Source organism: Colias philodice, chromosome 15 (genome assembly GCF_061535455.1).
Source record: "Colias philodice isolate Cphi_HAF_F1 chromosome 15, ilColPhil1 Martin Lab GWU primary, whole genome shotgun sequence".
Taxonomy (NCBI): domain Eukaryota; kingdom Metazoa; phylum Arthropoda; class Insecta; order Lepidoptera; family Pieridae; genus Colias; species Colias philodice.
This window is the reverse complement of record NC_143100.1, coordinates 11,307,332-11,376,064: the sequence shown is the minus strand read 5'-3', so window position 1 is coordinate 11,376,064 and position 68,733 is coordinate 11,307,332. Positions and strand designations below refer to the sequence as shown.

The 68,733-nt window shown below is 32.1% G+C and overlaps 2 protein-coding genes across 4 annotated transcripts; one reads left to right on the top strand and one right to left on the bottom strand.

Annotated features, from left to right (window-relative positions):
* The first annotated feature begins 17,638 nt into the window (after positions 1-17,638).
* LOC149482512 (trypsin-2-like) lies at positions 17,639-19,926 on the top strand. The gene is made up of 5 exons (XM_089704377.1): positions 17,639-17,750; positions 17,979-18,180; positions 18,426-18,675; positions 18,955-19,104; positions 19,339-19,926. The coding sequence occupies exons 1-5, from the start codon at positions 17,699-17,701 to the stop codon at positions 19,489-19,491; spliced, it is 807 nt and encodes a 268-aa protein (XP_089560503.1). The 5' UTR covers positions 17,639-17,698; the 3' UTR covers positions 19,492-19,926.
* A 2,555-nt stretch (positions 19,927-22,481) lies between these two features.
* Positions 22,482-65,542, bottom strand: LOC149482511 (proton-coupled amino acid transporter-like protein acs). 3 transcript variants are annotated; one of them, XM_089704340.1, is made up of 10 exons: positions 65,409-65,542; positions 41,082-41,230; positions 30,856-30,939; positions 30,223-30,373; positions 27,823-27,944; positions 27,176-27,260; positions 26,659-26,900; positions 24,717-24,929; positions 24,121-24,290; positions 22,482-22,776 (listed from the first exon to the last, which is right to left on the bottom strand). In XM_089704340.1, the coding sequence occupies exons 2-10, from the start codon at positions 41,153-41,155 to the stop codon at positions 22,538-22,540; spliced, it is 1,380 nt and encodes a 459-aa protein (XP_089560466.1). In that variant the 5' UTR covers positions 41,156-41,230; positions 65,409-65,542; the 3' UTR covers positions 22,482-22,537. The 3 variants fall into 3 exon arrangements, with proteins under 3 accessions (XP_089560466.1, XP_089560467.1, XP_089560468.1); XM_089704341.1 differs by lacking the exon at positions 65,409-65,542 and adding an exon at positions 57,622-57,862; XM_089704342.1 differs by lacking the exon at positions 65,409-65,542 and adding an exon at positions 43,892-43,956.
* Positions 65,543-68,733: the final 3,191 nt, after the last annotated feature.

The window sequence follows — 68,733 nt, the reverse complement described above, 5'->3', positions numbered from 1 at the left end:
TTTATTATTTTTGCAATAGTCTATAAATAGATTTTACCTGTAAAATATGTTTCTCGTTTTATCATGCATCGAAAATATTATATTTTCATAGTCTTAATACTAACTAATTAATCAATTTAAATTCGATAAAAAAAATTTAAACTTGCTAAATATGTAGCTTTTCTTAGCTGTTAGGTAAAATAATAATTTTAATAATCGCCAAAGTCAAATGTCAACATTTAAAAAAATGACTCTATCTCATGCTTTATTTTTCTTGCAATTTTTTTCTTATAAGAAAAACATTACCAATAAAAATAAGTGATTTTGAAATGAAGTAGTGTTCTGAATGATTTTAGGATAAAATATAAAAAGACAAGATATAGAGCATAAAATACGTAAAACCTTGGTTGAAAATCTTAAGGATTTGTAATGCACTTAAATCCAACTGCATTAAATCTTAAGATAACGCCAAGATAATATTTCTAAATCTGGATCAGATTAAGTGTAAGTTAGTGTAATGGTGCTGTTAATTCATTATTGTCTTATTACTATTTACTCTTATTTTTATGCATGCCATAATGCAAAAAATTGTCTGTATTTAACGCTAAACTACAGCATCCATTTGTATAAAATTGATCAAACGTAATTTTTCATAAACTGGGGCAATTTTTTCATAAATAGAACAAGCCTCAGTAAATTTATTGTTTTTTTCGCACTGCAGAGTTTATATGTAGTGGTAAATAAATAAATCACGTTTAACTGTCGGTCTTGATCATTTGTCACGGACTGTGTCGGTTTTCCTTCCCATCGGATCATAAAAGTGATAGAGTGAACTTTTTGGTCATTTCTATATTATCTTTAGCGCAGTTTGTCGCTGTTTTAGTTTGTGAATTATAATCAAAATTATAGAGTCGAAACTTGCATTATAAATATTATTTTATACTTTAACATTTCATTTACAGTTAGGTCGTGGTTAGGTCTGCCTAAATTTGTACCTGAATGACATGATTCTCTAGAAAATCACAAAATGGAGATATTTTTAACAGATCACTACACATTTTAGTGTTAAATTTAAAAACCTTGTGAATTAAATTGGTTTTGAACTTTAATTTTTTGTCATATTTAAGATTACAAAAGATATAAATAGCTATAATTAGTTATGAACCTAGATTTTATGCCGCCTAAGTAGATACTAAGTTGCCTATTGTTAGGCTTTTTATATGCATGAGAACATTGTATTGTCAAAACTGCATATAAATAGCTTTATTATTAAAAAATGACACTAAAACGTAGAACAGAGGAAATATTGACGAGAATCAGGTTTTTCTACAATTAAATTTTCTATTTTGTTGTTAGGATTAATGTTATACAAACAGGTCCCTATAAAATTTTTTTAAGTAGGTATACTTAAACTTTATGTTTGTTTTTTCATTTTAATTTATAGCTGGAAAAAATATTTGATAACAAAAAAATGTGTGCGTGTACTAGTGTACACACGTAAGAAGTGAAACATCTTTATGACCTTACTTTTAAAAAAAAAATTACTATATGCAACTTTACAGAAATACGTCGAATCACGCGTGGTAGGGATAAGAAAAAGATGGCGCGTAACGGAAAAATGTCACGCGTAACGAAAAAATGTTACACTAAATTTTTTTCCAACCCCGATAAAGAAGTTTCACTTCAAAAACGTAAATTTACGAATACCTACTGTTAAAAGGATTTTTTTACATAATTGAAATGATTAATTAACTTCTAATAAATTACGTTTCTAAAAATTATTTAATTTTCGTATCTTAGCATTTTTATAATATCGTAATCACTTCATTAGTATAAACCTGAATATTTAGCAGAACTGCATTATTTTATGATAGTCAGGAATTGAGACATTCCAGTCTAGACGAATAAACTGTTTAACAGTCAATTAATACAGTAATATAGGGATATGTCATATGACAATGCACTTTTGTGGCATAGTAATTTTGCTATTCACGTAGATTTTCAGTAATAATATGTGATGTTACGGTCTGTTGAATAGTACAATAGAGAAGCATTGAACCAAAACAACTGCTATGAAAAAAGGAACCCTAAAATGCCCTAAAATGTTTAGCATATTATTATAAAGTAGTTATTAAATGCAGTTTATAAATATTAAAAAAAAATCGGGATTTGAATCCACATCCTTAGCTTAGACCTCAAGACAATATCGCTACAATATTGTAATCAACGGAATATTTTATCATATAAGTTCAGATGTTGTAACAAACACAGAAGATATTGAATGTTCTTCAAAGCACTTTAGAACATGCATAAAACCGATAGAGTAGAAGGAATTCGATTGCTGAGATGGGATCGTTTACTTTATTCCATGTTACAACGTAGTAACATTGTAATACTGTAACAAAAGAGATTCTAAACGTCTGAATAACAGTATAAACAGAAAGCTCGACTGTGTTTATTGTAGGAAAGATATAAGAGAGAATTTATATGTGTTTATTTTTTCTAGAGAGAATTGCATTCCTTTTCAAGGAAAGTGTTATTGCGTGTTTTGAGAATTCCGTAGAATACAGGAGTTTAAAATTGTGAATTTAATTTGTACGTAATATGTATAAAGTCTTTTATTTAATCATTTTCGTCGTTTTGGTATAAAAAGCACACGCAATCTCTAAAAAAACACACCATTCTTTGCAATTTAGGGTTAGCAGATGTCACAGACCGTCGAACTTTTATTCGGTAGTTAATAGCTGACTTCTCTAATTTATTTTTCTTGAATGTAGATAGGAAATTAATTAAAAGCTATTTAAAAGCTCATAGAAAAATATATAATAGAGATATGTAATTAGTGATCACGTGAAGAAAACTGATGAAGTTCCATCAAACCTTCATTGTATGAAAAATTTCCAATGGTACCAACTTGAAAAAGTCACAAATTTATGTAATGGTCTTATATAGCTTAATGTTCAAATAGTTTCATTAAGACGTTGTTTTTGAACAGTTTCCTAGACTTGAGTATGCACTAACAAGTAATTCAATTAGCGCTTTCAGCAGACACAACATTAAATAATATTTGTATAAAACATTAAAATAAAGTGGATTGTGGTTATCATTTCCAAGACAAAAGTATTTATTTGTTACTAAGGACTTATAATATTATTGAAGGTTATTGGCGCAACATCGTCTGCATAATTGCAAGATAAATCATATTTTATAGTATGTTGTAATTTAATAAATATGGGATAAATTATATCCACAACATTAAATGTGTTTTTAAATAAATAACAAATCTAAGTTAATTTTATTGCCCGAAAGTGTTCAAATACTTATAAAAGAAAGTTCATAAACTCTTACAACAAGTACTTACTATAAAAATATGAAAAGAGCATTCAAAAATGTTGACTTTAAATATTGACTTTTTCAGCAGAGAGAGATTATTAAATAAAGTCTCGATATCTTTAATGTAAAAAAGTTGTATGATCTGATCTGATAAATGACCTAGACCGTAAAAAATTGTATCAATCAGACTCTGACCCAACCCACAAGGGGACTGTGACTCATTCATAAGACTTAAATTTTTATAGGCTAAGAAACGATTCTAAATTAAACTGTTATAACAGAAATAGGTAAAAAGTCCATGTAAATCAACGACGAAACATGTTTGTAATTTGTATGTTTTTGTATTCATGTTTGTAATTTTGTCACATAAAAACTGCTGGACCGATTTCAAAAATTCTTTCACAACCAGTAACAGAAGAGAAAGCTACAGTTTACCTGAGTCACATATATTTTATTTCGTAACTATCCCGGATTTGCCCGGGCGAAGTCGGGGTGACCGGATAGTATAAAATAAATATGAATTATCACTCACCATCAAGAGATTTAAAATGGTTTTAGAGGTCAAAATTATTTAATATCTTCTTATTAAATGGCCAATTGAAGATAAGTTTGGGATAACACTTTGAACCGGTTATGGATGGGTTTTTGGTTTTTGTCTCATGAGGTTTTCTTATTTATAAGTTATTACATTAGTCTGACCTGGGATTTACAAGTATTGTCGGATTAAAATTGATATGCGCATGAAAGACGGGTTTTTTTGTTTAATTTAAAATTGTTTTGTACATTTTGTTACTTATTTATTGAAATTCCGAAATAATCAATAATATCACGACATATTAAGAAATAATAAAGAAATGGATCAAAACTTGAAAAGCGTACACACATGAAAACTATTTCAATTTGTTACATGATAGTTCACTCAAACGTTTGGTAATACCGCGATTAATCTAAGCACTGAATGACAAACATTTTTCCATACTACTTCATTCCCATCACATAATTGTGCTGGTCACGGAAAAATAATTACAATCATTATGGAACAGTATGTGTTACAGATAATTTAGGGAATTGAATATCTAGTAAGAGCGCGTAATGACTGGATGTCATGATACCTATATCAAATGTGTTATGGATCATGGTTATTAGTTAGAAACGTGTTTATTCAAAGTGAATATACGCTACCTTGGCTGTTTTGTCATTGGTGTATTGTATGATGAATGCAAAAGACAATAGATGTTATTGCTAAAAAATTGCACACACACTAAAAATAAGTATTTTTAAAGGTGCTCAATATCTTTTATTTAACATTATAATAATTAACTTCATAATTCAACAGCATATTTTTTAAATGAAGAATCTTATTATATTTGAAAATATAGGTAACCCACATATCTTTGAATATCTTTTAGGGACCTAAATCTTTTAGGTCCACAGTAATAAGAAAAGATTATGACATATTAGCGATTAGAACTCGTCGATTAACCGCTAATACAAATCGAAATTGTTATACAAGTTTATTATAGTTGCATGATAGCTGGCACTAATGTAACCGGACAAATACGTAATGTAAAGTTTTACCCATTACCAGTAACATATCAACGCTAGTCTGATCAGCTCATGTAACTATTATTAAAAATACATATAAAACATTATTCTATGTATAATCGTCAAATGGCCACAGTGCAGGGAAATATTGTAAGGTTATAATATCGTGGCTGGAAGGACACTTTTGTATTAGTTTTTGTATGAATTTTGCGTATAAACACGCAATGTAAGGGCGCTTGTGCACTACAAGGAATTTTACTGTCCGGCATTCCGATTTTTTACGGTCCGGTGTGGCATGAAAAAACCGATGAATTGCTTGTGCACCTGTCCGTCTTTACTCGGATCAGTGCGGTACAGTTCAAGGAAGTATGGCGGTATAATGCTATCATAAATGATTGTTTTCGCATTTTACAAGAAACGAGTAAAAATATAGAAGGTGAAATATTATATTACTTCGTTATAATAAAAAGTAAAGTTCCGTAAGAGATTTAAAATGCGTGTTTCACTTAAATTTATTTTAATCGGTGACGAGGAGCTAAATCTATTCCCACTTGAACTTTAACTTACCAACACTTACTTAGATAATAATTATAGGTCAATGTATATAAAATAACAATACCGACTTCTCAAATCTCATTGCCAGCTAAAAGAAAGTAAAACAAGAGCTTGCTTTCAATTGGCATATGTAATAAAAAGAGTAAAATCCAAGCAAGTGGGCACTCGAAAACAATTATACCTACAGCGACTCGTAAACTCAAAAAACCATCCGGAATAGGGAAAAGTAAAATGTCGGACGGTAAAATTACGTATAGTGCACAAGCTAGTATTTAGATTAATTGCGTGCCATACCGGACCGTAAAAAATCGGAATGCCGGACCGTAAAATTCCTTGTAGTGGACAAACGCCCTAAGTAATTGATAATTCTCATAATATTATGTTATAAGATGTAAGAAATGCTAAGCGTGAGTGAATTGGCATATTTTGCTAATGTTTCTATTAATCGTTGACCGAAAACTGTGATTATAACACATGCATTAAAAAAATCTGGGTCTGCATTAAAAAAAATCTGGGCAACAGTAAAGAAGAGATGGACCAACTTTAACTACCTACGTATGTTTTAAAATATCGAATTCGAATCCAAATATGGTACCTATGTTCTGTATATTCGAAAATTGTCATCATTAAAAAAAAAATTTGGTTGCTCTAGTCTGGTCTACATTTTCATAAGGATTGGATTTTTTTAATATACAACAATAATTCCTTGGGCTTGCTCTTATCAGAATATAGGCTCTGCGACTATTTTATTCATTTCATTTCCTTCGCAAAGTTTCCAAGTTACACAACATTTTATTCATATATAATTTTTAATAACGTATAACACAAAAGCTATAAATAAATATCGTAATCATAGATATGATCACAGCACAATTGGGAGCAATTTATGTCAATTTTGTTATCGTCATTAAAACAATTATTTAGATCGCCTCTGGAGTTAATCATCGGGGTTTAAAAGATTAGATAATAATGATAGGTTATATAAAAAGCTAAATGGAAGGTTAGGTCAGGATATGTATATGTACTAGTTGTGCCCCACGGTTTTATTCGCATTGCTCTGCTCGTGTTGGTCTTAGTGTGATGATATAATATGTCCCTATATTGTATAGTCTATAGCCTTCCTTGATAAATGGGCTGTCTAACACCGAATGAATTTTTAAAATCGGACTAGCAGTACCTGAGATACCGCACACCATGTGCAGTTCGATCCAACTTGAGAGATAGGATAGTTTAAACATGTAGGTACCACGGGCGAAGCCGCGGCGGACCGCTAGTATTAAGTATAGATTTATATATAAGATTGATCACTATTAAAGTTATAAATAGTATTGAAAAAAATATCGATTGCTGTACATAATAGGTCCTAATAAAAACTATTTACTTGATTAAATGAAAGAGCAATTGAAATAAACATACCTTCATAATAAGGAATAGGTTAAAACCTTAAAAATGACAAACATACACAAATCAATACTTTTAAACCTTACACACTGCGGGTTAAGGTTTTAGAATGTCATACAATGTGTGAAATATTTACAAACCAGTAAATAAGGGGCCTTTACACGACTATTGTTATCTATACTTTCATGGACAGTGACTATTGCATAAAATATGTTGTGTATAATAGTCCAATGTCACACATTTCTCGCTATTGGATTATAGAAAAAATTCAATACATTTGTGTGGAAGGTTAAGCTTTATTATGTTGTATAAAACGACATACATGATCCCTTGTATTGCATTGCAAAGAGTTTAGTATGTAGTTCTAAATTTAAAACTTATATAAAAAATGAACTAGTTCAGAGAGCCTATTTCAGTATTAAGGAATATATGGACGATAAAAACCCTAGGAAGGTTGTCGCGTAAAAACCACAGGACAGTTCTTTGGCATATTACCACAGTATTACAATATTATATATTAGTATTATATATGATGTTTCATATGTAATTTGTAAAATTAAATTGTAAAACTGACATGATTAAAAAGAACAACTACGGAATTTCGTGCCTAGACACACGGACGTCCAAGACAGAACTTTTTTAAACTGCTTTTTAACTAGTTTAAATAACAAAAAATGACATCAAAAATATCATGAATGTTAAAAATAGTGTTTTTTTTTAATATGTATGTATGTATTATCTTACAAGTGCAATGTATGATACATAAAGACATTTTAAGTTTGAAAAATCAGATGTTTTGCGCGAAGTGACAGTAGTACCCACCTCAACGCTTCGCTTATGAGGCGTGCAATAGCACATATAAATAATATGTAGTAAATAATAATGTCAAATCTTTTTTATGGTACGGGAGCTATTAAAAAAAGTCATATTAGTATAGTTGGGTTTTTGATATACTGTTTCTCTTGCTATTTCGGTTAGAGTCCGCGCTGTCTGGCTGGCGGTAGTGGTTGCGTTTATTAGTGCGCACAGGAAAATATCCGTAATTATTGTCATTTATTAACGCGTAATTTTTAATCTTTTGCCTTTAGATAGATCCGACAGACATAAATTTGCTATTGCAAGACGTTTTTTTCGTTGTTAAATAGGTGCCATACGCAATTTTTTATTTCAAAATCATTAAAATGTCATCGAAATAAGTGAAATTACATCAATGAAAATTAAGCTCTCCGTGCGATTATAGCTTTTTTGAAAATAAAGCCTCCGTGCGATTAGAGCTTTTTGTGAAAATTAAGCTCTCCATGCGATTAGAGCTTTTTGTGAAAATTAAGCTCTCCGTGCGATTAAAGCTTTTGTAAAAATTAAACTCTCCGTGCGAATAGAGCTTTTTGTGAAAATTAAGCTCTCCGTGCGATTAAGAGCTTTTTTGTGAAAATTTAGCTTTCCGTGCGAATAGAGCTTTTTGTGAAAATTAAGCTCTCCATGCGATTATAGCTTTTTTGAAAATTAAGCCTCCGTGCGATTAGAGCTTTTTGTGAAAATTAAGCTCTCCATGCGATTAGAGCTTTTTGTGAAAATTAAGCTCTCCGTGCGATTAAAGCTTTTGTGAAAATTAAACTCTCCATGCGAATAGAGCTTTTTGTGAAAATTAAGCTCTCCGTGCGACTAAGAGCTTTTTTGTGAAAATTAAGCTTTCCGTGCGAATAGAGCTTTTTGTGAAAATTAAGCTCTCCATGCGATTAGAGCTTTTTGTGAAAATTAAGCTCTCCATGCTATTAGAGCTTTTTGTGAAAATTAAGCTTTCCGTGCGATAAGAGCTTTTTGTGAAAATTAAGCTCTCCATGCGATTAGTTTTTTGTGAAAATTAAGCTCTCCGTGCGATTAGAGCTTTTTTGTGAAAATTAAGCTCTCCGTGCGAATAGAGCTTTTTGTGAAGATTAAGCTCTCCGTGCGATTAGAGCTTTTTGTGAAAATTAAGCTTTCCGTGCGAATAGAGTTTTTTGTGAATATAAAGCTTTCCGTGCGATTAGAGCTTTTTATGAAAATTAAGCTCTCCATGCGATTAGAGCTTTTTTGTGAAAATTAAGCTCTCCGTGCGATTAGAGCTTTTTGTGAAAATTAAGCTTTCCGTGCGATTAGAGCTTTTTGCGAAAATTAAGCTCTCCGTGCGATTAGAGCTTTTTGTGAAAATTAAGCTTTCCGTGCGATTAAAGCTTTTTGTGATAATTAAGCTCTCCGTGCGATGAGAGTTTTTTGTGATAATTAAGCTCTCCGTGCGATTAGAGCCTTTAATGAAAATTATTAAGCTCTCCATGCGATTTTATGCGGTTATCAATTCGGCCGGTATATTTTTTTTTTATGTATGTACACCGATTACTCCGAGGTTTCTGAACCGATTTACGTGATTCTTTTTTTGTTCGATGCGGGATGGTGTCGAATTGGTCCCATAAATTTTTTTTTTCGGATAGGCCCAGTAGTTTTTATTTTATGAGCATTTTTGTCTGTACTCGATGACTAAGTTGATATGTAGCAAGTAACTTTGATTCACTTCCCGGTAACCGATTGAGCTGAAATTTTGAATACGTATGTAAATTTGATAGCGATGAAACATTATCATGACATGAAGCTGATTTGATGATGGAATCGGAAGGTGGCCATAGGAACTCAGACCTCAGTAATATATTGACTCAACTTTATCGAGTTTGGGCTCGTTTGATTCGTGTTGAAAAATACACTAAAAAGTATTAAATAAAAATAACTGCGTTAAAAAGAACCGACTTCAAAAACGGAAAAGTAAGAAATAAAAAAGATTTGATATTATTAACTACTACATAATATTATTGTACATATTTCGCAATAAAAAGTGGCCTATATCCTTTCTCGGGTATCAAAATAATTCTATACCAAATTTCCTGCAAATTGGTTCAGTAGTTAAGGCGTGATTGAGTAACAGACTGACAGACAGAGTTACTTTCGCATTTATAATATTAGTATGGATGTAGACTGCTATATAAAAGGAAAAATATGCGTAAAAATAAACAGGAAACAAGTACCTACGGTATTATTATGTCAGTATATAATTATATTCTAGTATAAATAGTTGAGTTAATATACTAGCTGACCTGTGTCCACGTCACTGTCATACATGATACAATATTGTTAAGTAGTACCTAGGTACATATACAGGGTGTCCCACTATTGGTATACTAAGCGCGAAGGAACTTGTAGTTTTGCATACACTGATCACGTAAAAAATACTTTTAAAAAAAATTACGTCCAAAATTTTTTGCTAAATTTTTTCCTGAAAAACCATGTTTTCTTCTCTAGCTTCGCGCAGCCGGCATATGCCGCTTCTCTAATATGAGCATTTTATCTATGAAAACATAATCTGAATCGAAAGCTCACGTGCTGGTGGCAAAGTTGGGCGGCTCGCTTGTTATGGGTGTACACATAGAGTTTTAAGAATTCATCTATTTGAAAAAAAAATGCGTCTGGAATTTTTTAATTATTTTTTACGTACTCAGCGTATGCAAAACTATAACCTCCTTTGAGCTTAGTATACCAACAGTGGGACACCCTGTATACTAACATTCAAATTATATTATTTCTACAATAAAAAATAGTTTACAATTATTAAAAATTGCACACATAGAAAAAATTCAATTCTACTTATGTCTAAACTTTTTTTTAACAATTGGACGTACCTACTACCCTTTATAATATTAGTGTAGACGCTATTATCTACACTAATATTATAAAGAGGAAAACTTTGTTTGATAGTAATGAATAGGCTCATAAACTACTGGACCGATTTTAAAAATTCTTTCACCATTCGAAAGCTACAGTATCCACGAGTAATATAGGATAGGTTTTATCCCGGAAATTCCACGGGAACGGGAACTATGCGAGTTTTTCTTTGAAACCGCGGGCGGAGCCGCCGGCGGAATGCTAGTTATACATAATATATAGATAAGGTAAATGAAAACCAAAAAAAATATTAGAAAAACATTTTATTAGTTTGTTTAATGCATTGGTGTATTGTACTGCAAAGCTAACTAATTAAAACATTGCTCATGACACTGTTATCTAGATTATACCGTGTTCATAAGCGACAATGTAAACGATAGTGCAAATTATCCTTCACATTAATATGACAAATAATATGCAGGTGAATGCCATGCATTCGTGTTTGACAGTAATATGCAATCAATCAGGCATCAAGCAGGCATCTTTATCAAAATGATTTTTTAATCTTCTATTAAAGTTGACTTAAATAATAAATTAATTAAATAAATTATGAATAAAATTTTTATGTTCAAAAGTTGCTAGATTTTTAAAGGAATAGGTATATTAGTTTTAGTTACGACTAGCTGTGCCCCGCGGTTTTACCCGCATTGATCCGCTCCTATTGTAGTCCGTTTTCTTATGGGAAAAGGTATACATTTTTGAGTAAAGCAATGCCATTTGGTACGAATGTTGTACTCGTCCACCTAAGCCCAAATCGCCTGGTAGCCAGTGTCTACTCCCCGGCAGAAGGGAGGGAGGGGGGGTTATAGAACAGAGCGCCCGGCGCTCGGAAAACAAATTCTGGCGGATTCATTTGGCCCTTTGAGTCGAGTTTGGTGTCGTTATCAGGTAACTAGATGATGCCCGATTCATTCCCCATACCATTTTTTTAGGGTTCCGTAGCAAAATATGTCACAATCTTTAAAATAATAAACTTTTGGCAGTGGCAAAATCCAAACAAACCAGTATATTTTTATATTTTTGTATCAAACTTGGTTTATAAAAAAATACTGTCTGAAAGGCAATTTCATGCAGATTATAAAAACATTAACATGTAACATATATCTTACCATTTTCAATGTGAAATAAATTATAGAAAGTACAGGAACGTTCGTCAGCGCAGCGTAGGGGACAGCTAATAGACCCGAAAAATAAGCAATAACATAAAACGAAAACCAGTCAAGTGCGAGTCTGACTCGCCCATCGAGTGTTTCGTACTTATTTGTCCTATACCATGTTATCTTGTCTGGTAGGACCTGGTTAACTGATACACACACACTTTCGTCTTTATAATATTAGTGTGATTTTTAATCATCTTTAAATTATAAATGAAGTAAGCTCACATTGTTAAAAATAAAGATGTATAATAATAGAACGTTTTTGTATTAATAATAATGACAACCACCTCCACAATTACATAATTCGGTACATTTGAGCTGGCGTATAAAACACTTCAATCTGGAATTGCAAGATTTCACGCACCGACATCTTATCAATTCAAAGCTTCTCTTTTCTTTTTATTTCAGATGGGCAAGGAATATTTTGATTATTTTAGGTCCCTAAATATATACAGCCTGTAAAACTGCCCTTAAGGTGTGTTGTTTAAGGGCAGCTTCTGTGGGAGGCAAATTTTCGATTTGCCTGTTCGTTTTTGTTAAAAATTTGTTTGCGACCCTCATTTACTGTCACAGCGGGGTACAATGTGAAAAACATACATGTACTTATAATAATTATAAAAAAATATAAGTTCTGGATAAGAGTATCCTTAAAATATCGTGACCGTCCTTACCTATCATGCATTGAAATCACAAACTTTTCAATTTCACTGTCTGCATATTTGCCACTGTAAAGTGCTTCAAATCCTCGTGTGATATTCGGATATGCCTTCCATACCTCAAATGCAGGTGTACCTATAGTTCTTTTAGACCTTCTAGCTTGGAATACATGATATTCTGTACTAGCCATATCTGTCGACTGTTCTTAACATTATTTTGGCTACTACTACTATATCGTGTGTTCCAAAGCTAGAAGGTCTAAAATAACTATAGGTACACCTGCATTTGAGGTATGGAAGGCATATCCGAATGTCACACGAGGATTTGAAGCACTTTACAGTGGCAAATATGCAGACAGTGAAATTGAAAAGTTTGTGATTTCAATGCATGATAGGTAAGGACGGTCACGATATTTTAAGGATACTCTTATCCAGAACTTATATTTTTTATAATTATTATAAGTACATGTATGTTTTTCACATTGTACCCCGCTGTGACAGTAAATGAGGATCGCAAACAAATTTTTAACAAAAACGGACAGGCAAATCGAAAATTTGCCTCCCACAGAAGCTGCCCTTAAACAACACACCTTAACCCTTAATTCACTACCTGAGTCCATTGGACTCACATCGAACTTTCAAACTATTATAATTTTTTCCCCTAGTGACTTATTTCCTCCACCGTCTCAGTACCTTCCTACAGTGACGCGGGCACCGAGGTAGCGAGAGGACGTGCGCCTGCGCTGCGTAATTGGTAAGTTATTACGTCGAGTGAGTCCCATGGACTCATACTAGTGAATTAAGTAATATTTTATTTATTTGTTTCGATTCTTAAATGTTGCTTATTTGTCGTATTAATGATATAAAAATATGTATTTTAATTTTTGTTGTTTTTATAGGTTTGTAAAATGTAATTTGATGACACGTCTGCACAGTACACGTTTGCCACGACAACTTCGCTGCTCGATTTCATATATCATGAAAAGAGACATTCTTGAAGATGCGAGCCACTCTGAAACCGAAGACAAGTTATCTAGGACAGAAAGAAAGTATTGTTATCTATGTAATTACAAAAAGAGATCAAAGACTGCATATTTATGCACTAGATGTCTGAAGCCTGTATGTTTGAGTTGCTCAAAAAAGGTATGCCGTCGTTGCCTATAATCGGTGGTAAATACCCCATGCACGTTTTTTTTCTTTGTATAGAAGCGTACATTTTTGTTGTTTATTTTCGGTTTTGTATTCCTTTAGAAGTCTTATAAAATTAAAAAGAGTTATTAGTTAAAAATATTTGCTATTATTGTAGAGCTTTGAAAATAACTCTGTTTTTTAAGACTGTTAGAATAAGTTTTTTTATTTTTAAGAGTATTTCAGAAGTTTAACCAGTTTTGTTATTTTTTTTGTAGTGCCTTAATAAACATTTAAAAATAATAATAAAAAAAATTAATAAAAAAAAGAGTTTTATTTGAAAAAACCACGCCAAGAAAATATATGAGTCCAGTGGACTCATGGAAGCTGTTTATGTTAGCAAATTTCACCTAGTGAATTGAGGGTTAAGGGCAGTTTTACAGGCTGTATAATATATTTAGGGACCTAAAAAAATCAAAATATTCCTTGCCCATCTGAAATAAAAAGAAAAGAGAAGCTTTGAATTGATAAGATGTCGGTGCGTGAAATCTTGCAATTCCAGATTGAAGTGTTTTATACGCCAGCTCAAATGTACCGAATTATGTAATTGTGGAGGTGGTTGTCATTATTATTAATACAAAAACGTTATATTATTATATATCTTTATTTTTAACAATGTTAGCTGACTTCATTTATAATTTAAAGATGATTAAAAATCACACTAATATTATAAAGACGAAAGTGTGTGTGTATCAGTTAACCAGGTCCTACCAGACAAGATAACATGGTATAGGACAAATAAGTACGAAACACTCGATGGGCGAGTCAGACTCGCACTTGACTGGTTTTTGTTTTATGTTATTGCTTATTTTTCGGGTCTATTAGCCGTCCGCTACGCTGCGCTGACGAACGTTCCTGTACTTTCTATAATTTATTTCACATTGAAAATGGTAAGATATATGTTATATGTTAATGTTTTTATAATCTGCATGAAATGGCCTTTCAGACAGTATTTTTTTATAAACCAAGTTTGATACAAAAATATAAAAATATACTGGTTTGTTTGGATTTTGCCACTGCCAAAAGTTTATTATTTTAAAGATTGTGACATATTTTGCTACGGAACCCTAAAAAACTGGTATGGGGAATGAATCGGGCATCATCTAGTTACCTGATAACGACACCAAACTCGACTCAAAGGGCCAAATGAATCCGCCAGAATTTTTTTTCCGAGCGCCGGGCGCTCTGTTCTATAACCCCCCCTCCCTCCCTTCTGCCGGGGAGTAGACACTGGCTACCAGGCGATTTGGGCTTAGGTGGACGAGTACAACATTCGAACCAAATTTCATTGCTTTACTCAAAAATGTATACCTTTCCATACAAGCATGCCCATAAGAAAACGGACTATTGGTCTGAGATGATATATAGCCTAAAGCCTTCCTCGATAACACCGAAAGATTTTTTTAAATCGGACCAGTAGTTCCCGAGATTAGCGCGTTCAAACAAACAATCAAACTCTTCGGCTTTATAATATTAGTATAGATGTATCCTTAAATTTATATACAAAATATGATATTTTCAGTCAGATTTTATTTATTACTTAGTAAGAATTCCCTCTACGTATTACAATGATACAAATATCTGCGTATTCGAATTACAATGCAAATTTATTGAGTGTATATTTTATTGCAATACACGTAGGAAAAGTCGAAACACAGGAGAGAGTCGTTACAATTTTGATATGATTTTGACTAACCCAATATCTTGGTAATAAAACTCGATTCTTTTAATATAAATATAATTATTATTTTTTTTAACAAAAAGACTAAACCGCATCACATGTCCAGAAGTGGACAATTAATTTTACATGATCCAACCGAAAACTTCAAATAAAAATAAATCATTAAATTTGTTCATCCAATCGAAGTAGACGGTATCAAATCCAAAAAAATCGAATTGAGATACTCCTCATTTTTTGAAGATGGTTGAAAAGAACTAAACTATACTGCCACATTCCATCACATAATATGCCATGTTATTATCTATAAGAATAGAATAAAATAACTATTCATCTAGCGAATAAATTATTATTTTGACGAGTTATGACGTTACATAATATATTCCTTGGGGAACATTTCCTGTTTAATTGTACGAATATGGCCACGTATCCGCAAGTTTTTGTCTGCGTATGTTTTGCATGCGTCATACATCAATTTATCTAGTGTCCCATCTATATATTTAAAAACTCTTGAACTGCAACTAATAGGTATATTTTATAACTGCTTATTGAGAATATACCTATAGAAGGAATAAATATTTTGTTAGTTAAATACAGGTAGGATGCAAATAGATGAGTTGAAAACAGGCGCTTTAAATCGACTACTAGATTTATGTCAAGAAATTATGATGCATAATTCTATAGGTCGTTTTATACTCATACCTCGTTTACTACCTTATACGGTATACCTCGTTTTATACTCATCGTAGTAAAATGTCCAAGACCCGCTCTTCACGTGTTTAAAAATTGGGATTTAATTGATAGATTATTTCCCTTGAAACCTTATCCAATAAAAACAGTGTTTGGACATGACAGTAAAGTTTCAGAATAAATTAAAAAAGACAATTGCCATCTATGCAACCAAGGTGTAAGTTTCACGTATGCAGTAGCTCGTTATTCTGATATAGCTGTTGCATCGTTAGATTTGATTGCCTTGAGTTTAACTGAGGCTAACTTTACCAGTTATACAAGACGAAATAGCGTCTTCAGTTACTGTTGTAGAATTCCTAATGAAACACTGGGTAAAATAAGTATGATTACGGATCAGTAAATGAAGCTAAATTTGCTAGGAAATTAATCTTACCGATTATTTACTACCGTTATTCATTTCAATATTTACATTGTTTCGATTTTAACAAACCTGACATAAGAACACATATTGTATCGATCTGACCATTGTCTGTTTCTTTAGGATTTATGTCAGTGGTTTTAATTATAATAGAAAGCCTGGTGCCTTGATTGTGATATGAGACCACTAAGGTAAGGTTTTCTTGGAAGCAATTGTATCGTATTTTTCATTTCATAGTAACAATTCAATAGAGAAGAGTCAACAAGAAAATATCGTATTTTCTCTGGAGCAAAATATATAATTGGCAATGGCTATTAAAGTAGAAGCTGTGATAGAAGACTAATAATTCAGTATTGACAAAAAAGAAAGATAAGCAATTTTGCGGTGTTTAAAATATTTTAGTCACGTAAATTGGCTAAGTGGTAAATGATGTATCACTTAGGAATGAATCGTCTAACTTTCCTTAGAATTACATTGTTTTACAAACTTCTTATCCTTAAGGCTCTAAAGGTTCTTAAGGTACTTGGGCCTTAAGGGTGACTTTTATAACTTGGTCCTTTTGTTGATCAGTTTTTAATATGTTTCACGTTCTAGTAAAGATTATTAGAAATTCTTAGAAAAATTTAAAGAAAAGAAAAGGGCAATGAAGTTTGCATTTTAAAAATAATTTATCCATTTTGAACTTGGAAAGTATCAATTTAGGTAAATTAATAACATGGTTTGAAAAAAAAAAAATTTTTTGTCAAGAAATAAAAAACTTGATAACTTTATTGGATCAACTTTTTAATAATGCAATAATTTTTGAAGTAATTCTAGGAATTGGATTTAATCCAGAAAAAAGATCAGAGCTACCAATAAAATAAATGAAAAATCTTTTTAATGGTTTACAATCAAGCTTAGAGAGAGCACGTTTTATGGTACCGTTTATTACCGCATCTGTAGATAAACGCAATAAACGCAATTGACGCAACTTTTCAGAATGTAGAGAGTAAAAAATTATGAATTTTGCAAAGACAAGCGAAAAAATATAATAACGTAGCTTGTAGTTTTTTTATGATGGTCTAATAAAACCGGATACAAATTTCGAAATTCTCTAAGGAAAAATTAGAAGCTTTCTCAGAAATATTTTTTTCAGGATTAGGATCGAGCATAGCCTTAATAGTGTTAAAAACATTAGAGGAAAAATGACTGTTTTATGGACCCTAACTCATGATAACAATGTAACGTGATACGGGTTATTCAATGCGATATTCAAATGAGCCTATGTAGGAATATAAAAAGGTAATGAGTCCAATTGAAATTCACAGCTCGTGCGTTTAGAGGGATAGTTCACTTTCTTGTTGACTCTGTTACGATGTGGTTTACCGGGTTTGTTTTGTTTGCGACAGCGGTTTGTGTTAGTTCGGGTAAGATCAATTAGTTCAGTTTGTGTTGTAGTGAAATCTTTGGATTGTTTATTGAATTACCGAAATTTGTAGTTCGCTCAGTTCGCCAAAATGTTTTCATTCAGTTTGTTAATAAAAATCACGAAGTGTTAGATATAGATTTATATAGAAATCCTAACGAAGTCAAGGAAGAAGTGATGAAGGAAAAGGATTACAGGAAAGTAGTATAAAATAAAATTTTCGTTTCAGATATAATTCAATCGGAAAGAGTGCCAGTGAATGGTAAAGATTATGAGCCAGGTTTTACAGATGATAGAATAGTGAATGGACAAAATGCTAACATTCAAGACCATCCGTACCAAGTATCGTTTATTGTGAATAATTCATACTTTTGTGGAGGATTTATTGTTAGTGAAAACTATGTAATGACTGCTGCTCATTGCGCTCAAAAGTAAGTGTTTTTCTCCCTTTTTATTTTTGCATTGGTTTCTATTCAAGAATAATACAAAAAATACTAATAAAAAATATCCAATGAATTATTTGCTTTTTAATGTTTTCAACTCACACTTCATAACCATGGTGTTTTAGTGTGAATTTTGTCTTGGAATTTTAAATGAAACGAAAACCAGGCTAAGACAATTTTTATTGTTATGTATATGTCGATATTATTTCTGACTTTGATTTTTTAAATTTTAGTGTGGATCCAAAAACAGTTGTAATGCGAGCCGGTAGCTCCTTCCGCAAAAACGGCACTCTAATAGAAATAGCGGAAGTAAAGGCATTCCCAGACTATGACAATCCACCGTTTGACAAAGACATCGCTTACATGAAGACTGCTAAACCCATAGAGTTCACAGATACGATACAACCTATAGCACTACCTCCAAGGAATAGACCTGTTGTTGCTAATTCAAAGATCGTTGTTAGTGGATGGGGCAGGACAAAGGTTAGTAAGATTCTGGTAAAAGTTATCCCAAAACATTTTCTTGTAAAACTGCCAAAACGCTCTTGGACTCTGAAAATGTTATGAGGGATATGTTGCAACCAATTAGCACAAGAAATTTCATTCAATTTTATCAAACGGTGCCATTTAATAAAGACCCTAGACTGTTAATTAAGCGGCTGATTAAGCTGGCTGTAAAATACACAATATTATAACACAAAAAATATTGACAAGAAATATTGTTTATTCGGACCATAAATTATAACATTGTGTCATTTCCAGCAAGGTGCATCTTCAATCCCAGACAGGCTGATGGAGGTGGAAATGCCTGTAGTGAGCTTCTTGCAATGCTTCCTGTCTTATCCGACAGTGCTTACCCAGAACATGTTCTGTTCTGGAAATTTCTTCTTGGGTGGAAAGAGTACTTGCCAGGTAAGTCAATCTTTCACTTGAGCATTTAATTAGTTAGTTGAAGAGCCTGTTAGAACAATCATATGATATTTAACAATTATTTTACCTATTTTGTCATCTCAGAAAAATACAACATTCATACCTAAACGTAAAGTGTTGTTTATGATGATGATGACTACGATGATGGTTATATTATAGGAAATTGTTTTTTTTTTCCAATATCACTGTATATGTATAATTCATTTGTTCTTTCAGGGTGACTCAGGTGGCGCTGCCATACAGGACGGTATGGCCGTTGGGATAGTCTCTTTTGGTCGCGGGTGTGGACAGGCCCTATCACCTTCTGTTTTTGCCGACATTGCCTCACCACTATTAAGGGACTTCATTACCGAAAACACGGGACTATAAAACTCCTATATGAATACTTAGCAATTGAAGGTGTCATGTTATGTTTAATGCATACTGAGAAATACCTATGCTAATCCAGCCTAATTATGTAAAATTATGATTTAATATGGTGTATAAACCAGGCTTGTTTAAAAGTACCTAATGTAATATTGATACAAAATTGCGTAGTTGCTTATAATTGTCAGAGTTTTTTTTATTTTTAATCGCTGTATGTGTCAGTTTTATAGGGTCAAAGGATAATGAACAAAATCATTTGAATAATATTATGAGATAAACACGAATAAGGCAGGTTTCTAGGAATTGCTATTAAAGTACGATAATAATTTATTATTATTTATAGCACACTAATTAAATGTATTTATTATCCGATTGCATCAGGATGATTGCTTATTTATAAGAAGTTATACAAAATAAAAACGATATGCAAAAAGAAAACGTTTTATTAGTTATTGTTTTAAAATCTACGACATAAACTTAATGTAAATGAATCTGATTATAGATGATAATAATCTAATTAACTCTGTAAATGTTTGTTCAGCATAAACAATTAAAATACCTTCTTACGAGAATAAGCAGAGAGGCGGCGAAAAGATTTGTTATAACTTCAGAAAATCTTTGAAATATCAATTTCTGTAAGCATTTTTTCGGTGCAGTGCTTATTGATCGCAATATTATGGTTGCGATTTCAAATTACACCTGTAGTTTTATGATGTTGTGGCATAGATTACTAAGTACGCAGTTGCTAACTACGTAAGTTGCGGTCTCATTTTTCATGTTCTTTTTTTTAATTTTATCTTTTTTACATATTATGAGATCTATATAAGATATATTTTTTTACATGCATAAGACTTCCCTTTTTCTCTTTTATATTGTGGATTACGGTAAACTATCGTTGGGTAAGGTTTTCTGAATAATAAGATTTTTCACCAGCAACCTCTCCGACTATATCCCAAAATAATTCCTACTTATAATATTGGAAACTTAATTTTAGGGAATTACTTATTCAAGATAGAATCATTATCTTTGTTAAATGTTTGAAAGGTGTGGGTGGCACGTAATTTTCACGATGAGAATGACTTAATAATAATTTTAGTATATTTTCGTTAGGTACTTTAAATTATCTCCAGGCTTAAAAAAAATTCATGTTACTACTTACTATATTTTGGGTATGCAAATATAAAAGTATGTGAATCTCGAAAAATTGCATTGTTTAAACTATTTTTTTTTTATTGACACAGCCTAGTTAATCCTGGCACAGTCATGTTAAACATTTGTTTAATCTTCGTATAAAGTTTACCAGTTTTTTGTTGTATTATACCTAAATTCCTAATTTAATATGAATGGGAAATGTGAATAATACAATACGCTTGAAGATGTTTTTGTTCTTTAAATAATAACCAAAACAAGGGTTTACAGAGGTCATCTTAAGAGATATTAAAGGTAGTATGATGCATTACCTTTTGATTACTTTTGAAGTAAAATTATTAATGAAAATGAAAATTTACTTTTAATGTATTGCTGCTTGCTTTGAAACTCTTAAATTTGGAAATTTGTGATATTATTAACATTGCAAGATTTGTTTGAAATAAATTTAATATTTGTCCCAGTTTCATCTTAAAAAACATTCTTGAAATAATAAAAATAAATTGCGAACATTTTCCTCTAAATCCGTGAAATTATTGAAAAATGTATATTGTAATATATTACCTACTAGTAAATTTTATGATAATCAAGTAGGGATAAGTGAATCATATTACATATCTTTTGTTCGTTACAACAAAATTTGGATGTAGGTATATTATTGTTTTTCAATACTGTTTTCTTTATAACATACCTATTATTTAGGGCAGTTGAATAAAAATAAAAAGTATGTTTGAAAGAAGAATACTATGTTTATATGTACCTAAAATACGTATGTACAAAATTTAATCAATAATTATTTTAGCTAAAATCGTCGACTCTAAGCGTTCAATAATAATTATAGGTAAGTATTCGTAAAGGCCTAAATATAAAAAAATAACCAGAATAAATCTTATTAATTTAACTTAAAAAATAACTGATGTCGAGAATAATTACATATTACCTATGCTTTTTTCTACGGTCATGACCCAAGTTCAAAAATATATGTTTCGGCATGATTTGCACTAAGGAAGGCCATCTGTTTCCGTTGTAAGGCATGTATTATTGTAAATATGCCTTGCAAAATATAGGTATAACTTAATTAATATCTTGGAAACAGATTTCACGGTTATTAGATATCATTTAGATTATTTTTTATCATATGTCACTAGTTGAATAGTTATCTACTCTTTTTTTTAAAGATTGAAGTAGATTCGGCAAACTGTTTTCTCATAAATATGTGTTTTGTTGCTTTCTGTGTCTTTTGAAATAAGTCTCGTCTTTTATTCTTAGCAAGTATTCGAACTCCAGTCCTCTAATAATATGAGTTTTATATTCATTTGAGTACCTATGCTTAGAGCTCTATGTTTGACAGCTATAACAACAGTGTAAAAATGTATATCTAACAGGAAGACCTTTCTCCATGTGAATAACATATTATCAGGAATAATATTAATATTTTTACGATCGTTATTCCCCATTTTCCTATACCCGGAAGCGACAGGAAGCATTCGTATATAATTTTACCAAGAATAAGATTGATTTTACCAAGAATTTTGTTAAGATGTTCTTGTTAATTAGTAATATTAATATTATATGATTTTCCTGATGAGTGAACTCTCGGATTACTTTTTAATACGTATTTACATAAATATAACAGTCACCAATATCATAACTAGTAGCCCATCATCTCAAATACTTTCATAATATGAAAGGTTATATTCGTTTGCGATTAAACATTTTTAAAATATGTCTACTATTAGTAATTATTAATGTAGAAGATATATTCTTTTCTTAGATTCTTATTTTGTAAATGATGTATTTACCACCAACCACTTATAGATCCGAAATATAAAATAAAACAAAATAAAGTCATAATCAATATATTAAAAGTTATTTACATTACAGTCGAACTTATAACTAAATATCACAGGCTGTCTATCATGGATTTGATAGAAAACGCCACGCCAGAGACCATAGCCACTAGCGAAAATAATACTATGATTGCGTTCTTTATTACAATGATGTGGAACGGTCCAGTGGCCTTGCCCCATCGGAAGACTGTTTCTGTGATCGCGGGCAGAGACAGGCCGAGGCAGGAGAGGCAGACTGCCCCCACTAGCTCCATGAAAAGCTCGAGCCGAGGTATCGCACACGCTAGGCCAACTGTAAGAGAAGTTAATTTTTAGTTCAAAAGCATTGTACAGTGAAATTTGTTGATATCTAAATATTTTCATCCGGTATTTTAGGAATCAGAAGCGCTTTTATAAGAAGATTAGTTAAATAATAAATGTTTGTCCATATTAATATTATAAATGCGAAAGTAACTCTGTCTGTCTGTCTGTTACTCAATCACGCCTAAACTACTGAACCAATTTTCATGAAATTTGGTATGGAGATATTTTGATACTCGAGAAAGGACAAAGGCTACTTTTTATCCCGGGAAAGTGACGCAATCTCGGAAATCCCACGGGAACGGGAACTATGCGGGTTTTTCTTTGACTGCGCGGGCGAAGCCGCGGGCGGAAACCTAGTTAAATAAAAAAAGGTTTGAGTTTGAGACCCTCACTAAAACTAAAATCATGATACTAAGTATCTCCATATAGTCAATGATATATTCAAATTATAAGTTGATAACAAGAATGTAAGTCCCTAAGTAAAATTATTTCGTATAATGTTATTAAAATGTTTAAAGTTGTGTTCATATCATCTCACCATTATTATGTCAAGCATCTAACACGATTTGAAAGTTCATGGAGCGTGAAAGAATTTAGTAATTGAATGTGACCTAATTGAACAGAATAGGTATGTCCTAGTGAAGTTTCAAAGACTTTTGTTAAATATTTTCAAGTATTTAATAAAAATTCTTAACTTGTAATATAATATAAGTAATAAAGTTTCTTCTATTTATTCTTTAATAATGACTGGAAATTATCCTACAGAGTCTAATAAGGTCAAATTTAGAATATGTATTTGATAAAAAATAACAAGTACATTTTGTCTAAAACTTTTGTCATAAAACTTTTCCACGATTGCCGCTTATAAATAATAACTAGTATTTCGGTCTCATTAATAATGGTTTAAAAATGCATAATAAATGAAGATATCTGTTCTTGAAAGTAACTTAGGTGAGGTAATCAATTGTGAAGATATATTTTATATAGATGGCGACGAAGTGCACTGGAATTTATTTGAAAAAGCAACACATTTCCTATTCTATCGGGTCTATTGTCGTTACTATAGTCATTTTACTCTTCTTCTCAGTCGATAATCTAAATTAAAAATGAATCTAAATGTAAACTCGAGAACAGCTCGACCAATCTGAATTATTTTTCAACATTTAAGTTAAGGCACAAGGTTAAGAACCTATGGAGAGAAAACACGAAAAAAGGGCATAAGGGCAGAACAACATCTGCCGGGACAGCTACTAGACTGTAATATATACACATATAATATTTTATCTTTTAAATTGAAATAAATTTTAGCCAAGCGATTCAGAACTCTATGTACCTGTCAATAGAGTCCCCGCCAGTCGTAGTCCCGCGAGGCCCCAGCGGTGCCCTCTAGCGGGGATCTTGTCGCTGATCCGACGCCACGCCACGTCGACCGGGACGTAGAAGATCAGCGCGTATGACAGGATCATCACGAGCGCTACTAGGAGCTTGGCTGCTTGTGCTAGACTGCAAATAATTAAATTAATTAATTATTAATATGATCATAGTTAATGTAATAATTAAGTATGTAATTAAAAAATATACGATTGTGAAGTGATTGTGTTATTTATTTATTTATTTACAAAGGATAAGCCAACAATTGTTAACACTAAAGAGTAAAGACATACAACTTAATTGATGAAAGTTTAAAAAATACTTTGTTTAATATAATAATTTTTCTGGGACATTTAAAATTGTGTTAATTAATATTATACCTAAATTTAAGGCATGCTTTCAAATGGTATTAATGTGTACAATCATAGGAAAAATATAATTTAGACACAAGGATTGTTGCCAGATACAATAAATTACAATATTAAACTATACCTTCTACGTTCTAAAATTAACAAATCCAAACTAATAATAACAACTAATCCATCTAAACCAACTTACATTTCATCCTGCGGCAGGTTCAGCGTCAAACTTCCTCTAACCGTCTCTCCAAAGCTCAGATATCCGCAGAAACCAACAAATGCATACAATGCGACAACAGCACTCATCGCAATGTTCAACACGCCTGGACAACCCAGGAACTGCTGGGGCTTCGTCATCTCGTTCTCTATGGGCATCACCACGCCGATACCTTCCATCGCGAAGAGACAGGTGCTGTGGAAAATTGTGTTATTGGTAATTATGTTAATATGATATTAGCGTAGTAAAGAGTTTTAATATCTGTGGCAAACCAGCTGTGCAGAATGATTTCCCTTGCCGACAACTGAGAAATGCGAGTATATAGACAGCTTATGTTAATCTGAGGCTAAAGCTACATCATTGTTAAGTATCGTAAAAGTTCGTTTAGTGGGTTTCGCGTGAGAGAGTAACAAATACATAAATTATATTATAATTTTTCTCGTTTATAATATTAGTAGGAAATTGAATATTGGGACTCGTAAAGTATTTATTGGTTTATACTATTTTAAAAGTGATTGTGAAATGTGATGACAAAATACGTAATATTCTTCTTTTATACTTCTCAGCTATTAATAATATCGGTTTTAATATCGAGGCAAATTTACTTAGCGGGAAAATGTAGCAGTGAGATGATTTCGTTCCTAATAAAATCCGGCCAAGGAAATATTCATATAAATTCCTGAAATATTAAATGGAATCTTTATTCCTTGTTTCTTCAGAATGGTCTTTTAATTTCATTGATGCTTGATCTTATTATTGTAGATCAAAGAAGGACCATATCAAATCGCCACTGTTCAAAATAATTTGAACATTTTTATCTGAAATGTTTTTGAAGTTTAGGCGTGTTCAGTGTAAAATTTCAAGGTCGCGTCATGGTAATACCGTCACGTCATGGAGTAAAGCGACGATTTTGTTATCTTTGAATCTTGCCAAAGAAGTTTCACTTCTAACACGTGTTTAAATGCTATAGAATTTACGAATCTATGGTCATAGCTTAGGGTCATAGTAAAAATGCACATAATTAATCTGGAAAAAACAGTAGCTAAAAAGGCAGAAGAAAAAATCCTTAACAGAAGATCAGTATGAATTCTTGTAGTAACCACACTACACGTGGGTGCTCCTTCCATTTCCAGTGACATTCCTTGGCTTAGCGAGATATCCCAGCTATTTAGTGTTTCCATATTCGTATCCTCATTCCATGGAATTTGCATTGGAATTTTGCCAATTTTAGCAAAAGTTACAGTCTTTACCATAATATTTTTAGCTGAATATTAGATTTATATTTTACTGGTATTCCAACCTTAAGTCCCATCTCTGTCATATTATTTTTTGTAATTTAGTGATAAATGTGAATATTTAATAATAATTACCATATACGAATGTGGTCTAGTTTGTGATCTGGTGTGAATTTTATCCTGAAGGCTGATGTAATAATATTAGATACGAAAAGTTCTGTTTTATTTTGTTTCTGGGCCCTTTAGTTAAATATTGGTTAAAAATCATATTTCATTCCATTGAATATTTCGTCCCATTTTCTTGATTTGAGGTATCAAGTATCTCCATAAGTTGGCAAAATAATGCTTACTTTTCCAACTGATATGCTTTGGCGCAACGCCAGAGCGAAATTTTTAAGTGCCATTATGTGACTGCAGATCGTTATGGATAGTTCAATAAATGTACACATAAATTCAGTGTTAAATACATTTTTTAAGTCAGTGACAGGAGATAAATAAAAATAGATATTGTTTACTTTCTGTGAACTTTTCAATTATTCGAAGTAAAAAATCAATAAAGTTTCTAAGTTTTTAAGAATCGTTTTATGAATGTAGCAGCTAATGTTATGGCGATGAAATTTTTATCTTCTCCTTATAGAAACTGCTGCTGCTGTTAAATCTGAAAGCTAACCAACTCAACTAACATTTACCTTATAAAATTCGGTAATCCAGCTATAGAAGTGGCCATATTTCTGCTCGAAAGTGGAGGCGGATCCCGCAAGCAGTAGTATATTGATATGCAGATGGACGCCAGCCAGACGAAGTTCGCAATCGCTGAGAACGGTACCAGGTATTTTAGCTTGGTTATCTGGTTAAGTGGTACCAGGACTACAAGGCAGAGCGCGCAGTAGACAGACACGGTCCAATCCGGGCCACCGTATTGGTCGGATATCTGGATATGGAATTATTGAGATTATAATATTATAGGTATTATTGATGTGAATAATGTGAAACTAAAATTTGAAACTACTCAAAAATGCATGTTGTATTTGCCTGTAATTGGATCTACATCTTGCTATGCAAAATATATTGTAAATATAAGATGTATATCTGTTGGCAAATCAAATAAAACAAGATGATTATAGGAAGAATAACCAAACCGAACAAGTAATAGAAACACCTACCTATATTCTTGCAAAAAAATATAATTTTAATTTGATTAAATACCTGTTTAAAAGATTCCGATATGACAACAACATACACACAGCAAGCACCCAGATGTGTTACAGCCAGAGCCCAATCTGCCAGCTCTCTGAAAATCAATCATTAACATTGACTTGCGTGTTTATGACGTGTCTATTAATTTCCCTGCTATAAATTAATTAACAGCTATTACTAATGATTATAATAATTCAGCTGAGGTTTTGATGATGCCGCTTTTGTATATTTTTCTCCATTTTGGAACAATTAGCAACGTTTCTTCTTAATTATTATCCTTTTTACGTTTCCCTTTATCTTTATAAAATTTATCTAATTGCTTTTTACAATTTATAATAATTTAAATGAGAGAACATCTAAAGAAAAATCTTTATTTAGGTGACGAATATTTTAAACAAGATTTAAAAAATGTTATATATAGGTATAAATAAATAGTACAAAAAATCAAGTTCGATGTTTATAATCACTTTAAATTAATGGATTGCAGACCTTTTCCAATATAGAGGTCCATTAGGTTAATAGTGTCAATTTTCGATAAAAAAAAATCGAAAACTTAAACGCCTTAAAGTTTATTATCGTTAATTTTGCCTGTCTATCTACATACCTGTCATAAAATTAGTATTTAGTATGTTAATTATAATAATTGAAAATAATACCTGACATGTGGAGCAAATCGTCGCACAGGTTTGGGTCCGTTTTGGAAGACCAGGTCGCAAGTGTCAGCATATCCTAAACATGGTTTCTTTACTTCTACACAAAGTTGTTGTGATGTCTTTACCTGTAATAATAACACGCACATAAAATAATATTATTATATGAAAAACCTTACTTGATTATTATTTTTTTTCGTACGATTTGTAATTGTTTGAGAAATTTCATTATTTGCTTGCTAATATACTACGTAAGAGATTTAAATCGCGTGCCATGAGCCATCGGGTTACTGCTCTAATTTGAATAGGCCTTTAAATTATATTTTTAAAGTGAAACTTTTATTACATCGTCTCAAACTTTTTGGTCTGTGTAGCGCATGTCGCGTGTATCGCGGCTGCCGAGTAGGTATACCTACTCGGCAGCCGACCGACACGCGACATGCGCTACACAAAGCAGTGTTCGGAACCGTTCGAACAGTTTCACTTTTACCGTGGTTTCATAAAACCACACAACATTTTTTTCAATATAAATGTTACTGATAACTTATTCATAAGTTAGTGTAATTAGAATCAATTCATCCGTTTTCTTTATTTATCTGAAGGCCAATACTTTTTGAGAAGTTTTATTATAATTTTGGGACCTAAACCTTCGCACAAATTACCACAAGTACGTATTTGTGCCTAATTGCTACGACTTTAAACAAAGGCATAATATTTTATCGCAATTAGAGAGCATTTAACTCGTGCGTAAAACAGGAAAATCAAATCTCGCTTTTAATTAAAATTTGAAAACTTTGAAATCTACTCTGGTTTATTTAAGTACCTCCTAGATTAATTTTATATTATTGATAATAGAAAAGATAATAAAAAAGATACCATATTACTGTTATAGAAAACTTCGTTAGTCGTTATAAAAAAATTACAGTATAGGAAAACATTTTAGCATAAATCACACGAAAAAAAATTTTGTATTAACTACAGTCTACACTGTAATTTAATTTATCACATGCAAGTTTAACCTAAATTTAATAAAAAATAAGAGAATGAGAATTTTAGGTATTACCAAATAAGATTAAAACTAATTAGGTTATAGTTCATAAAATATCACGACCAGTAAAGTACGTAACACATCATAATAACAGCTGATTATGCAATAGAAATGGTTTGGGCATTGTCGGCTTCAACTAGCGAAAGTGTAATTTAAAAACGTAAGCTTTATCTTCATTAACATCACAATTTGTACCTTATTAGCTTGAGAATAAGGTTGAGTTTTCTGTACCATCAAAAACTGCATTCGGAAGCATATTGTTCATGTTTAGTCACTTTATGGTAAGTGGTTATGGTTCTAAATGTGTTGTAAGATTAGATTCTTATCTCAAGTTTTTATAGAGTGCGGAAATAAATTATTTATATTCAGAGGGAGGGAGGTTAATTCTAAATTAAAATATGCATTAAAATTAACGCTCTAATCATTTAATTAAAATAAATGTACAAAATCATTGTGTGTTGATACTTCAATTGTATCTAGATAATTAATTTGAAACATTTACGAAATTTTAATTTTCGTAGAAAATTTAGGTAAGTACGAAACTTGTAAGAGACAGTTTTTAATAAAAAAATAGAATTTTAAGATTTCTGTGATTATAATTTATAATCAAAGAAATCTTAAAATTCTATTTTTGATATTCGCGAGGCAATATCAGAAGAATAAGATAACTAATTTCAAAAAGTTTCAAACGTTTCCATAGCGACAAATTCCTTATTTACTCGGACCACGCGCTATAAATGCCTGATCTTCCTTTTGTGATCATATCAAGGGTTTAAAGTTTACTAGCTTTCTGCCCGCGGCCTCCCCCGCTTTGTCTAAAACCTCATAAACTAAATACTAACCCTTCCTCTTGAATCTCTATCAATTAAAAAAAAAAACCGCATCAAAATCCGTTGCGTAGTTTTAAAGATTTAAGCATACATAGGTACAGAGAAAGCGAATTTGTTTCGCCCCGGGTCCGCACAAACAAGGATAAAAAATAGAGACAAAAAATTGGTCAAGCTTCTGGTGGTGAAAAATCGGTCCAATACCATTATAGTTTATTTACAAACGAACAAACAAAACAATATTTCCTCCATATTATATTACTTATAAATTATAATATAGCCTTTCGCACTCAAGAATAATATATTGATTTAGACGTCGCGGAAGAATTCCAACCAATACCCGCGGCCCCCGACGGAACACAGTGGGGTTTTAGTCGGTAAGAATCCGACATAACCCACGACTCCTTCCCCGGGGGCCGTGGATATCTCTGGAAGATTTCCCCACTATAAAAAAAAGGTATTGATTTAGACTATTTTTACATTCCAGAGTTCTATTACAAAAATCGTGTACATGTAGACAACAAAACTTACCAATATATGAATAACATGTCCACAAATTAATCCAATGATGATAGTCCCAAAACATCCGACTAATAAGCCGGCGTTTCTGAACGCAAGCGGCATGGCCAGGACACCAGACCCCAATGACGCTTTCAAAAGATGAGCGAGTGCACCGAAACTCCTGTAAAATAATTTAATATTTATATTAAACAAAAGAAACACGAGAAAAAAAGAACAAGATGTGCGTTGAAAAAAAAACAAAGGAAACGCGCGAAAAAAAACAAGATACATATATTAAGTGTTGAAAAAAACAAATAAATGCGCGAAAAAGGTAGTGTCTTGGCGGTTATTTTCAGTGAGAATTTATAAAGTGGTACGTGGACGATTCAAACGCGTTTTATAAAATAAATTGCGTTAAAATAAACATTTTTCTAATACAATTAAATGCATGTTTTTGTAAAAGCATTGAAACAAGGAGATGACGATTATAATAGAATAGAAGATGTCTAGGAATTAACCTAAAACTAGCTTTTACAAATAACAGATAATGCTAAGAATGGTAAATCATATAATATTATTACCTAGCTCTTAAATTTAGATTCTGTAGACTAAAAAGTTATTCGATAGTCGGTGCCTATTTATATGTGAATAAAATAAACTTACGATGTATTTGATTCCAAGGGTCTGTTTTTCGCCGGCTCGTAGGGATCCAAATCTTCTCTCGAGCCATTGCAAGTTAATTGTATTCTGTAATATAATAACATCAATTTAGTTATAAATATGTATATTATAATATATTATATTCTAGCATAATTACACATATCAAATAAAAAATGCAAAAACATAAATGCCATAGGTAGAAATGAAAATGTAAATTCAAATGAACAAAGATTTAACTAAAATATTACTCGTGTCATTATACTTAATTACGATTTGATTTAGTATTACCATTGTCCTATGTGTAATATTGAAATGGAACCTGATAAATATCAATCTTTATAATCATAATGGAAAACGATAAAATATCAACTTCCATTACAATTTATAACGGTACACTAATTCATCGGATCATTTAAATAACAATAAAACATCTAGTAACTATAAAGAAATGTGTAGCTTTTCAATAAAAATCAATTAACATCGACCTGTTGAAAATAATTCTCTTTTTATCGCGAGTTGACATATTCCAACAACGTTCGAGCCTCCAATCACCTCCAATCGCTTGTAAAAAACAAAAGCATCACACAAAACGTGACAATTTATTTCCAATACGATTGTTCAAATGAAATTGATCCCAATTTAACATTTAACGTGACGAAAGATGTGTTTTTTATTGCGTCATCTAAACGTGCATCTTGTGATCATTTTGCGTGTTTGTTTATTAAGAATTACTTAGAATATAATTATTCTAGTGACTTGATTTGCGTAAGATTCGTAGAAGAAAATAGGAGAACTCAAATGTAGGCAACCGATATATTTAGACCTCTTCTTGCATGGCGCAAGAATGCCAAAGAAATAGAGATTAACGTGTCAATTTAAAACAATCAATTTATCCTTTTTGAAAAAATATTATATTACGATTCCTAGGTACGACTGCTCTTTACAATTAGCGAAATGTAGGTGTAGAGAAAACCTTCTAAACGACAATTTTATTTTCATTATCCTTGACTTCTCTCCTATATTTTAAGGATTTATCAGTGACATTTATTTCTAACGTTATTTTTCTTGAAATAGTTTAATTCTGTAGGTCAAGTATAACAGAAGATTATAAAGCCATAACTGTAAAACCTTGGTTATAGATAAGGTAAAAGTGTCTTCGTATTATCTTGCCAATAGAATAAATGTATGTATATATATTTTTTCAGAATTGTGGGAGTGTTATTTAAATCTACATTTAAATATGCAGATCTTTAAAATTTTTACCTGCACGCATTGTGGCACTCATATCTACAATGCAAATTGTCGATCGCAAGTTGTTTCATAGAAATCCATAAATTATATAAAATACTAGCCGTCACGGCAAACGTAGTTTTACTCTTATCACGGCGAAATAGAAATGTTAGTCGATTCTCAGATCTAATGGATCTAGTCAATAACACAGCCAACAGCCAATAGGCAATTTGACATTGACCACGTAAAACGTTCAAACTGTATCAAGGATTAATGACAAAACAATAATTTTTTAGTTTTTTAAAACAACGTTTTTTGAACGACTGTTGAGATATTTGTACTAATCTGAATTTCGGCAGCTTAGTTCCTCATTATTGCAAATATTTTTATTTGCTTTTGATTGTAAAGCAGAATTACACATGACAAGTCTGACTGTAATAACATAAAGTATCATTCCATTCACTTACTCGTTAATAACGACAAGGATTAATGACTTGGAATATAGCCTTAATGAGTTCCGTAAATATTCGTTGGAATACTTATAAGTTTAATTTTAAAGTATCTTATATATATTTCTTTTTATATACATTATACAAACTCATAAAAAATACATATAAAATGGTGCACTTTGCCACCCACGGGTTACTTGGAGATTAAATAACCGAATTTTGCAATTTTGTTTTAAATTAAGTAATATTAAAAGTTAGTTATAAAGTATAGACCGGGGAAATCATATTCGCGAAAAGAGAATTGCTGATCTAATATTATTAATGTAAACTTATCTGGATGTAGTTTGTGCAATAGCCTGAGGTATTTTTGAGCTAAAAGTAGGAGCATTGAAATGGAGAACTGTATAATAGTGTTTTCGCAAGTTACGTCTATACTTAGATTCAATTTAATTGGAGACAAATGTTGCCGTAACTAAAATAAATCAACGTTAAATTTTATTAGCTAAGAAGTGATTGCAAAGACTTCTTCCTACACAGTTTAACTTGAAGAAACAAATCCTACAACGAACGTAGAGTTCAACATCAATGTATTGTACTGTCAGGGTAAATCCCCTTATGATTGTAGTCTCACAATGGTCTAATTGTCTTGTTAATCAAGTTGGCACGCAGAGACAGTCCATCTTAATAATCCGTCATCTTGGATTGTGGTATGTGACAAGAGGACTTCAGAGTTATTGAGTGGCCAACCTAACATTGCTATGTAAATATATGATATTGCATATTATTTTAATAATAATACAGTTGATAAGTGTCTTTTTAATTTTAACATAACAGAATTTTGCATATATGACAGGGTGACCATATTTCTTATCTATAAGTACTAATCTATACTAATATTATAAAGAGGAAAAGTTTGTAAGTATGTATGTATGGTTTTCACGCAAAAACTACTGGACCGATTTCAAAAATTCTTTCACCATTAGAAAGCTGCATCTTTACTGAGCAACATAGGCTATATTGCATTTTCAAAAAAATTAGAGATCCTTACCAAAAATGCAATAGGTAATGTAACCCAAGGTGTAAAAAAATCCTCAATAAAACTTCTGTCATCGCGTGCGCTGCGGAATCTATTGAAGATAGAACAAAAATAATTTGGAAAATCCAAAAGTGCACGCCTCATAATTTTTTTTTAATAAATATTTATTAATTATTATTTTTGTTTATTTAATAACAATAAAACCACATCGAATCAGACCCTGAAAAATGAAAGGGTTCTATTCCTGAGCATACTTAAGCGTAAGAGAAAAAAAAAGACTCGATTAGTAAAGTATTTCGGTCGCTATCGTGTTAACAAGAAAAAGGATCCGCACATACAGACACACGGACGTCCAAGACAGAACTTTTTTAAACTGTTTTTTAACTAGTTTAAATAACAAAAATGACATCAAAAATATCATGAACGTTAAAAATAGTGTTTTTTCTTAATATGTGTGTGTATGTATTATCTTACAAGTGCAATGTATGATACATAAAGACATTTTAAGTTTGAAAAATCAGATGTTTTGCGCGAAGTGACAGTAGTACCCACCTCAACGCTTCGCTTATGAGGCGTGCAAAATATTCTACGGTATTATAGAATGGATCAATATCTACAAGAAAGTCCGCGATACCATATGTCCATCTTCAGTAGTTATGTTACCTACTACAACAACTTTTTTACGTTTTCAAAGTAAATAGAAGTGCCGACAGTAATCAAACCATGTTATCCATACACATATATTAATCCTTATCCCATTAAATGATGTTTTATTATAGACTGTTTCAATACCAGCAAAATACATACTTTTTAAATTTAAAAAATTGGATATTCCATTCAAAAGATATAACGAATTTTTAAAAGTGTCAATGTACAGAAAATTAGTAGGTATACTGTTTAATACAATGAGCAGGCATAGTGCGGGACGGGGTGAAGGTGATTTTCATGTGATTAAAAATTAAACCTATAGTCCGACCTATAGTAGACTTTTCACTGTAACGATATCGCTATCTATGCGGGTGAAACCGCAGGGCATTGCTAGTACACTATAAAATGATTGTCTTGTTAAATAATGTTATAAAGAAAACTAAAGACGAATAAGAGTTGTAAATTGGACTATTGAAACGCAATCTTTCAACTGTTAGTCATTATAGATATTTTAGGCCGTGATAGAAGGAAAAGTAATGGTAGGTTGCAGGACTATAATATTATTGCTTCAATGCTATTTCATGGTAACAGGATAATCTCTGTAGATGTCCTGTGGGGATGAAATAGAAATTCTTATGGCAAGGATTTCACAGTTCATTCTGAAAAACTATAGTGAGAAAATGTTCCCGTATTAATTAGTCGTCTTTAAACCATCCTTTATATATGTTGAAGATGTACAAAATAATAATATTCCGTGCTACTATTCCGTGCTATAACTACGCGACAAGACTGCTTGCTTGTGCTTTTGGTCTGACAGTACGACATTGATAAATCCCGCCTAGATCCGTCAGATTGGCAGGCATTTACTTGTGTTCACTCGAGGCAAATACCTAAATAATACCATTCTATAGTAAGTATATAGTGATACAAATAAACATTTCTTCATTGTATACAGTTTTCTTTTAATTGCATCTGACACTTTTTTCAAAGTAAAGTAGGGTAACGGCACCAGTGGTCAGCCAGGCACCAGTGATCAGCCTATTGCGTTGTTTATTGGCCATAAATATCGCTGTAATCAAAATAACCAAATCACGCGCACCTTAATAGAAGCTCTGTTTCGTTATTGGTTCATGTATCACGCGATAGGAGCAGCAGGGGGTCAGGGGAGAGAAGTAAACACGTTCGTACAGGTGCTGTCCGCCGACAAGAGCAGAAGTGTCATGTTTGCAATATTTTTTGTTTCATGTGGTGCTCTTTTAAAAGGTGAGAAATAACATATTTTAGTATGAAATGTGATTGTGTTTTATAGATAATAACTTTATAGATTACTTACAGCATTTAATTTTGTGAAATTTGATAAAAAATATTGTTTTTTTACTTAAAAATTTGAGGGGCTGACCATTGGATACTGATTTTTTATGAAAGATCCAATGGACAGCCCCTGGGGCTGATTACTGGGATTATTCCTAATTGTTAGAAAACCCAGTGGTCAGCCGCATTTCAAAATATTTTTTTCAAGCGGCTGACCAGTGGGTCTCAATGATCCAGTATTCAGCCACGATGTTATTGAAATAATATTTGAAGTATAAATTCGAATGTTTGTGTTTAAATCTATAAGTAATACTTCATGTTAGTTAAGTTTTACCTGAAATAATTGTATTATGTGTATTCATATCCAAAAGTTATTATTGTTCCCTTTTTTTCTAGCTAAAAATGCCGCCAAGACAACAGTATCCTCCAGAGAAATCCTCCGAAAGAGATCCTCCTGTGGTTGATTATAATTATATATATTGTGGATTATAGATACATCAATAATATTATAAACTAATATCGCTGATTTCTTTAAAAAGAATTATTGCTGTTTTTATGATAAATAATAAGAAGTACCTAGAAAATAAGAAGACACAAAGAGATTGTAATAGTATGTTTAAAATAATATTTGTATTATGTGCGATATATTATATTTTTTTGTGCTAAGTGAATCGTTGATATAAAATGTGATTAATATACTTGATTTTGATATAACATTGTTTATTTTGATCTCATAATTAGTTATACTTACTAAAGGCTGAACACTGGGTTCAACAAGGCTGTTTATTGGTTTTTAGAGGCTGTTCACTGGGACACTGGGCCATTTTTTGTTTAAAATTAATTATATATTTTACTAAGAGAATTATTGGTTTTGATAAACGCTGATTCGAAACTACAATAAACAATAAATCCATACATGTTGTACGTTTTTTTATTCGACGATTGTTGTAGAAATGGCAATTGTCAAAACTTCAAAAAGCTGTTATGAGGCTGACCACTGGTGCCGTTACCCTAGGTATTGGCAAACAAAAGTCCTATACAAGCAAACAAGTGTATTTAATTTGTTATTAGAAAACTCATGAGGATTATCTTGGAGAATAAAATTGCGGCTGTAAATCTATAACAAGACAATTAAGTTTTAATTAAACCAATTATCACACATACAACGATAATAAATGCAAGTTAACTAATACTAGTAGATAATATTGATTCTCCATGATATCACAGACTACTAAATAGTAATTATCTATGTAAATGAAACGTCAAATATAATATACGAAAAAAATACTTTCCTAATCGTATGTAAAATTACTAAACAGAAAGATAAATAAATAAATAGGATATTCGTAATAAACTAAGTTCGAGGTTACACTGAATTAGCGAACACGTGTGTGGCTGAATCAGAAATCATAAGTGTATTAGCTCATTACTTGTATTATGTACCGAATTATGTTAGTAACGTGGGAGTATGTTTTGTAATATGTGATACGTGTATCGAGATGTATTTGAGTTTATTACTTACATCTGTATATTTAGCCCAGTGAAATTAGGTAAAAAAAGGGGTCAACCTCGGAATGAAAGATAATAAGCTGGAAATTGGTAAAAACCTTTGTTTTGTTACCCTAAATATTGTCTCAAAAGTCACAAATGCTATCGTGTCCGCGTCTTAAGATATTGAAGGTCAAAGGTCACAAAAAACGATTTTTCACGAATATCTCGGTTCCTATTGCTTAAATGATATTTTCACCTATTATGAAAGTTGGAGAGTATAAAATTCTCTACAACTTTTGTCTAAACTTTTTTTTTATATGATCAACCGTTTTTGCGGTAGAGCGCGAAGAGTGCGCAGCGTACAGTCATATATGAGCTAATGCAGGGTCAAGCGTGAGTTTGACGACTGACTGACGACATGATTGGTTCGACGGCCAGGGATCCATGTAGCTGGCTGGCTGGCTTGAAGGCCGGCTGGCCGGGCTGGCTGGAACCGGCTGGTCACACCGGCTGCCTCGCTGGCTGGCTAGGGGGCCGGCTGGCAGGCTGGCTGAAACCGGCTGCCCCACCGGTTGGCTGGCTGGCTGCTTTGAGCCGCGGCGGCTGGCTGGCATGCTGTCACCGGCTGGTTGTCCGGCTGGCTGGCTGGCTGGCTGGATGGCTGGCTAGCTGGCTAGGATCCTCCGGGGGGCCAGGATTGGCTCAGGTGCCGTTGTGGTACGGCGAGGTATGGCGGCTAGTGGTCGCGGCCTGGCAATTTGGCTGGGCAAAATGGGGTTGGAAGGTCGATCGGGGCTCGTTTGGGTCTCGTTCCGACCGACTGGCAGGGGGCTGCGCTTTGCGGCGGTGGATGGCGGCCAGAGGCCGCGCGCGTTGTTTTTTGTTGGTAGTCTAACTACCAACAAAACAGGGGGCGGGATCCCGACGCGTCACTTTTGTGACACGCGGTGACTCCTGTAGGTGGGAGTAGGGCGGCGGCTGTCCTGCGACAGCCGTCTGCCAACTCGTAATCCGGTCCGTGGGGCCGGACCGAGGGCCGCCACCTCTGGTGTGAGGTGGGGGCTGCGAGGGAAACCTCTATAAAAGTGCGCCGGAGGGTCCTTCGACGCGTGAATCACGTTTCAGAGGGCCTTTCGGCGCGCGCCCTTCGGCCGGTCGGTGCTAGGGTCGAGGGTTTGGGGAACGCCGATGATGGAACGGGGAACAATCCATCATCGGCGAGCGGGTGGCGTGAGCTCGTGTACAGCTTGCGCCGCCCCGGGGTGGGCATTTGGTGGAGGGCCTGGAAACGGGCAAGTAGCGGAGGGCCTGGAAACGGGCAACTGCTGGGCGGGACATGCGGAAGATTGCGAATGTGTACCCGCATCCCGTCTAAAGCAGCGCGTTGGTACACGGTGGGGTTTTAGTCGGTAGGAATCCGACATAACCCACGGCTCCTTCCCCGGGAGCCGTGGGTATCTTAGGCAAGATTTCCCCACTTGAAAAAAAAAAAAAAAAAAAAAAAGGGTCAAGCGTGAGTTACGGTTATAATTAAAAAAATTATAATTATTAAGCAATGCCCATTATTTCTGTACTTATTCTTAATTATTATATTTAATTATTCAACTATAGTATATTATTAATTCTGGATTATCTATTTTAGTTATATTTTAAAATAAAAAGACAGTAAGGAAATATATTTTAGATATATCTTTATTTTTCACTAGCGGGCCGCCCCGGCTTCGCCCGTGGTACATATTTCGCAATAAAAAGTAGCCTATGTCCTTTCTCGGGTATCAAAATATCTCCATACCAAATTTCATGTAAATTGGTTCAGTAGTTTAGGCGTGATTGAGTAACAGACAGACAGACAGAGTTACTTTCGCATTTATAATATTATGAGATTGATATGTTGACGGGCTGCTACACTTGTTGGTGGAAGTGTTGACAATTGTACAGGTTTATTTAGTTTTGTTAATTTGATGAATTGCGTGTAGCGGAAATAATCAAGGTTGTCCTCAGATTCTGGAGCATTATATAATGCCAAAAAGATGCGCACTCCATTTTAAAATAAAGTTTGTACGGGGCAGTTTTCTTGTTGAAATACTTCCACCAGTTTATCCAAATTGGTAATTTTCTCCAATGCTCTAGTAACACTTTTTTTTCTTTTTTTAAATCGGCTATAAATAGAAATGATCATAGGGTAGGGACAAGTATTTCCAGTTATACAGGGTGTCCCAAAAAGTAGTGATATACTGAAGCTGGGAGGTAGAGGACCAAGAGGGCTATCCGAATCACCCCCATGTGTGTTATGCGATTTTTCGTATTTTCGGAGTTATTACATTTTTTTCAATTTTTCATCTATCGCCGAGTACGATGAGATTTTTATTTATGGTGACGTGAATTATTGCGCTAGATGCTTGTTTTTTTTTGTGTGCTAAGCTGAAAGATAGGCCAATTCAGTATGGTAACATTTCAATATCTTAAGACGCGGACACGATAGCATTTGTGACTTTTGAGACAATATTTAGGGTACCAAAACAAAGGTTTTTACCAATTTCCAGCTTATTATCTTTCATTCCGAGGTGAAACCCCTAATATGACTGGGCTAATTTTGTTTAAAAGATAGAACGAATATTCCAAACCAATTCTATTCATATTTGTTGGTAAAACTAATAATCTCTAATAGTAAGGAAAACTTTGGGTATTTCAAATTTTAATCTATTCCAAAAGCAGAAACATGATTGTTAGGTTATTAATTATTTTTCAAAAAAACAAAATAAAAAAAAAACTCAAAAATGATTCTTAAATTTTGATGCGATTCTTTTTTTACATAATAAAACTGCAATACCCTCGGTAACCTTTTCAAAAGCAGGTTTTTATACTTCCAAATGCAGAAGTTGGCTCGTTTTGAAAGTGGATCATTTGGCAAGTTTTGAAAGTACCATCAATTGTTGTAAATATTGGCAACAGTAATGCGTTAAGGATATTGAACTTTATGCTTTTAACGTTACTCAATCTATACTCATAAAGCTGCAGCAGCTATGTAACAAACTCTTTAGTTTGTTTGTTTGTACGCGCTAATCTCAGGAAACACGGGTCTTATTGGAAAAATTATACTACTGTTTTATAGTACACTAGTAGTCCGCCCCGGCTTCGCCCGTGGTACATGTTTCGCAATAAAAGGTAGCCTATATCCTTTCTCGGGTATCAAAATATCTCCATACCAAATTTCATGCAAATTGGTTCAGTAGTTAAGGCGTGATTGAGTAACCGACAGACAGACAGAGTTACTTTCGCATTTATAATATTAGTATGGATTTATCCAGGAAGGCTATAGATATAATCACGCCAAGACCAATAGGAGCAGAATAATGCGGGTAAAACCGCCGGGCATAGCTAGTATAGAAATTTAACCGGATATTATATTATTACGTTGTTGTTTGTTTTTACTATTGTACTCAATGGATTATCTCTATAATAAAACAATCTCTGAAGTTAATCTTGCGGTAATATTTGGGGTTACAATTCCAAGAAATTGGATTGAGAAAATACAGTAACATGTATTGAATCTTTGGGTGGATGCCGTTAGAGGATCAATTATCCAGTGAGGGTCATTGACTTATTGTTAGTTACATGAGAAAGGTAACATTTTATTTCAACAATATTGAAAATGATTGCTTTTTGTCGGTTTTATAATTTGCCTTATTTACCAGACTTCAGGAACTGACCGTTATAAGACAGAATAGAATTAACAAGACTAATATATTTATTTACAAAGTTTGACATATTCATTAATTTAAATTGTTTTCGATTTAACTAAAATTAATTAACTGCGCTTGCAAATTATAAATATCAATAATTGTATGAATATGGGTAACAAAAGCCCTTGTTGTAATCGCTAGTTTTAAGATTCTATAAGTTATATTTCAGTTCAATATTGACTAAATCATTCTTCTATTTTTCTTGCTCAGTCGAATTCTAGCATAATACCTTTTATGTGGAATCACTTTTACCACACTATATGCAAGCAATTTTTTTAAAGAAGTCTTGAATAATCTTTGAGTTTGAGTATAGGTACTTACTTAGAACTGTACGGGTCCACAGTTGGTCGTATTGGCGGCGCGCCATTTTCTTGTCCAATCGTCATCTTTTCCATTTTCTTTCTTAAACTTGAATGGCCCTGAGATTTCTTAGTTCTTCACTTTATCTTCTGCATCGCCACGACTGTTGTCTGAAACAAAAAAATATATCATTAAAATTTTTCAATTTCAATAATTGTATCGTTTTCGTCCTAATTACGTGTGGCTAACAAACATTTTCTTTCTTTCAATTACTTGGATTATATACATAATAAGCTTTACTTTGTATAGGATCTAAATATTTATGAATACTTGATGACATTATCTATTCACGATAAAGAAACAACATTCTCATCTTAAGTAGTGTTTTTGATTGTATACTTTAGCACGCTATAGATAACGCGTTGTAAATAAATGTAAATGTTTTCAATTCGGTCTTTGTACAGTATTAGAAGGTACATTGTCGAGATATGGAGGCCAAAATTTTTTAATGTAGAATTTTATTGGCCTGTAAAAATCTGCGCGGAGATTTACAAAAATAACAATAAGGTTGTTGTTAAATCAAATAAGTGAGCAAGCACTGCTTCATGAAGCTAAATGGAGCTAAAAGCTAGTTTCTGGACTTCAAATTGGAATGCAATAGAATCATAGTTTTATGCTATGAAGGTATGGCCCGGTATGGCAAAATATCGCCTGTTCAAATCCCACCTCTTGATCAAATTATTTTTATTCTTTAAAAAATATACCAATACTTTTAAATTTTTGGATGTAAAATCATACTTATAATAATAATTAATTAGCCAATGGAATATGTATCCTCTATTCACAATGTCTAGCAGAAGATTTCCGATTATACTACATAGATACCAACGTTTTAATTATACGTACAAATATAAGAAGAATTTAATGAACCTAATGGCCTTCAACAAATTTTTCTCCAAGCTAATGAGCCTGATCGAAAGTCGACAATGAATGAAGAGAATTTGGAACTGTTCGTGAAAAAGTGTAATTAAAGCAAGAAACTATTAATTGCCCGTCTAGAACATTCGATAATTAATTAGTTAGACTTTTTACAGAAATTTTCATTTTCGGAAACTATTTTTTGTAGAAGGTAGTTGATATGAAAAACTGTATTGTTTGTTTAAAATATTTTGAGAGAGTTGTTGAGATTATTTTTTAATATAATTAGGCTTCTTCTAGAAGCACTTTTGAATCGTTATAACATATTTTTAACATTTACCACCGATTCGGAAAGCAGTATCTATGGAGAAGAACCGGCAATACACTCTACATTATAGTTGCTCTCCATTTAACGTTTTAACTATTACAACTCTCAATTATAAATATTATAACAGTAATTATAATTATTTAATCTATAGGTACTATTAATACTAATATTGTAAAGCTGAAGAGTTTGTTTGTTTGTTTGAACGCGCTAATCTCAGGAACTACTGGTCCGATTTGAAAAATTCTTTCGGTGTTAGATATCCCATTTATCGAGGAAGGCTTTATGCTATAATTATGTATATCATCGCGCTAAGACCAACAGGAACGGAGCCACGCGGGTAAAACTGCGAGACACAGCTAGTACTTCATAATATGTTGTACATTTTAATAAATGTAAATGAATTCTTAATTAGTTTCAGTTATTAGGTAAATGCTTTATATTACAAAATACCATTTGTACAAATAAAAAAATCAAGCTATTTTCAAATATATTTGCTGATATTTTAATGTCATTTTATACTGAAATGATAGGATATATATTTATTAGTATAATAATACGAAAATACATATTGTGATTAATATTATAATTAACTAGCTTTCCGCCCGCGGCTTCGCCCGCGTTTTCAGAGAAAAACCCGTTCCCGTAGGATTTCCGGGATAAAACCTATCCTATGTCCTTTCTCGGGTATCAAAATATCTCTATACCAAATTTCATGCAAATTGATTCAGTAGTTCAAGCGTGATTGAGTAACAGACAGAGTTACTTTCGCATTTATAATATTAGTATGGATTATTTTTGATGTCAGTCGTTATAGCTCAGAGGTAAAAACCGCCCATTTCAGAAGCATTCATATCATGAATTATTTTATGTGAAATAAATATGCTACATATTGAATACAACAAGAATGTGAATGTTTTTAAACATAATTACAATCTAAAGTATGAATTTCGTATTAAATAAATATTTTAATACAGCCAATTGTATGTTCTTTTCAGAGTATGTTATCGACCTTAAAATCAACTACAAATTGTCTTTATTTGCGTTTTACGTGAAGTTTTATATCATGTTTATTTTGATAACAATAAAGAGATAATTAAAAATACTCTCATTAAATTGTTTCCACGTGCACAATAAACATATTAAAACTGTACATAATGAATGACATCTAGAGAAAATATCTGTTAAATACTTCAAAATCTATGTTAATTTTTTTTTGTTATCAGATATCTGTGTGAATAGATTTATTAATTGTTGAACTATTGGTTTTAGATCAAGAAAAAAATATACCTACCGGCCGAATTGAGAATCTCCTCCTTTTTTTGAAGTCGGTTAAAAAACTATTAATTAAGGCTTGCACATATTAATTAAGGGACAATCTTAAAGAAAACCTCAGAAAGTATGAATTCAATTATATTTAAGCTTGACCGATCGAATCTATAATCTTACCTTCAACATTTTGTATACAGGATGTTTTAATTATGTATTTCAATTTCCACCAATAAAAAATCGTATATTATTTTCATAGTGTTTTAACATAACAAATAATGTTTATAATAAAGAAATTAAATTATTTTGAAGCACTCACCGCTGACAGTGATGTCTATTGAGTGTTATCGCGAACGTATCTGTTATCAAATGAAATCACGTGTAATTAACTAGCGGTATATACAGGGTGTTTTATTTTGTATTCTATAGATATATAAAAATAAAGGGAATACCCGGTATGTAAGTGATGAGTAATTGTATCTTTAAATCTGAAGTTTATGTGTTCTCTCAGTGTTTATCGTGTATCATCGACTGTTACATAAAAATAAAGGGTATATAGGTTAGTGATGAGTAATTGTATTGTTAAATCTGAAGTTTATTTGTTCTCTTAGTTAAGTGTTTATCGTATGAGAAAACAATTAGTTTAATTAATAGTAACTCTTTCACGAAGGAAAAATACTGACTAAATGAATAAAAATAAAAAAAATATTTCTGGACATTAAATAGAACAACATTACGATAATATTAAAACTACATAACTGTACAATAAAAAGTAGATAAGTAGGGAATTAGATCCATTTATTTCTATTCTTAGAAAAGTGCCTCTCGCATTATTTTCCAGTAGCAGGGATCAAATCTGAAATCCGACTAAATTATTCGAAGAAAGACGGTATTATTATATCGTAAGACCTTGTAGAAGGGAAGTTTGTTTGTTATGATTTATGAATAAATTATAAAACTAATATCCTCATAACCAATTTTGATGATTCCTTTACTAGTGGAAATCCACATTATTTCTGTGTGAGACGTTATAACAGCTACGCTAAGATTTTGTTTGTAACCCGAGTCAATAGTCTTGACTTCCCCAAGGGGAAGTCGAGACTAGCGGCTTGTCTACAGTCTACACTCTACACCATCATCCCAATGCTAGATAATAATATTATAAGAATTTTTTTTGAAGTGAAACTTCTTTATCGGGGTTGGAAAAAAATTTAGTGTAACATTTTTTCGTTACGCGTGACATTTTTCCGTTACGCGCCATCTTATTTTTATTCCTACCACGCGTGATTGACGTATTTCTGTAAAGTTGCATATAGTAAATTATGTTTTGAAAAATAAGGTCATAAAGAAGTTTCACTTCTTACGTGTGTACACTAGTACACTCACACATTTTTTTTGTATTTGTTACGATTTAAATCAAAAGGTCTATATGTATGTGTGTGTGTTTTTTTTTATTTTACCGCGCAGAGCTAGAACGTGGGTTACACAATAATTTATATAGTTTAGCTATAATATATTAAAATGTATACATATATTATATTTATTCCCGTAAATGTCGAGTTTATGATAAATCGTTTTACTAGTACATTCTCCTAGGTTCGGGCTAGACCGCTTGACCTAAATAACATTGTTACTATTTGCAATACATAACTTGAGCTTGCTACTTTTCTTACAGAAAATCAATTCATGTTATATTATGTTGTTAATAATATTTATGTATCATCACAGTTTAGCTACACGTATTATGTTACTACAAAATAAGCTTTTTTGTTTTTCTATTATAAAAAGGAAATTGATCTTGTATGACAATGTTTAATGAATAAAAAGTATTTAACCAATAACGCGGTGAGTACTAAATCGACATAAGAAGTTGAAACGATTAAAAAAAAGTGAGAAAAAAGTGTGCGTGTACTAGTAACTTCTTTATGACCTTATTTTTCAAAAAATAATTTACCATAAGCAACTTGACAGACATACGTCGAATCATGCATGGTAGGGATAAGAAAAAGATGGCGCGTAACGGAAAAATGTCACGCGTAACGAAAACATTTTACAATAAATTTTTTACCAACCCCGATAAAGAAGTTTCACTTCAAAAAGTTAATTTCCCTTTTTCGCGAAAAAAGTAAAAGCAAAGCTAAATGATAGTTAAAAATTCGAGTAAATTCGGTATTCAGTCGTAATATAAATTCTTAAAAAAAAATATGAATGTCTATTTAATTACTACTAAATTAATTATTTTGAAATAGAAATTAGTTGGGTTTGATTAACTAATTCCTAACCACTATACTTATACTTAGGTATTAAATACAATATGTACTTTTTTATATTGTAATGAACATAAAAAAGTTCCTACTGTTTTATAAATTATAAAATACCAAATTTATGCAAAATTAAACTAAACAAATGTCTTTTGAAGTGACATGTTTTTATATTGCTTCAGGCTAAACCTAAACGAATAAAATTTCAGTTACGAATATTCTGGGTATAAAATAATATAATACAACAAACACTTGAAATTTGTCTGTCCAACTTTATATAAAAGTTTTTAAGTCATATTGTTCTACGTACAAAAAATGTTTCAACTTTGACTTCGTGAGGTCGAGATCATGTACAGTTTTAGGATTTTGATATTAAAGATCATTTAAAGTTACTGTTTACACAAATAATGTTTCTTCTAAGACTTCTTGTCATTTATAATTATATAATAGGTACGTAAAAGGCGATTATTAAGCTATTGCATAGCTTTTATCTCAGACTTTGAGCGCGGCGAGCGAATGTAAAAATTCCGTAACGAAAAAACCTAACACCCTCCACTCCAACCGGCACAGCGATGCGATGCTAGGCAATAGCTTTACCGCGGCAGTCCTCAAGTGCCACACGTATTTTTTTTGACGTGACAACTGACAACGTCTTATAATTCGATAGAGCCGGCTGCACGCACGAAAAAACATGACTCATGCGGCGTTACCTCGCTCTGAGGCGTTCCATGTAAGGCAAGTGCAAGCGAGAGCGCGGAACGAGCGACAAAGAAGCACAATCGGACGTTGTCACGTTCAACTATCGTCAGTAAACCGACTTTACAGGCAACCAATTTTTTTAATAATAATAAAGAACACCCTGTATTGTTTGGCGAGTGATTAATTTTTTTATCAGTGTTAGGCTATGAAGGAGATTCCTTCGTACAAGCTCAATTAAAAGGTGTTTGCTAGCAAAGATATTGTAGTAGGTACATAATAAACTAACAGGTAGGTACATAATAAATGTGATAAACTGTGTGTATGCCTTTACGCATTTAAGGAAAATGTTTGTCTTATTTTATGGGAGTTTTGATACATTAATAAATTTAGGGATTGATAAGAATTAACTACGGGATGTAGACGTGCGACATTTTGGTGCCTGTTTGGTGGACTGTTACAGATAAGTATTATATAAACAAATCCCATCAAAAACATCCTGTAAAAAACCCAAGTCTCGCAGCTCAGTCTTTCTACCGTCAAAAGTTGTGAGATCCATGTAATACCAAGTCGGTTAATCTATTTAGTGTCTACTTGAAGGACCTTCTGTCTTAAGTTATTACATAAGTTATTATCATGCCAATATTAAAAATATTTAACGTTTTAAACAAATAGATCGACTTGGACATCGCTTGATTTGATTATTAGTATGTATCACACTACACAGCACGACGGGCCAGCGACCAACAGGAACGAGAGTTTCAATCGCGTGAGGCGCGGGAGACTAAAGAATCTAATAAAATATTGTAATATTCATTTTGTTTTCATGCGATGTCCAAGTCGATCTATTTGTTTAAAACGTTAAATATTTTTAATATTGGCATGATAATAACTTATGTAATAACTTAAGACAGAAGGTCCTTCAAGTAGACACTAAATAGATTAACCGACTTGGTATTACATGGATCTCACAACTTTTGACGGTAGAAAGACTGAGCTGCGAGACTTGGGTTTTTTACAGGATGTTTTTGATGGGATCTCACTTCTTTTTGTAGAGCCTTTCTTTTTGATACCATCTACTCAGTCATAAAGTAAAATAGAGGCCAGTCTATCTGTAAGGAGGCTAGTCGCGCCAACAATTTATATATATAACAGATTTAAATTATAATATATTGTTTTATTAGATTTTCGTACTTCAAGACATGTCCAATCATGTGTTTTTCATTACGTCGACCATTTTACAAGTAATAATGTTGTTCAGTTTCATGGGCTAAACACACCCTTACCCACCCTATACCCCCTCCCTTGCCTCATATGGTACCTATCTACACCTATTAAATTTATAACCACCACCAACCACCAACTGCATAAATAACTTTGTAATCCCATATATTTATATGGGATTACAAAGTTATTGATGCAGTTGGTGTATTTGGAAAACTGGACCGAAATTACAAAATATTTATGTTTTCCCATGATTAAGACACTAAACTCTATATGTATTCCAAATATGAAGCTTCTAAGTCTGCTAGAAGTGCCTTGGACTTTTGATGATCGGTGAGTCAGTGAGTGACAAAATTTAGAAACTTTAACAAGTTGTCATTCTTAAACTACTGGTTCAAATTGACTGAAATTTTAAATATTCCGTGTTTATACAATGCCGGATTAGTCACTGAAGATTCAGGTTTCTTGCTTTATCCACAACCGAATTATAGGGGGTCGAAAAAGGCCCGAATTGCTTCGAGAAAAGGATGGTACGGCCGTGCCGCTTTTTTTTTGCTCGACTTGGCGGGGGCACTGCCGTGCCCCCAGATCTGTGGAATAAACTATAAGATTATATAGGTACTGCAATAACGTTTGTTATTGTTACTATCCAAATAGAGTTTTTATATCTTATCAATCTTTATAAATCTGTATATTTGTGTATATTAATACCCGTATACGTAAAAATAGCAATTGTTTCGTCATTCTTAAATATTTTTTGTACCTACATTTTGGTGAAAGTACATTCTCATCAACATACTTAATAATTTTTAGATTCTTAGAGTTATTTTTATTTGAATTAATATTTTTTTAAAAGCTACGGAATTCGACAAGGTTTGGGCTTATCTAGGTTATTATTTATAAGCAGTTACAACCTTGTGTACGATTAGAAATTGATAATAATAGCTACCTGTACCTAAGTAGGAGTACTAAATAGTGGATAAATCTTAACTTAGGTACCTACTATAATATAAACGAAAATGCATCGCCGAAATGTAGGTTAAATGTGTTTACTTTTTTTTTGTTTCTGAGTGGCTTGTATATTTTTTTTCGTTTGTTATCAATAAATATTTTATTTATTTATATTTATATATTTAAAATTTAAATCATGGAAAGTATTATCATTAATAAATGTGGGATTATATTATGGGAAACGCAACGATGAAAATGGCCATAGAGTTTATAAAGCTATTTTTCATTTGACCAGCTTCGTCGTCGTCGTCGTCGTCGTTTCAACCGTGGGACGTCCACTGCTGGACAAGGCCTCCCTCAGGGTTTTCCAGGTTGACCAGCTTATTAGAAATAAATTCATCAAATAAGATATCAAAGGTTATTGTCATACATAAGGTTTAATTGTAAGTTTGTCTGTATATAATATTCTTAAGTTAAAAATAAATAATACTGAAATTATTAATTAAAAATTATAACCACACTACGATACGTCTGTTAAAATTGAAAATTGTTCTTTACAAATCAGAAGTGGTCTCAATTGATGGTATTTTTTCCTAGACTTATTTTATTATTTATGTATCTCTTTAGACTCAATGAATGCACTCAAAGCTTTCATTTACTAATTAGTAGTAAAGTGAATGAGCTTAATTCAATTTTCCGAGTTAATGAATTCCGCGATACTTTCCACCCGAATGCAAGGGAATAGTTGCATGTAATTAGTTTAACTTATGCTTCCATTAGCGAGCCGCTTTCTAAATCTATACATGTATATTGATCGATGGATTTTCTATAGGTTTTGTGGTAGCTTGTTTTAAAGGAATCTGAGTAACAATTGAACAGTGTCATTTTGAAGTTAAGGTCAATCATATCGATCTTGGTATCGATACAAACTACAAAGGATCTTCGTACCAATAAAAAAAATGACTTTTCTTTTATAATTGAAATTAATCTTTGAAATTTTCATTGTATGTAAAATTATATTATAATTTTACATACAATGAAAATTTTAAGCTATCATTAGCCAAAACTTTTAAATATATATCTGTTTCTTTATTCGATATCCACAATGTTTCTGCTCAAGTTTATTTACTAAATTACGTGCTTCAAAAGTTAGTGATCTTCAAATTAAAAGATTTTTGATTTATTTAAATTGTAAATTAATTGGTTAATTAATTACCTATTAATCACGATAGCATTTATTGCATAGATATATAAAAATATTATCATTTTCAAGTCGCTTAAATAGTAAATACTTTTAAAATAAAAATCTGCCGTGAAATGTGTCCGGGAGTGAATTTAACTTATTCACTTAGAATGTGATGAATTCGCCGCGTGTGCAGATTAAGGCGGTTAAATTAGAATTAATGATAAATAAAATGTTTTTAAAGTATGCTAATTAAGTATGTCGGCCCAGAAATTACCAACAGAATAGTTTTATTTAGGGCCGATTTTTCAATGCTTGGATAAAACTTATCCGTCCAATAAAGCATTACACGATAATATTAAAATGTCACGTAAACTGTCAAATACGGACAATTAGAATACGTTTTTAAAATGGTAGTTTTATACATTATTCGACGAATAAGTTTTAACCAAGGATTGAAAAATCAGCCCTTAAATAAATGGTTCTTTGAAGGAAGAATTAAAATATAAAGAAAATGACATACCTAACTTTTTTCTTGGTTGAAAAGTCACTAATTAAATAATTTGAAAAGAGCCTTGTGTTTAGTCGGATTTTTTAAACATTGAAACTAGATACCATTTCTATAATACACGGTTTTCTTTTTTATAAAAACGTAATTATAAAAGGGCTTTATCCAAAAACGTTCATAAAAAAATGCCGAATTAGTCGAGCCTTTCTCGAGTTTTACGCTTGACAACACATTTGGCGATTCATTTTTATGACATAGATGAAGCTACAAATAAAGTTTTTAACCACTTAATCATTCTTCCTTGAACTGTTCGAATATGTACCTTGACCTTATTTCTGTCCCACAAAAGAAACCTTATTGGGCTGTGCCCATGAGAGTGACACAACTCGACTGTAAATATAAAAAGCCAAGAGGAAAAAGGTAAAATTACCTTGGCCATGCTTGTCAATTTGTTTATTTTTGTTTTGGGAATTAGCATTTGGTTCCTTTGGAAGTAGGTACTTGAAGTTTAAATACATTGCGATTATTTATAGTGATTTACACGTTTCCCGAAAAATGTTTATGTTTTCTTGAACGAAGTTAAATATTTTGTGTGAAATTTTAACTTGTAGTGAATTAACCTAATTATATCTATAGGTAGCTTACTAGTTGCGCTCCGCGGTTTCACGCGCGTGGCTCCACTTCTGTTGGTCTTAGCGTGATGATATATATAGCCTATATATAGCCTTCCTCGATAAATGGGCTATCCAACACCAAAAGACTTTTTCAAATCGGACCCATAGTTCTTGAGATTAACGTGTCCAAACAAACAAACAAATTCTTCAGCTTTATAATATTAGTATAGATAGGAATATACCATGTTATAATGAATGCAAAACCTTTTTTGAGATTGGTTCCGAGTCAAAAATTCGTAGTCAATAAAAATTGACCGTAACCGACAGTAACTAGACCAAGGAGACACGAGTTCATTAACATTTGGTAAGCGTATCACGTAATAATATAATAGTCACTAGGGATGTAACGATACCGATACAGATACCGATATATCGGCCGATATATCGGCAAGCCGATATATCGGTATCGCCGATAATAAATCAACCGATACCGATATTTTTTTATTAAATTCTTTCTTTTCTTTTATGTTTTTGCATTGTATTCATTCATATTGTATTATTTCTGTTTCTGTAATAGTGTTAAGGAAGAGCGGAACCTCCTGACACAAGCATTTTATTTGCTTACTAAGAGTGTTCCAATCACAAATTTGTTTATGTAAAGGAAAGAAATAGATAATTTTGATTTTTTTTAATTTTTAAGGTGATAACGTTTTTAAAATCGTTTTAGTCGGGTGACATGTTCATAAACTTGTGTCACACCAAAACCTCACGAGCGCGATCGCAGGTATAACGAGAGAGAGACGGACCGATCTCCCGTTTCATCTCGAGCGCTGCCACTGCATTATGTTATCACGTAAACATCTCGATCGTAAACCTACTTTACAAACAACCAATTTTTTTGATATCAAATAATTCAAAAAATCCGCGCCCAATGAACGATGCGGGAGGCCGCCCGCGCGTGCGCACTTTGTTTTCTGAAAAAACTCTACCAATACTGCCGTCCTTTAACTAAAAAGCCGTTAACCCTCAAATGGTCAATTTTCAGTTTTAAATGTAGGGTGATAGAGTTCAGAATTCTCTATCTTTCTGTCTAAGAATCATTAATAGTTATAAATATATGAAAATATTGTAAGCCGTTAAGTAACACAATTTTCAGCGATTCCATAACTTGAAAGCGTCTAACCAACACTACTTCGCTAAATTTCCTTTAAAGTACCTTAACCGCCAGATTTAATAATTATTTTTTAGCTTTTTACTTGACTAAAAGTACGTTATCAGATTATACTTGACTATAGGGACGCAAAAGGACTATAACTGCTTTATGATATGCTTTCATATAACGATTCCAATGGAAATCCTTACCTTATTTGCAGTTACTCGCCCTTAACGCTTTTTTAGTTAAGTAATTTTATTTAGGAAAAATTCTAATAACACTTTTTTGCTTAGCTACAAAGCAGCTAACCCTCATTTTTTAGCTAAAAGGCAGTTATCCGATTCTGGTGATGCATCAGTTTTGGGGATGAGAGTGATGATGAAATAATGTCGCTCCCAAGCAGAGTACCGATTGTTTTTTATTTTCTTTTACAAGACGTATTGTTTCTGATCAGGTTTACTAAGTTTTAAACAATCTAGCAGCTAAATTACGGAAAATATAACAAGTCAAAGTTACGAAAATTTGGTAGGTAATGGTAACGACAGTGCGAACTTTCAATCGTACTTCTCTGTTTAGACTCTGATTTGTCACTGTAACCGAGAAAGAGAAGAAAGACAGTCGGTACTATTTAATTTTTAAAACTATTTATTAATTATGTAATTTACCCCTTGGGTGGAATTAGTAATCGACTGTCAAGCAATGTACTAGAGATGGTGATACAAAAATTGTTAGGAGTACACTACCTTTGACCCGCTGACGGGGAGTCCATTTTGCAACTATTGCTATTTTTTCTTATCTTTATATGTATTAGATTATTAAGATTTGTATTTTTTACATTGTAGCAAATAAAAAGTTTTCTACCTCCTGCTATTTTCCACATATTCTGGTATATTATATTTTCTGAATGTGGATGAAAGAGTCTTCTAATCATTTGATAAGCGGTTCTACATTATTTATTAAGAGCATCCCACATGTAAGAGCTTGAAGCCCTATTGAAACCAGGGTGTATTTTTTCAAAAACCTTGTGCACAAGTCTTAATTTTTTTTTCAGGAAACGATTTATGTTTACATTGTTTGTGGTTCTATATGTACTCAATATCCGTGACTCGCATGATGGCTTCGCAGAAGAATATTTATAAAATAACGTTAAAATTGCAATTCTAAATGAATATACGGTTCCAAAAAAGAAAAGCGAGAAGATTTATCTCAATCTTAACCCATTAATGAGCCACTGTAATGAAATAAACGTGAACATGACGAGAAATAAAGGTTAATTTTATCGAAAACTTAAAAGAGTCATTTAGTAAAAGAGTTTAAAATACTTGTTACTCACAATAAGACGCTAAAACCATTAATTTAGATAGTGTTTAAATCCTTAATACTTAAACCTAAAAGCTTTTGATCCTTTTCCTTTCCATTGGTTGACCTAGAGGATGTAATTCCCGAGAGCAAAGCCTCAGACAGCAGCAAATTTTTAACATTAGTAAGATTAAAATTTAGTACAACTATACATATAGAATCATAGAACAAAAGCATCCAAAAGCCCTTAAACGCTGATTATAAAGTTTTTGAAATTTAAATTAAAACGAAAGTCTTAGCTTAAAAGTAGTTATAGTAGCTTAACGACGTTTTAGGTAAGCATTTTATTAATAAATAAAAAAAAATCACAAAATGAAAATAAAAATACTAAATTACTTAGCTAAAAAGTCGCTATGGTATGTGAACGGCCGTCTTGTCCAGTAAATAGTTAAAATTTTCAGATTATATCTAATATCTAATATCTATAAAGGCGAAAGTTTGTAAGGATGTATGGATGTATGGATGTTTGTTACTCTTTCACGTAAAAACCACTGAACCGATTACAATGAAATTTAGCACACATATAGAGGGTAACTTTGATTAACACATAGGATAGTTTTTATCCCGGAAATCCCACGGGAACGGGAACTATGTGGGTTTTCCTTTGCAAACGCGGGCGAAGCCGCGGGCGGAAATCTAGTGCTGAACTAAACGAGAAAAAGTGAATTTAAAAATAAATTATAACAGTTTCTGGGTAAAAACTAATATTTATATATAATATAATTAAATGTCGATCGATGTATCTCACAATAATTATTGTAAGTGTCATAATTTTTAAGAAATAACGATTTCCGTGTTTTTTGCCATTTACTCGAAACTCACTTCGTGGGCTTAACGGCTTTCTAGTTAAAGGACGGCAGAATAGTAATCTTTTATTAGGTACTGATTGTATGTGTATTACTTGAAGTTTAACTGACTTCGTAAAATAATTATACCTACTAAAATAAATGGTTTTGTTGTTTTTTGATTTGGCATTTTTATTTTAAAGAATACGATTAACAGTTGTCTCTGTTAAATGTTGGTAACTTTTTATGCATAATTCACTATTTATTTTTCTACCAAGCCATCGATATCGGTATCGGTATCGGTATCGCCGATACATTACTACAAATATCGGTATCGGTATCGTATCGGCAAAATCATGTATCGTTACATCCCTAATAGTCACCTTAACTATACATTGGTTCAGTATATTATAAATTAAATACGTTCAAGTAATGGTAATAATATTTAGCTTGCTAAACATATACATCAATTAAGGTTTGAATTAAATTGTCACCTGTAGGTACCTACTTCAATTAATTACATGAAATTGAAATAAATAAAAGTTCTTTATCGCAAAATGCAGTTCTTTGAAATACATGAACTGATTTAAAAAATTCAAACGCTCTAAAATTTTACGCACTAATATTTAATTATATTCCTAATCTATCTTCTTATATATTACACGATTTACTGGAAACTAAAACAACATAGGTGCCCACAATTACGCAGACAAACACATAGACAAACTTAGGGTCCCGCTGTTTCATTGGATCACGAAAAGTGAAGTAGGTACCAGATACCAAGCGACCTCAGATAAGTGGACCAAGGCAAAACAGTCGATTCGCAAGACATTCAAGAATATTAAATGCAGGTATAATGATTATTTTATCTACTTCTAAATATAGAAGCCAGGAAGTGCTAACAAAGATAATATAAAATTGTATGGTTGATGTGTGTTATTGATATTAATAGATACAGAAGAAAATCTAATATCCACATTAAAAATCGGAGAAAATTGTAAATTTTTATTGTCAATAAATCTATACATTTTATACTCACTTCGCTTTACAGAAAGAAGAGAAAGAGATTAATAAAAAAAGTGTTGGTAATAAAAATGCAGTTTTCGACGTAAAATGTTTTTAAAGTGAAACTTTTATTACATCGTCTCAAACTTTTTGGTCTGTGTAGCGCATGTCGCGTGTATCGCGGCTGCCGAGTAGGTATACCTACTCGGCAGCCGACCGTCACGCGACATGCGCTACACAAAGCAGTGTTCGGAACCGTTCGAACAGTTTCACTTTTACCGTGGTTTCATAAAACCACAGAACATTTTTTTATTAAGGGAGCTTTTGCCACACAAGGATAGATTTTCAACTGTAGTTAGTTTAATTTTAGTCAGAGAATAAAAATTGCTACTTTTGATAAAAGGGGAAATGAGTTGTAGAATACATACAATAGCACTGAATTTTTAATTCAATTATTAATTGTCACATTTATAGCATTTATTAATCGATACTATTTAAATGTGTACAACGAATTGTTTTTAGTAGCTTATAAGACAATATGAATTCTTTATGATGTTAACTTGCTTGAACAAAATGACTTGGTAATGTTATATCTATATAATATAATAAGAAATAACTCTACACTATATCTAAATAAATAAATATAACCTTGTGCAAAAATAGCGATACCTCGTACAATCAGATTGTCATGCAAATGCTTTGCAAATTGCAATCTACAATACATGAATGGGTAAACGATTATGTGAATGTAAGTTTTTGTTTATAACGACCTTTAAATAATATTCTACTGACATAATGCTACGGTTTTGTCTTTGGCATAGCGTTATGTAATGGACCCCTGGATCCTGAGCTTAGCGCGATTCAGTTTTTTTTTCCGCCTGCGGTTTCACCCCTGTAGTCAAAGGAAAATAGACCCTTTGTCTATATTCTATTGTCTACTAGCTGCGCTCCGCGGTTTTTCGCGTGGCTCCGCTCCTGTTGGTCTTGTATATCACGCTAAGACCAACTATATTATAGTCTTCGCTTAGTAGCCTATAGCCTTCCTCGATGAATGGGCTATCTAACACCGAAATAATTTTTCAAATCGGACCAGTAGTTCCTGAGATTAGCGCGTTCAAGCAAACAAACAAACTTCAGCTTTATAAAATAAGTAAAGACACAGGTATAGATTAGTAATACAATACTTATTTATAGACTTGAAATAATCCATTAAGTATTTTCATAATAACCGTATGAAATTAACAGAAGCATAATAACTAAACATAAAAAATTATGTTCTTTACAATGTATCCAGAATAAGACATCAATACTGCAATCACAATAGAATAGGAATGTGGTATATTTTCATTGTTAGGTTAAACTAGAACCCATTTAACAATAATAACATTATTGAGACATATACTTATACCTAAGTATAGTTACATTTATAGTTATTTATTTTAACATTTTCAAAAAAAAATACCTATTGGGGAAAATCGTACAGTATTAACAGTATTGATTATGTTAATTTTGGTTTTGATACAGTTATTTTACAAGTTTTTTAGGTTATATCTATAGTTAATAATTTAATATTATAAAGCTGAGAAGTTTGTTTGTTTGAACGCGCTAATCTCGGGTACTACTGTGTTTGGGGTGTTAGGTAGAACATTTATCGAGGAAGGCTATAGGTATGGCTATAGGCTATATAATGTCATCTCGCTAAGACCAACAAGAGCGATGCACTGCGAGTAAAACCGCGGGGCACAGCTAGGTTACCTTTAGGAGAGCAATACCACAAACAGATATGAGTCTAGTCTTATATGTAAGTAGTCCAGTTAATTGAATAAGAATAATATAGAAACAAGAAAAGAATAAAGAATTGTTTTAAAATATTTTCTTACGACATTTCGTAACAAATAACAAAAAGTCAGAAAAACTTCTCATGCAATTTCGTATTATGTCACCAAGTCAAAGCCCTCCATCACTTTTTGTGTTAACTATTATATAAAACTAAACTATGTGAATGTAATTACCAATTTCGACATGAACATTTTTGTTGGCAAACAAAATTGCAGCTGTGTTCCGCCTTTCGTTTTAGACCTACAATGGCTGGGATACCGTGATGGTCACGAGGTATTATTTATCTGACTGTACAAAAAGGAATAGTGCTTCTCGAGAAGCAAGCGATTACAGAGTAAGTATGCTTCAGATTGACTATTTAAAAAGATGTGGAGTTTTTCATTTATTATCAATTGTGTTTACTGTCTTCATTAAAAGAAACAATTTTAAAAAATGGGTTTTAGGGTGAATTTAAATAGGTTTATAAAATACCTTGATAGGTTTCGTCTTCATTCCGAGTTTTGACATCTAAAATATTTCTTCACTAAATTCGATACAATGCACAAAAAATTGCATGATAATTATTTAATCACTAATATTTAATACCTATTACTAAAAATAACATTTAAAACGGTAACGGTTAAGGCAATGTGAATACGAATCCCGAACGACAAATTATTTTCGACTACCCGCAGTATCAAAAATAAGCAGGCTGACCATAACATAAGGTATGAAATAATGTACAATATGCGATGTCTGTAAAAAAAGGTTTGAGTAAAATATGGAAGAATTTTGTGAATCGATTCTTACAAACCTTTAACAATTGAAATAAAGATTATTCCTGAACGATATTATGTGCTATTTTTTATCTGTGGTCAACTCAGAAGAAGCCACGGTCAGCTGTTAGAAGAAAAAAAAATTAAAGCTGTCAAATTCGATCATATATTCGATCTTTGTAAATGTACAGGTAATGTATCTATACTAATATTATAAAGAGGAAAAGTTTGTAAGTATGTATGTAAGTATGTATGTATGTATGGTTTTCACGCATAAACTACTGGACCGATTTCAAAAATTCTTTCACCATTAGAAAGCTGCATCTTTACTGAGCAACATAGGCTATATTTCATTTTCAAAAAAATTAGAGATCCTTACCAAAAATGCAATAATGTAACCCAAGGTGTAAAAAAATCCTTAATAAAACTTCTGTCATCGCGTGCGCTGCGGAATCTATTGAAGATAGAACAAAAAAATGTTCTACGGTGTTATAGAATGGATCAATATCTACAAGAAAGTCCGCGATACCATATGTCCATCTTCAGTAGTTATGTTACTACAACAACTTTTTTACGTTTTCAAAGTAAATAGAAGTGCCGACAGTAATCAAACCATGTTATCCATACACATATATTAATCCTTATCCCATTAAATGATGTTTTATTATAGACTGTTTCAATACCAGCAAAATACTTTTTAAATGAAAAGAATTGGATATTCCATTCAAAAGATATAACGAATTTTTTAAAGTGTCAATCTACAGAAAATAGTAGGTATACTGTTCGAGCAGGCCGTAGTGCGGGGGTCACGGAGGAATTCTACCAATATGCGTCTTGACGGAACACAGTGGGGTTTTGGTCGGTAGGAATCCGACATAACCCACGGCCCCTCCCCCGGAGGCCGAGGGTATCTATGAAAGATTTCCCCACTAAAACAAAAAAAAGGCCGTAGTGCGGGACGGGTTAAAGGTGATTTTCATGTGATTAAAAATTAAACCTATAGTCCGACCTATAGTAGACTTTTCACTGTAACGATATCGCTATCTATGCGGGTGAAACCGCAGGGCATTGCTAGTTTATTATAATTTAGATACTATAAAAAATATTATTCAAAATTCATTTCGTTATATTTTTGTTTTCTTGTTTATTGTGACCTTTTTCGTAGTGTGGATCATTGAGTCTGTTTTCCTTTTGTATTTTGTTATCATATTATATTAACGCATCATGATGAATTACTGGTAAAGTATGCGCATGGGCTGCATCAATTTTGATGGGATCTCAATTTCCAGATAATTAATATTGTGAATAATTTTATATTGTAAAATACCAGATAAAGAAAGTCAATTGAACAAAAAAAAGAAAAAGAATAATGGAGAAAATTTTATGTGAAAAACGCAGCGGAAACAACAAAATATGAATAATTACTCAAGATATGAAAATTGTCTCATTATCTTTAAAGAGACTCATTTTATCATTTACACCTGCTTTATCACAGAAAACTTGTTGTGACGTCAATCTTAAGAATCCATGAAATAATTATTATTCACAATTAGTTACACATTATTACAAAGTTACAAGTAGGTAAGTATCGAAAAAAACAAAAACTTCACTGCGTCAAAATTCACATACGTAGAGAGAGAGAGATACAGAATCAAATCTATAGTAAATATCCATACTAATATTATAAATGCGAAAGTAACTCTGTCTGTCTGTCTGTTACTCAATCACGCCTGAACTACTGAACCATTTTGCATGAAATTTGGTATAGATATATTTTGATACCCGAGAAAGGACATAGGATAGGTTTTATCCCGGAAATCCTACGGGAACGGGTTTTCCTCTGAAAACGCGGGCGAAGCCGCGGGCGGAAAGCTAGTTTATTTATAAATGTATATATTTGTTACTACTTACGACCCCATTCGAAAATGGCTAACCAAATCTAGATAAACTTAGGCACAGAACTAAATTATAAGACTACAATCTTAAAGCTAGAAAGCTCAGGCAACAATGTAACGGGTGAAGCCGCGGGCTCGACTAGTATTCTAATTATATGAATAAAATTTCAATATCAATCAACTGACTTGATATAAGAACGGTATTTGAGATAATTGCAGTATCACGTTTTATCCTTACTGATATTTTATTCAAATAGGGTTCCGTAAATAAATACTGAATTAAACTTAAAAATTTTAATAGGTACCTGATAAAATTTGCTTGACATTTTGCGCTAAAAGTTGCTAGTTAAAAGGGTTTTTACAGTTTTACTGAACTCTTAATATTAAAGTTCTATGAATAAGATGAGACTGAAATTGCTGACGCTGCATCAGCTAATACTGATTTGGAGCTTAAACCGTTTTCTCAAAAGATTGTCACGATTTCTATAAAGTACGATAAAATCTTTATTCGACGATTAGATCAAATCCATATGGAATTTGGCAAAAATATAGTTTAAACTGTATGTGTTATATAGGTAAATAGAGGAGTGCAGATTGCTAATATTTTGAAAATAATATATAAATACACTGAGTCAGAAAAAAAAAATAATAACAGGCTTTTTTTTAGCTTCACGTGTAACTGACATGTTTGTATGTAACCCACTCTTTTAAACGCGATTTAGACACACTTTAAGCAAATTTAATTTTAAGCTTTGTATCAAGGATCGATGACAATACAATCATTCCATAAGTTTAAGCGTGTTTCTTTAACCATTTTAATATTTTTGTTTATTGTTATGTTCGAATGTGAACCACTAGAAAACTAGTATTGTGATACCTATCTATTGTTATTGAATAAATGGTATTTTCTTTCTTTCCCTTGTGTTTTTCTTAGTAAATGAAGACCAATTATTATAGAAATTAAGTGGTTACGTGTCATGACGTAAGCACACAATGATGATCAATTATTTATTGTTTCTTTTGCGATAGAGAATTAATAAATAATAAAACAATTAAAATGTTATTATACCTGACCTATCATGATATAAATACCACGTTGGTTGCGGTTTATTATGTACTAGCTGGCCCATGTAACTTTTCACATGAGGCCTTTTAAAAAATGTTTTTATGATACCATTAATTTATTTATTATTATGAAATAATCTATTCGTGTGAATTTGAATTGATTAAGATATATTGCTAGTTTTATAGGCTTAGTTGGCAGTAGTTTCTAATTAAATGTAAAATAATGCACTCAAATAGATGCACTTTTAATTAAGATTTAAATAACAAAGTGCCAATGATTTAATCAATTGAAATGAGTCCACGTCTAATGTGCTTTCGAAAAGAGACTGATTTTTACGAATTTATCAATGCTGCACGACCTTCATACATTTCCTTTTCTCCAAGTTGCCTGGTAGAGATTGCTGTTCAGCAATTAGGCCGCCTTTTGTACAAATGATACCTTTTTGTGATATTGTTATTTTTTCTGAACTTCCCGTTCATGTTTGTACAATGAAGTGTAATACAAAAATAAATACTGTTGTGGCGATTTCTGCTAAATATGTATCGTAAAAATGCAACTAGAGTGCACATAAAAGTGTTACTGAATAAAATTTAAACTTATTAAGGGAAGTCTTTCAATGGCAAATAAACTGGGACCGGTTTCAAAGCACAAGATCAACTGGTTTAAAGAAACCGCAAACGATATGAACTTTTTTAATGCCAATTAAACGGAGAAACTCAAAGGTAGGCTAATGAGGTGTCCTTGGTAAGATATTACTTGTTTCCCTTCGTTACAAAGGTCAGGGATTTCTTTTTGATATTTATGGGATTCCCTAGAGAAATGATGGGATAGTAAGTGGAGTCGTATAGAAAGAAAGTCGGGTATAGAAAATTATTGTTTATGTTATTGAATTCACGAGGAGTTTTTGCATCAAAATAATATCGGCAAAAGCTGTATTCTAAAATTTATACTCAAAAAGTGATTATGCCGAATTGTGCATCATTTCCTTCAGTCATTGAGTTAAAATTTTAATAGTATCCTCTATTAAATACACTCATTTATATCGATAAGACTATAAATATAAACGTTTTATAATCTAAATCGCGATAAAGAAACACTTACACTTTTAAATACAGCATAATAACTAATAAGAAAACCGGAAATCGCTATCAAATCCGACTGGCCTAATCTCTGCACTTCTCAATATTAGTAATATCGTTACATCAGATAGAATATAATGTCTTTATGTAATACACTTCGATTTCAACATTGCATTTTTAATGTATTGAAATAGTTTAAGTTGTAACGGGTTTAAAACATTCATATTCTTAAGATGGGATTGGGGATTTTCCTAAATATGAGATAACTGAATTCGTTTATTCTTTATTTTCCAACACAAGTAGGTAATTTACAGGTATGTATACCCAAAACATTACATGGTTTAATGTTAGCAATTCTTAACTTATTTGAGCTTGAGTTTGAGTAACCCACTTATTTTGAAATTAAGATCAATATTTGATCGATTTAATCGAGGTACGAATTATGGATTTTCTATTGAGAAAGATCTCTATATAGAATGGGAAGATAGGTTTGTATGTAGGATCTGGTATTGGAAAAACTTAATAAATGTTCCGAATAATTTTTTTGATAATATATTGATGAACGAAGAAGGTTTAATATTAGGTATTATTTCTTAAATGATGAAGTTTGATGTTTTTTCTTTTTGAAATAAAAATATTTATTGAATGTTTTTCCAGTACATGAACGTATGTTTCAATTTTCAATAGACTGTATTACGATCAGAATGAAAAAGGACAGCTGGTTAAGAATAGCTGATGAACCTCCAGATGAAAAAAAAAAGAAAACGATTAACAGCAAAACAGACAATAAAATTACTACGGGTATCCTTTATCAATCATATTTACAGTAAAAGTAATAACCGCAAACCTTATTATGATAATATAATAAATTATCAACATCGGAAGTTTTGGCTAAGGAAGGTTCTTAAAAAATGTTTTAATATTGATGAGTGGAAATTTTCGTTTGTTTTAAGGTGCGGTTATATTGACGAGAAAATCTGGTGTAACTTGTAGTTAAATATTTTGGTATACAAATAGTGTGACTTCAATCTTATCTTCAACATTTCTAAAGATCAAAGGCAAATGTTTTAGTTTACCATTTAGAGTTATATTAAAATCAGATAATATTATGTTATATGTATTATATGATAGGTAATATAATATGATAATCCTGATGGAGATAAGGGAATTTAATAATATTATGGTTTAAAGCTATTTAAAGTTTATAGTTTAAGACTAGGTACCAGTTGTAGTTTTAATATTCTAGTTTTAAAGCCTATAAAATGTTTATTTATTCGCTAGTCATAAATGCACTATCCCAAGAATTTCATTAAGTCTGCTTCATATTTAATATAATTTTATTCAGCGAGGAAATAAAACATAAAATTACGCAAGTGAGAAGAAAAAAAGAATCAAGTACTGTGAAAGATATCCAACATGAAAATTGTCATGAGTAAACAAAAAATAATAATAATAAGGAAACGGACATGGCAGAGAACCAAAAAATTCGATGACGTGTGACATCTGCCAAACCGCACTTGGCCAGCATGATAGATTAGCTCTTAACCCTCATGGGGCTTTTACATAGGAAACAGAAGAAGGCCGAAAATATTTATTTGCTCATAGAGCGCGCAATGTCGTGGGTAAAAGCGAGTTAGATTTAGTCTTATAAAGGAGGCTTAAATGTCCTTGCTCGGTAATGAAGTTGCATCTTATTACTTTTAAATGATATCGGTTAATAGTTATTTAAGTGATCGAGTCCTTAATTAACCGTTTATTTAAGTTAATTAATAGTTTATTAACAATTATAAATGGTACTTAAGAGATTCTAAGCCAAAATTACATTATTATTACCCTAAATTTAATTGGTTGCTATATTTTGGTTTCACCCTATTGCACGCCTCATAAGCGAAGCGTTGAGGTGGGTACTACTGTCAGTCACTTCGCGCAAATCATCTGATTTTTCAAACTTAAAATGTCTTTATGTATCATACATTGCACTTGTAAGATAATACATACACACACATATTAAGAAAAAACACTATTTTTAACATTCATGATATTTTTGATGTCATTTTTGTTATTTAAACTAGTTAAAAAACAGTTTAAAAAAGTTCTGTCTTGGACGTCCGTGTGTCTGTATGTGCGGAGGATTTTCTTGTTAACACGATAGCGACCGAAATACTTTACTAATCGAGTCTTTTTTTTTCTCTTACGCTTGAGTATGCTCAGGAATAGAACCCTTCCATTTTTCAGGGTCTGATTCGATGTGGTTTAATTGTTATTAAATAAACAAAAATAATAATTAATAAATAATTATTAAAAAAAAAATTATGAGGCGTGCACTTTTGGATTTTCCAAACTATTTATTGATGTCTTCTTGTTTAGTCCTTCCATTTCCTTTCGTAAACTTCTTTAATAATTCCCGATTCTCTTTGAGACTGACAAATATAACATCAAACGCTTAATAATATTTTTAATATCGTAGTGTTTGTTAAATTCAGATCCTAAGAAAACTTATATTAGTTGAAGATTATCACATTCTCTATTTTATTTTTCATATACTTGCAGTATCCTTGCAGTTGATAAGACTGTTTTCCGCGTAAATTCCTATCTCTCGGGAATATCCCGGGATAAAAAGTAACCTAGTAGTTAGTTTAGGATGGCAACTTTTATGTTGCTTCCTCTATCGCCTGCTAAAACTGGAAATAATTTCGGATAATTAGCTGAAGGACAGACGGAAAAATCTATCAAAAATATAGTTCGATTTAATGCTTTTTTTAAATATAATTTCTCATGTGAATCTCGTTCACCTTCATCGACACAAAAATTTTGAAAATATGATTCATAAAATTTACATAATTTATGAATACATTTTAATTTTTAATGCATTAGTTTATATGCGGCGTGCTAAAAATTTTATAATGCACTTTTATAGCATTATCATATTATTAGATAACAAATATTTAATGGTTATTCATTTAAATACTTTTAAAAGATTCAATAAGTGAATGTTTTGGAGTTAAATTTTGCGTTGTTTCGTTCTTTGTTACGATTTAATTGAGTAGAAAAATAATTTCAAGGGTATTAAATTCCAGCAATAACCTTGTTTATTATTTAATTTAAGTATGAAATAAATCGGAATTTAAGATTGGCTAGAAAGAGGTATATAAGCGTAGTTAGTTAAATAGTTCAAAAAGACAAAGTATTTTATTCGGATTTTATGAAAATGCCTGAATATTATTTATAAAGTAGTTCGTCAACTATAAAGGTCTTCTGTATAAATAATTAATATAAGGTTTTTACGTTTACGTAGCCTTCATTAAAGAAAACCAAATTTCGATGACGTACATTTTTTAATTGAAAAATAAATTACACTCACCTACAAAATCTAATTAACAGTCGATAAATAATTAAAAAATAGACTAATTGCATGAAAATTCCAAATCGATACTTCAATAATTGAAAAATTAAAAATACTTACAATTAAAAATAAATCCTGTTACACACTCTTCACTTAAATTCAATTGTACTTTTACACATATAATTTATTTATTTATTGTTCATCGAACATATTATTTACGATGTTATTTTCTGCAACGCGTGCGCACCGCTCTCTGTTGATCAAAACATTGGCTCGTACATGTACAATATCTTTGTTGACAATCACTGGAGAACCAGTATAACTTGACCTATACCTATTAAGAATTTCAATGTAATTGATAGAATAATTAGTTCAGCTTTAATTGGTTCGCGAATGTATTGAAAAATTTGCATTAGATTGGTCTTGAGATTTGTTGGTAATTGAATTGTATTTAGAGTATTTATTGCCTAACTTATCCTTTCTATATTATAAATGTGAAAGTGTGTTTGTGTGTTTGTTCTTTTTCAAGAGTGATTTTATGATTTGATTTTAGTGTCTGGACATCTTTTTTCTACTATATTTTTCTACTATTTATAAGTCGGGTTTTCCTTCCTGACGCTATAACCGATTTCCACGGTTTTGCATTCGTTGGAAAGATCTCGGTTTCCTTGAGGTTTATAGCAAAGAAAAGGTGTCTCTGGTGGCGAAACGGAGTTCACCGGGTTTGCGAGTAACTTATAAACTCTTCTTAAAACTACTTTTAACCAGAGGCGGCTCGCCCTAAGGAGCGCTGGTGCAGTGAACTCCCATAAATAATTATAATAAAATCATACTCCTTAATTTAATTATTAACATTAATTATTACTATTTAAAATCAATCGTAATCTTTAAAACTACTGTTAATACCAATGAATATATCCATCATTCCATCATCCCATACACCTGTATAATACCTACTGTATTATGTAACGCGCGAAGCGGTGCGCTCACGATTGCGCTCCAATGAAAAAAGATTTTGTACATTTCCTAATACGAAATCCAATAGGAGTGAAAGAGAGGGTTTTGCCAGAGCCCTGCGCGTGAAACAAAAGATTTTCTATGGAAAAGTAGCAAAATTCGGTGCGCCGCACCCGCAAACGTTGCCGGTTCGTTTTTACCGCCCGGCAGGACAGCGATTGCGACGTTGCCAGTTGCTACGTCTATAATATAAACAAACACTCGACTCTCGAGTCAACTTCAATGCACGCGCGCGATTCATGCAATTTTCTAATTATAATTATAAAATACGTGTTGAAATAGCCTGTACTTATCAGTATTACTTGTGAGTGTTAAAATGAACAATAATTATAATGTGGCGTTCATTAAAAAGTGTGATAAAATGTTACAAATTCGGCTTGAATGTAAAGCTAAGGGACCGCCACGGCCTGAACTTTATCTTACGCAAAAATGTACGACAAAAACGAAAACATATACGCGTGTGTTTAAATCTGAACAATATGTAAAAAAAAACCGTGGTTGTGTGGTTGTGATGAAAGCAACAACAGATATTTACGAATGTCTTGTCGCTTTAAGTTATAGATATTTTTGCACACCAAAAAGAAAGACGTATGTAGGTATTTCCTTTATAAGTAATTTTTTTGATAAATGTACTGCTTTACACCATGTATTTTCAGTGTTTTATTTCAAGTGAACACCCATAAAATTTTGTCACGAGCCGCCTCTGCTTTTAACCGCGGTGAAACATTTCATTCCCATGGGAATTTCCTTTGACTACGCAGGGAAAGCCCCAGGCCTAAAGCTAGTAAACAGAAGAATAAGATCTGAATTAAAAGTGTACCTATATAATTAATGATAGATAGGTAAAAGCTAACTTATCCCACTCACTAATAATATATAGCATTATAATATAGGTAATCCCTACTTAATATTATACATGCGAAAGTAACTCTGTCTGTCTGTTACGCTTTCCCGCTTAAACCTCTCAACCGATTTTGATGAAATTTGGCACAGACAATCTTTAGACCCTGAGAAAGAACGTAGGCTACCTTTTATCAAAACACCACGCGGGCGAAACCGCGGACCGAAGATAGGTAGTATTATATATTTTTTATTTGTAGTGAATGATAAAACATAATATCTATCTGTAATAGCTAAAAGCAATGTGCAAATTGTAGTTTTCGAGTTTTACTTAAACAAACTCATAAACTTCCATTTCCTCTTTGTTATATTCGCGTATTATCTTATATTTTATATAATTAATTTGGCCATTTGAATATTTATGAAATGTACATTGTAGAAACGTATTACAATGTTGTATATTTTTAAATGTTGTAATTTTGAGCATAACAATGCAATATTATGTAAATGACTGACTGTTATCGTACGAATTTTGTTTCGTTTTTTAACGTCCTTCACTTGAGTAGGTTCCGCGTAAAATTAAATTATATTTATATATTTACTGTGGATGGTGCACAAATGCAGCAAAATATAGTTAAAGCTAAACTTGCTGTTCTCCGCGGTTTTACTCCGCTCCTGTTTGTCTTAGGGCGAGGCCACAACACTGCGTTGCGGCGTCGCGTCGTAAAAATCTACGACGCCGCAGACTTTTAAAATGTATGATACATAAAGACATTTTAAGTTTGAAAAATCAGATGTTTTGCGCGAAGTGACAGTAGTACCCACCTCAACGCTTCGCTTATGAGGCGTGCAAAATGTAGTTATATTCACACGAATTATAAGCGCACCGCGTCGTACATTTTTACGACGCGACGCCGCAACGCAGTGTTGTGGCCTCGCCCTTAGCGACATGATATATAGCCTATAACCTTCCTCGATAAATGGGCTATCTTAAGACCGAAATAATTTTTCAAATCGGATCAGTAGTTCCCGAGATTAGCGCGTTTAAAAAGAAAACAAACAAATTCTTGAGCTTTATAATGTTAGTATAGATTAACGATTTTCACTACAATTATTCCGAGTGTAATTATTTATTGTAACGAAAAAAAATTTTCTTGTCACAAAAATATACTATTTACACAAAAATATACTATTTACAAAAATGTAATGTAGTACAAAAGTACTACATTACATTTTTGTAACAAATAAAATTTAATTTTTGCGCACGCATATAAAATTTGGAAGAATTTGGCATTCCAGAAGTAAATGTTCGCCTCGGCTTTTTTTTAAGTTTTTCAATATTTTCTGAATTTCACATTATCTAATCCAGGGGGATACAAATAGGTACAAGAAACTCAATAATTCAGCCATTCTTAAATTATAAATAGTTTAACTATCACGACTTTCTGCATATCTCTAGAAATTCTACCCTAGAGGTCGCGCGTAATAATATGAACCTAATAAATTATTAGGGCTAAAGATTCTATTATCCCACCCCATATAAAATGATGGAAATTGCGTTAATCTTCTTACAATTAATCTGCCTTGG

Coding starts and splice junctions, on each gene's coding strand:
- LOC149482512 (XM_089704377.1), top strand. CDS start 17,699: ATGTGGTTTACCGGGTTTGTTTTGTTTGCGACAGCGGTTTGTGTTAGT. Junction 18,181..18,425: donor GCTGCTCATTGCGCTCAAAA/GTAAGTGTTTTT, acceptor TTTAAATTTTAG/TGTGGATCCAAAAACAGTTG. Junction 19,105..19,338: donor GTGGAAAGAGTACTTGCCAG/GTAAGTCAATCT, acceptor TTGTTCTTTCAG/GGTGACTCAGGTGGCGCTGC.
- LOC149482511 (XM_089704340.1), bottom strand. CDS start 41,155: ATGGAAAAGATGACGATTGGACAAGAAAATGGCGCGCCGCCAATACGA. Junction 30,940..41,081: donor GTGGACCCGTACAGTTCTAA/GTAAGTACCTAT, acceptor ATTATATTACAG/AATACAATTAACTTGCAATG. Junction 27,945..30,222: donor GACATGTTATTCATATATTG/GTAAGTTTTGTT, acceptor TTATTATTACAG/GTAAAGACATCACAACAACT.